Genomic DNA, 72,089 nt, shown 5'->3' with positions numbered 1-72,089 from the left:
TTGGAGAGTGGTTGAGTGAGGGAGGAGTAGATGGTTTAAAAAAAAGAGCGAGAAAATGGCGCTGCTGGGTGGTGGAGAGAAGAGGTGAGAGGTTTGAAGTGGGAAGGGGGGGGGTAGTTGGGGAGCTGTCCATTTGTACAAACCTAAGAATCTGTCATGTGTCGGGTCGTGTTTTCTTCGCTGTGGCGTTGAGGTGGTTTTGACAGCCAGGACTTTCTCTCCTTCATCCATGCTGCAAATGACATTATGGAAATTGTGTTTGTGGCGTTGCCTAGGCCAGGGACTCCTGGGAAACTGAGGGGGTCACGGGGGGTCAGGTAGACAGAGAGAGGGAAAATGTGAGAGGGAGAAACCAGGGCGGAATAAACAACAGACTCGATTTCAGCCTCAGAAAACATAATTGGAGCATAACAAACCTAAAAATAACAAAGTGGTTAAAGTAATGCTAATAATCTGACAATATATGAAATTATTCCAAGATGCACGTGTGCCATAATGCTGGCTGGAATTTGTTTCAACATCAACAAAGCTCACCTGGACTAGAATGTGCAGGGATTAGTCCTTACAGCACATATCCAGGGCTGTGTCTAAAGATTTGCTACTTCAAGTCTCTTAGGGCACGCTCAGACTCCTAAATATTTCAGCAGTAGAAATGAACTGCTCTCTCAGGGGGGCAATCCTGTGCCTGATTGCCCTGGCCTGGCGTTTATAGCCTGGGTAGGTCTGGGTCGACCTGGGCCAGGCCATGGTCCCCACCATCGCTGGGCTATACATCCCTAACCTTCACTAACAAGGAACAGGGGAGCAGCAGGACCAAAGCTCCCCCATAAAGCACAATTACAAGCTACAGGCCGGATTTTGTGCTCTTATATGTGTGTGATTTCCCCCTTTACAGCTCACAATCAATCTTTAATGAGCCATTGAATATTAACTGGATTTGTAGGAGCTGAGTGTCAACTCCCATGAGTGTAAGCTGGAGGCCCAGGGTTTAGCAGACAGTGGAGATTGAGGAAAGAGGGGGGACAAGGAGCATTTGCAAGGTGGGGGATGAGTGTTTTACATGGGGTTTATATGCAAAAAGTGGTTATAGTCAATTACAATTACAATCATTCACCATGGGAAGGACAACCAGGGTAATTGTAGTCTCAGTACCCCCCTTGAAGCCGCTACAGTAACTGCATCACAATGGAGCAAACACTGGCGCAAGACGGATGAGGACAAAAGCAACGGGATCACAGATTTTGGAATCCTGATGAATCTGTAAAATTACAACTCAGCCACAACAACTGCCGATTAATAACATCAGCCACAACAGAGCCCCTTGTCTGGTCCCTCATGCAGACCTCCACAGGCCTGGAGCCCAGCGTGGGCCCTGCAGCAGGACCTGGGTAGCTCCCCGGACTCTAACCCCCTGCCAGGCAATCTCCTTGTCACTGCGCTGCCTGCTACTGATTAATGGACGTAGTCTTGTGATCAGAAGGCTCGGACGAGGCTGAGGTCCTGATCTCTCTGTGTCTGAGAGCTACAGATGGATCTAGCGGACTGAGACAGATTAGGCCTTGGTGCTGACCCCTATGAAGAGACCTCTGGGGTGGAGGAGCAGGCCAGGGGGCCCGGGGATAATGGGACCCCTCTCACACCTTTTAAAAGAGAACATGTTTATGGCTACTTAGAGGAAATTGATTTGATTGTGCCAGAAACGCATGTGTGAACACCCCTGGCACTTTTATTGGCTATTTGTCTTTTAAGTCACAGCTGGAGAAATTTATGCCCACGTTGGAGTTTAGGAGAGTGGGTGCATGGCTGTGTGTGTTTGTGTGTTTAAGAGAGTAAATATTAATATGTGTGTGTGTGTGCGTGTGTGTGTGCATACAGGCATGCGTGCATGCCTGTGCCGTGCATGAGAGCGGGTCATGATAAGCGATGCACTGAAGGTGCACTTTAACTCGGTGTCAATCATTAAGTATCAGCCCTAATGACTAAAAGTGCATAATGGAGGCACTGGCGGAAATAAAACAACAAGATTTGTTGGGCCACATTAATTCTCTGAATTGATGTCAACAGGCAGCTACTTTCCCCCGCTTGTGTTTTCTTGCTCATGCATCTTGACTCTATTAAATGACAAATGTTTGAACATGAATTTCAGCTCATGATTTCATTGGCCCATCGAAAGAAAACAGAGTGTTTCCTTTCTGCCTTCAGGGATTTCATAGAATTTTTACTTTAGGAGAGAGGGATTACAGATCTATGAACTGCTGATTGATTACATGGTCCTGGTTTAGAATAGCATACAGTTGCTTGTCATAACAGACAGACAAAGTACCAGTGAAGTCTGTGGCTGTTTAAAAAAAAACATCGAGGTACAGGTCAGATTAACCCTCCTCTCACCTCTCTCTGTCTCAGCCTTTTTGTGATGTGACCCTTTAAAGCAAAGCCACATCACATCGTTTGTCACAGGTTCCAAATGTCTATCAGTTGCAAACAGTTCAAACAAAGTGTGATTCTCCCTTTTTGGAGGGAGGCTAGAAGAGGTGAAGCTATCCAGTATTGCACAATAAGTATCATTTTGTTATGCTAAAACGCTGTATAAGCTGCATGAAAAGAGCCAGCAGAGGCATGTTTATCTCAACATGAGAAATATTCAACATGTAGGATAACATGAGAGACTCTGTGCCCACAGAGCACATCGCATTCTTCTGTAAGCAATGTCACATCAAAGTCGGGGAGCTTGTGCAGAGAGACAGAGGGATGACGGACTTAAAGAGTGAAGATGAAGGTGAAGGGCATGCTCGCTCTGTCTGAAACAGAAGAAACAAGAAGGAGGGAGAGGGCCTTGCAGCTCAAAACAGTCTGAGTTATGCAAATTGAAGAATCTTATCGATTGGTAATTGATTTACTTTGATGCGTGCATTCACAGCTGTAGCAGTAATGCACTGATGTAAGGCCCCGCCACCTCGCAGTTCTTCAGCATTAAGACAAATCAAATTCATCCGTCCATCCTTTCTCTCTCTGCTGCCATCCATCAGCCTCATTGCATCACTGCTGACAAAACCTGTGTGTGTGTGTGTGTGTGTTTGGCTGCATGTTTGTGTGGGTGCATGTGTGCAAATTGACCTGATTGTATGTAACCTCTACCTCTGTCTGCATAGGGCACAGGTATCTAACAGCGCATCAGCTCAAACATGAACATGATGGCGAGCCTGAGCACAGATAAGCTCAGTGTAACAAACAGCACGGATAGAAAGGTTATTCACTAAGTCTTTGTGATATAATGTCTTTCAGCATCTTCATTATGGATCTACTTAGTTGCCATTTATTTACATGCAGTATTGATTCTATTATCCCGCTGCTGAAAAGGGTTCATAGAAGCCTGTGTTCATCTTAATGATGGAGTGTGTTTGTGTGTACTTCTGCGCACCGAAGCTCAAATCTATTTAAGCCACAGTGTATGTTAATGTTTGTGTGTGTGGGAGACAGAGAGCGAGAGAGTTATTTGGCCATCCCCAGGGGAACAAGGCTTCTGCTCCTCTCTTTTAGGTAATGGAAGCAATGTGTCCATAATCCCAGCGAATGACTAATAAAAGAGAGTAGCGCCTTGGGCCTGTTCCCTTAGCAATATTACGGCTGGGTATTAAACTGAGTGCCTGTGTAATACTGTCAAGTCACTGTTTTCTCAAACACATTCCGCACACACATATTTATTTATTTTCCTCGCTTATCTCTGTATTTGCAAATGAAATCGAAAGCGCTCTTTATGAGGGGAGATTGTTCTCATCGGTGTGAGAGCTCTTTATAAAGTCCTGGATGCGTGAATCATCACATCACCGGCGCTTGGATCCATCGAGACACCTGAGGCGCTCGTGAACGTTGCCTTAATGGAAACCAAACGCTGCTTGAATACTAATAAGCCATGACACCATAACCCGCAGCCCTCCACCCGATACCCCTCTACTCTCTTTAAACGCTCTTTAATGGCCGTGTTAGTGTTATACAAGACGCTCATTAGACACTTTAATTGGTTTGGCCAATGTTGACAGCAGTGTTGATTGGCCGAGCCAGACTACGGAGTTAGCGTGGTGGTTTGTAGGGGGTCAGCGGTAGGGTGCTGTTGGTGACTAATGTAGTCATGCTGGACCAAGCGTCTGGGCTGAGGAGCTGATTAGGATGGGTGGTGGGTGGAGGGGGGGTATCTCCCAAAGGCAAAATGAGGTCATACTGTCCTGCTTCTACCTAGTGAGGTCTATGAAAATCAAGGCCGGGAGGGGCGGGAAAGTGTGTACTAATTAGAGGATGGCAGAGTTTTTAAATGATCGGCCTCCACTTTTGTATTGATCACGCCAGTTTTGTGGGGATGATGTCAGCTTGCCTGGGTCTGTTGTCACGGCTGATATTGGTGATCAGAGAGGTGCGGCATTGCTGCTTACTGACATCATCTGTTTCCCCTGTGGCTATCAGACCACAAGGGAAACTCCGTGAATTTTACACATCAAAGTCCGTTTACATGACTTGGGGAGTACTACTGCATACGTGAAAAAAGGTGTGTGAAGCTGTTTGTGGCTCCAGAGGGAGCCGCATGAAAATAAAAAACATCTGGGGATGTGGAGTTACGAAGAAGTGATGTTAGCAGACCTGTGTAGCGCACTCCTCACCTCTGAGGCTCGCAGCGCGAGGCTCAATTAGCCACTGTTAGCGAAACACACTCAAACGTCCGACCAAACTGTCAGAGACCAAGCTGCATTGTGGGTAATGTGGATGCGATATTTTGAGGTATAAGATGGAAGAATTCATGGAAGAAAAAAGATGATATCTCTGGTTCAGCTGCATCAATTCTGATCCTGTTAGTCCGACAATGTTAGAGGAGAGCAACATTAAATCTGTCCAGCTCTCTTTTAAAGGAACAGTCTTGAATTTGTCGTCCTGGTTGCTGTCCCGGTATTTCTGTCCATTATGGGTATTGATCATGCATTTTACTCATCACATCCTTTGTAGAGATTCGGGAAACACGTGGAAACAACGTCAGCTGGGGCAAAGAGCATGAAAAAAACAAAACTCAGTTTAACAGAAATTATCTCAAACATTTGTCTTTGAGTCTGACTGAAAGTAAACAGGGATAGTCATCCCCTTGGAAGTCTGTGTAGCTTGTTCACAGAAGATATTTCGACATGTCGCAGGAAGAAAAGCACAGGTGTAAATAATAAGAATGAATTACGGCTTCAGTTTCAGGGTCCATGACAAGTCTGCCATGAAAACAGCGCATGACCATCCAGAGCGCATGTAAATACAGAGCAGATGCTCCTCTGTTTTGCTCTTCAGTGGACATCTGATATGCAGTTCTCTTTTTACTATTCATCTTTAATCAAACTATAAAAGGTGTGAATGGAGTCCAGTCATCCCTCTGTCCACTCACTGCACTGTCCCAGGCTGGCCCTCCTGTAATTATGATTGATTTGGGTCTGGGACATATATTGCTTGGCGGGCCTATTCTGACTGTACTTCATCACCAGGCATGGCTAAATGCTTTAAAGGCATTGATTTGCCTGAATTACAACATGGCATAAGACCTCTCACCTGTCTGTGCTCCGTGTGTGTGTGTGTGTGTGTGTGCGTGTGTGAGTTAGTGAATGTTGGAGAGAGAGAGAGAGAGTAAAGACAGATCTCACCTCCACATATCATAACACTCGGCTCTCCTCTCCCTTTATCCCCGTCATCCGCCCCCCCCATCATCTCCGTCCCATCGATTTGCCCCATAAAAGGTGTTTAATTCAATCAAGAGGAAAGTGAGTGCCTGTTTTTCTGGGTCCCTGTCGATAGCGGTATAATCAATTAGAGTGGGCCTAGACCTCCCTCCCTCTCTCTTGCACTGGCTCAGTTTCTAAAAACTCATGAACGTTGTCTATTTCTGTTCTGCATATCCTGCACGACTTCCTCACCATCTCCACAAAACGTGCACAAATCCATGTAGGGTATAAAATAGGATTTGAGGTTTTAATAACACATCATTGGGTCCCTGCCGCCTTAAAACTACTAAACACTAAAAACTAAACAACTAAGGTAAGTTCACTGAACTTGAGATAACGAGTTCAGTAAAGTTAAAAAGTAGTTTATTATCAAAAGACTTCAAGTCAGGTGAACCAACTCTGAGGTGGTCTGAAAAAATACTAGAAATTTTAAGCTGAATTAACAATGTCATATTTTTATATTAAGTCACTGACAAAAGAAACGTGACAAAAAAGGTCTGTTCAATGTCTTGTTATAATGAGAAACTTTTCACAATATGACAAGATATCTTTATTATGACATCCTTTTTGATGCATGGGGCATAGCCGATTGAAGTACTATCCATGCATGGCTGTACACTCATCCTAAGCAGGGTCGCAGTGGGACTAGAGATCCGAGGAGAACATGGGTAGATTCACCCTGGACAGGTCACAAGTCTGTCACAGGGCTGGCACAGACACACAGATCTACAGGCTACAGCTTTTAGAGGACTCACTGATTAAACATTTCCTGCAGGAAAACTGCAAAATTCTATTTGTAGGAAGTGGAACAACCCAAGTCATGTTCAGTGTCTGGTCTGGTTGAGGGTTGGGGGTGATGGTGGTTATTCAGGTTGCTGCATACGCAAGCAACATGCCCTCAGGAGGTACAGTGTGTGGTCAGGACGGGCAGGCAGGTCTTAGACAGAGGTTGCTGCTGATGAGAGAGAGGGGGGCGCTGAGCCCAATGTGCATTTAAGTGTCACCATCATCCCTGATGTCAGTTACTGTATGCATTGCTCGCTCTGTCAGGAGATAGCAGTGGGAGAACAGGAGATGCCCGTTCTTGTCAGATATTTTAACATTTGCCATCGACCTCATTGACTATCACTGACACCAAATACACACACCATGATTATACACAAACAACACCAAAAAGCAACCCACAGCCAAAATCCATAAAAACACAGTGCAAACACCCTGCCACATGTTGAGATCATCATGTTATATGTTTACAGCCATGTTCAGGCAATGAAGGAGATTTTTCTCATTGTAACACCACAAGCTTCTTGTTATAACAGCAGCAACTTATCAGACTGTAATGATCAAAGTTTGTTTTGCGATATGACAAGACGAAGTGAAATGTTACAAGAAACATTTCAACACTCTGCTGTAGATTCCACTAACTTCAATCTAATATTTGTCATAAGTTCAGGTACTTTAAGCTGCCTCCACTCTGAGCTTCCATTTATCTAATATTTCCACATATTAAACACACATTTCTATCGGTGTGGTTGTAGCACTGTATGTTGTATGGGCACCAACACACAACACACTCGAGCGCACAAACACACGACACCTAACCACTAGACAATAAAGGGAATGAAGAAATAAAAGGTCCGATTCATCAAAATCACACAAGACTCCACCACCCAGTAAATTAAACAATATTTCATAATCACTCTGACAATGAGACAAGAGACAGCAATTTGGGCTGAGAGCTCCTTCTCAACGGAGGAGCACGCACAGATACACACACACACACACGGACACACATAATTATCAGAGCGGACATGCTCTGGAGACCCCAGACACTCCCCTAGTACCTGCCCAATCAACTGTCCAACAACAGACACCCACCCAGCCTTCATTTATCTTGTCTGTGACTGTGTGTGTGTGTGTGTGTGTGTGTGTGTATCAAGCTAATTACCACCATGAACCATCCCACACACAGACCTAACCCAGACATTGTGGCGCTGTCCAGGGACATGGGAGGTGGGTAATTAGCCTTCCATTATTACAACAACACACACACTTAACACACACACACACACACACACACACACACCTAAGAGTGAGTGGAGGGGCAGGAGGAGAGTTGGGAGGTTGTGTTTCAGAACTTGTTTTGGCTCTAAGGACACTGTAGGAGGTCAAAGTTAACACTCTGTGTATTAATATTGGTTGCCATGTTACAAAGCATGTGATTTGGTCATTTTTTTGTCGCCTTTGTTTAGCAGACAACAGCTGCACCAGCGGTGGAATGAAGTACTTTTTGGGATCTCACGGACTTGAGATTTTTTTACACCTGCAACACACCTGACAGTAATAATGGCCGCTTTTAAGTAGCTAATGAATATTTACCAGTGTGCTTGTTTGCTTATTTGCACATGTGTTTATTTATTTGCTCTATTGTATTGTAATTGCCCAGTTTGGTCTCAGTTGCTAGGCAAGTCTTTCACTGCTGTTTCTTTTGCTTTCTTTGATGTGTAACATGTGTAATGTCCACACCTCTTTGTAAAATAAAAGAAAAGTCTGAAAGTAGTCACAACCACTACACTGAATGTGGCGACACCAGTGTTCATTTCACTGTGATGTTTCTTAGGTTAGATTTTAAATATCTTACACAATGAGGTCCTGAAGCTCAGAGAGCCTCCTGACTTAAATCTGTTGCAAGCTGTCATTGCAAAATGGATAACTCATTATATCGTTCAATCAGTAGTGCTACATACTCAATAATTTTTCACTTGTCACATACTGTTAGCTCTTGATTGGTCGCAGCAATAATTGTGTTTATGCTATTATTGTCATAATTGTGTCCATTACATGGTTACTGTCCATCTGCCTGAATGGAAAGCAGATAGACAGATGAGACATTAGTCATCTGCGATAAAACAGCCGACAAAAACACAGATACAACTCTCCTGCTGTCCAAGAAAAGGTAACTCCGCCTCGGGGCCATATGTATCGTGCAGGGAAAAGGTGCAGGTGGGTTGAAAGTGTAAAAAATCTCATAACTCCAAGCTGGCCCAAAAAGTACTCCATCCCACCGCTGGCCCAGCTGTTGTCTGGGGGTGTGTAATTGTGTCAAAACCTTGTATTTCTCTCCAAAAGTGTCCCCCTAAAGCAGTTACACGCCTCCCCCCACATGGTCCTGGGCATCATCATTTTCCAGCAACCATCCATCTTCGGCCTGCGATTAATTCTCTTCATTTCCGAGCACAGGCCATAAATCCTGGCACACTTAATTAATTTCACGGCCAACGCGGGGCTCCCGTAAAGCGGGGATTGTTCTCGCAAAAGCCCATATTAATTATGCTATTTTACAGCCATCTCATTGAAGGCTGTGTTTCATCTTTCATAATTACATTTTCAACAACAACGGGGGCAACAAAAGGAGTCTAATTATGGATTTGGCGGCACGCTTCCTTGTAATAAGTCAATGTTAGCATCAAGCCCAGGACGTGGCGCTAAGGCCTTACGACAGGGAGCGCAGGGCAGCCCAGCAGAATCAATGTGAGCTTCCGTGTTTTATAGTTGTTGCTGTAGCTATGATTTTAGCTGAGAGGACAATCATAATGCAAAACATACTGAAAGCATTTGGTGGTGCTGGAATAAATTGTGTTGATGAGGTTAGAGTAGATTATTGTCACATTGAGGCGCTGGTGATCATTACTCTTACGACGGAGCTCATTGGGTCTCTGTAGTGGAGCTCGTCAGCTGCTCTCCTGATGTTCAGGCAGCAGCGTCTCCCTCCTGTCAATGCCTCAACCCATCACGCAACACATGTGTCGCTCACGTGTCCATAACGTGCTCACAGACCCACAGAGAAGCACCGCAGATCGAGCCGATGAAACGGAGCTCAAATGCAGCGGGAGCCCCATTTGTTTAGTGTGTCCCGTTCCCTGCTGCTGCACTCTCCCGCTGGTCTGTGCCACAGGTCACCACCCAGTCATGATGGGTGACAGAGCCTGTGTTAACAGCCACCTACGCACTCCGTCCGGCGTCCAGCTTTCCGCCCACACACTCCTGGAAGTGAGCGGTAATAATATACTCTCACACACGCTCATACAACGCAGAGCTGCCATAAGTACGCTGTGATGCATGGGCTGTCATGGCTGCCTGGTTGGTGGTGAAGTTGAAGCAGAAGGCCTGCGCTTGTTAAGTTGTGATGACAGAGCGTCACCTTTGACAGAAGGCTGTTTTTGATAATTGACGTGGCCAGTTGCTGAGACGATTAGTCACTTAATCAATTAGTCATCTGACAGAAAACTACAATCTTCACAGTTAATCATTTATCAAGAAAAAAATGGAGCCATCCGACGCAGACAAATCAAGCAGTTATCTTCCAAAGTTACAGTCTTTTTTTAACACAAAATTCCTTCTTTTTGTTACTATATTCGTACTCAAAAGACTTTGGAAGCCTTCAGATAAGCTTCTGAACGCATTTTTGCATGTGGATTTTGTCACCCATCAATGAATATTTTCATGGCCAGCGAGCAAAAACTCTTTAAATGTTCTAGTGGGCCGCTCACTATTGTTTTAAGAGTTGAAAAACCTACCCATTCAGCTCTGGGAAACCATGATTTCACTATTTTATAGAGGAAATAATTAGTGAAAAAATAATCAGGGAATTAATCAATAATGAAAATAACTGTTAGTCGCAGCCCTTCATGGCACGTCATCAAACATACCTTGAGGAAACTGAAGTGTGGTTGTGGAGCGGTGTTCAGTCACCTTTTCCTCTTCTGCAAAAGACAGAGGACACATCGAGCTGTAAAGATCATTGGTTAGATATTGAGGACCAAACCATGTATTGTGCACGTTATCAAAGGGGAGGCAATAACCTTAAAAGTGAATTTGTGATATGGACGGTGGTAATAATGGCCGCCTGGCTGACCTGAGAGTGCAGCTATGTCACCCCTGATCAGTGGCGTTACAGTTCGCTGCCGGATAATCCTTTCACTTCCTATTAGGCTCCTCACACTGAGAGTCTGCGTGCAGTGGCAAGGGCCATAAGTCCTTTGACAGCGACCTTGAACGTGTGTGTGTGTGTGTGTGTGTGTGTGTGTGTTCATCCATGTGCGGCAGCGACCAGCATCTCCACCCATGTGTTTGTGTGTGATATCGCTTCCTCTTCCCACCACTCCTTCCTTGTCAAGGCCATCGGTGATCAGTGGAGGTTAAAAGTTACAAATCACCCCTCCTCCCCCACTCTGCCCTCCAACCCACCCCCTCCCCTCCCCACCTGTCCTTACGCTCTCGCCCAGGCGAGGCCCTCTTGGGGCCCGGGTCTCATTCGTATTTGGGGCCATGGCTCCTGTTGAGGGTCTGCAGGGGATCAGAGGCAGCGGAGGGCAATTACTCCTCTGCTTTAATTGGCATTATCATTTTAGCAGGCTGACAGAGATGGATCACCCGGCAGGACCTTGCTACTGTTGGTACAGGGTGGAGGGAGGGGTAGAGGGAGAAGGTGTTGGCCTGCTGGGTACGATGAAAGAGAGGATAAGGGAAGAAGAAAATGTAGGAGGAAAAGAGGAGCACAAAATGAAGGGCAGAAGTGAGGAAATAAATCTGATACTAACATCAGCCGAACAACTTGAACAAATAACCCCCATTATACAAGAGAGGTGTGTGGAGGAATTGTGTGGGCCAGTAGCTCTGTGGGTGAGTGAGGATGTGCTAGCCTTCATAAAAGTGTGTGTATGGCTGATTTTATATCTGTGTGTGTGTGCAGGGGGAAAGGGCAGAGGAGGGGGAGGGAGGTGGATTAGTGTAACCCAGTGTGAAGCCTTGCGCGGGCCTAACGAGCAGCATGGCTGTGGCTACATAACTCAGGTCCTGTAAAGCTGTCAGTGGAATTAAGAGGCACCCATTATAGGTGCCCATACGAGTGCCTCAATGCAAAATACCAGTCTTCTCCCCGGGGCCGGCAGCGGCAGATAATTTTAGCTACTTAGTGAATCATCTTCAAAGCCGGAGCCGAGCTTTTTCTGCTCTGTGGTTACAGCTTTTGCTGTAAGCACACATTGTTATATTCTGTTCAGCGGCTTCATTTGTGCTATTTGAGTTCAAGCCGGCTCTCTTTTCTTTGCTTCTTTCGTCACAGACTCCCAGGTCTCCCATCCAAGAATACCCCAAGATCCCCAGAGGCTGAACCAGACAGCATGCCAGAGAAGCACACTGATGGATCGATGAAAAATTATTATGAAGCTGTCCAACCTGAATTATTGTGCTGTCTGTTGATAATCCCTTATTTGTCTCTTCCTGGCATCCAACAAAATCTGTCAGTCTGAATAAAAAAAGCCAGGGACGGTTGACGGAAGATGATGAAGTGAGTGGAATGGGAAAGGGGGGGCGGGGGGTTCGCTTCCTGCCTCTTTTTGGGAAAGAACATACTTGAAGAGAATGCTGTGTGCTCTCTCTCTCTCTCTCTCTCTCGCTCTTTCTCCCCCCCAATATGAAAAATGAAAACTATAAGGGAGACAATAATAAAAATAGCAGAATGAGTGGACAGGCCGGAGCAGTCCATTACTCACAGCTGCTTTGGGCTGCGTGGTAAAAATGTGCTGCTTGCTGCAAAAGCATGCATCACCGCCGGCACAAAACAAATGGGCTGTCTCCAACGTATTTACCTCCAATTGTTCAAGCATTTGTGGGGAGAGCTACGGCCTGTCCAGACAACTCAGGCCTGTCCATCTGAGGGACAAGAGCGTGGGTTCCTGGGAGACATGATGAGAGAGATGCCGGATGCACTGGATGGCAACAACACAGGAGAGGAGGGACTGAGATGAAGGGAAAAACAGGAAGCAAGGACAGATCTGAAACTATGGGAATCTAAAAAAAACTGAGAACGAGAGAGGAAATAGTTGAATAAAACGGTGGATGGAAAATAAATGGACAACACTTTTCAAAATGGATTCATTGTTTGTCCTTTACCAAGCAAACATGTACAGCATTTGCTGCTTTTTACCATTAAACTTCACAGTGAATTGACTTATCTTGGACACAACAAGCGATCTGAGGACTCTGTGGACTTGGATGCATGTGACAATAAAAAATGAAAAATGTAAAGTTACACGGAGAAAGAAAGAACGTAACTGAGAAAGTAAATTCAGCTTTTAAAGTCCCACACAGGCTTTAAAATTTGACTTGTAAAACGTTTTACTGTGAGATTTTTATTTAGGTTTACAAATCTGCAAATATATTCCTTAACAAGTGGGAATTGGGGAAAGGAGATGGCAATGAATATTCTTAAGATCTTATTAATAAGATCTTATAAGGTCTTTAATCTTTCTATATTTTGTGTTTTTGCCTGAAGAGTAAGTTCATTGACCTGGAAAGACAAACAAATCCTCCTTTAAGTTGTTACTGATTTGTGTCGAGTGTGTGTGTACACTCGTGATCGTCTGTGCTGCAGAGGAGTATCATTCTCATGATTACAGATCTATTTGTTTTCCACTGATGATTTTGCAAAGGGAGATGAGTAGAAAAGGGAGTGGTATGTATAAACAGAACGGAGGAGACAGAAGACCCCCCCCCCCCATGCTATTGACTGAAGTTTGTGAGCATCCCTGGGAGGCTGCGACTAGAGACCTTCAATGGTGGGTAATAATTTAACTTGGCTGGATGTTTCAGGCACTTATCTTGCTATTCTTGATCATTACGGATTTAAAGGGGTGATCAGAACAACACTGAGCCGCTGCGGAGCTCGAGGCTGGGGCCTGGGCCGGCTTCACAGTGCAGCTTTACAGCTCAACATCTCCCATATCCTGGTGTGATACAGCTGTGCGTAATGACAGAGCCCCACTCCTAAATGGCCCTCCTGATTAAGATGGCTCTCCACATCGCCCCTGTTCATCTCCAGCGCGGTCGTTAGCCAGGATGGGCCTGCTAATGATGAGTAGTTTACAATATGGCACTCTGGAATAATCGGCCTCCTGTCATCATCTCGTGACAGAGAGGAAGCCGCCCAGCTCCAGCCTGTAGCTCTTTACCCAGCGTCCATCTGAAGGCAGCAAATTTAGAGAGCAACGCAGTGATAAACAGGAACGGGTAAACATATTTTCACTTGTGATGATCCATCCTGAAGTACGTCAAGTGTCGCCTGATGATGAGTACATCAAATAATATGCTGGAGGCAAAGCGGTAATAAGTGAAAAGCACCTTTATTGTCTCCATCACATTACAGGGAAATTTGTGATTGAGATATATGTAACAACTGCATTATCATTACTCCCACAACGCCGACGCTGTGGGTTTGATGTGTGCGTCTGAGAAATGAGGTAACCGATATAAAATGTAGAAAACGTTATAAAACGAATAAAGCTTAAAGGGGTAATGAAAAGGGAATCAGGGAGCATGGAGGAACAGACGAGAGAAAATGCGAGAGGAGAGGGAGAGAGATGGTTATTTAATTTATGTGGGGAGTAGGAGAGAGTGGCAGTGATACATGGGTTTGTTAGTCAATTGATAAAGGAGAGGAAATTTCTAAAAAACATTCAGCACCGAGAGATATGGCCACCATACATCACCTATTTGCAAACAACGAGGGCTAATATTTATCCCTGGGAGGGACAGAATGACCCACACAGGGACACACACACATGCACACACAAGCCTGACTCACAGCTCTCACCATGACCTAATTAAGCCGAGAGAATAGACCTTAATTGGAAAAAGAAAAACTGAATTCTAAAGAAAACAACAAAATGGCAAACATCTCATCCCTTTATTGTAAAAGTGAACGCCTTTATGCTGTTGTTGTGTGTTTTCTTTCTTTTTTTTTTTTTTTAAATACAGACACATATTGCCCCACATGTGAACTTTTAGTTCTTATAGTAATGGAAGTGTCCGGGAGAAGGAGCCCAGATAAGGAAAGTGAAAAGGAATCTGGTGGGCCTACATGGTAAGTTGAATGTACTTACTAGAGCCTGTATGTCAGGAAAAGACAGTAGTGTGTGTGTGTACATGCATGCACATAGACTAAAAACATTGCTATGCTAACACACACACACACACACACGCACGCGCACACACTTTGTCCCTGTAATGTATTAGATGTTGAATCCTGATACATTGCTGCAGGCAGAATCTTTCATCTTTCCCTCTTTCCTCATTCAGTCGACTATGTGTGGGGAGACTTTTAAATTGTCAAGGCTGAAATTTAATTATTTAATCCCCTGTGATCGATCATTAGTTAAAACGCCTGGTCCACAAACCCTGCGCCCCCCCAAACCCCACCCTTCCAAACCACCCATTAAGACACAGACAGCATTTTAAGTAGAAATGGTGGTGGTGGTGGTGCTGGGGGGGGGGGGGGGGCAGAAAAATCACTTTTCATTCACAAAGAAACACAATTAATACACTTTCCAATCCCCCACGAGCAGGTTTCATTTAATTCAACAAACAAATAAATACATGTGTAAATAAATATGGCTGCTGTGTGGGATGGGTGTTGGGTGTATGTGTGGACGTGTGTGTGTGTGTGTGTGTGTGTGTGTGTGTGTCGGGGTGCGTTGGGGATGTATTGGGGGCGTCTTTGTTGCGACTCATAGTCCAGATGGATGACTTGTACGGGGGAGTGTATTTATTTTGCGGCGAGGCGACATCAGGAGATTTGTTATTCCCTGGCGTTGCCGAGTTTTTCACATTGCTCCACATCCCTGGGACCATATTTCATCCCCACACCCCCAATCCCCAAACAGATTTATTTACAGGCTCTCTTCCTGTACATATATACCCCCTTCCAACACATGCATACATACTGCTGCAGACACGTATACTCATGCATATACGCTATAAACAGCAGACGTGTGCAAGCGCTGAGGACCACAAACACACCTTCTTCTGAAATCAAATGTATGAACACACACGACACACATTTTTTATCTCTATGCTGCAGTGCTCTCTATGAGGATATTCAACAATATTGCCATTTTACCATTCTGTTTAGGTCCACAGTCTCTTCATGATGGGGTTATAATTGCTCTCATATATTCACAAAGCAAGGGCTCTTCCTCAACCTAGAAAGAGACAAAATGAGGAACCAAATAAGAGTGCAACTGGGAACGATTTGCTATTAATCCCAAATGATTATTATAAATATGCCAAGGAAACTGTGCCAGAAACTTAAATTCTACATTTATATATTCAGCTACTTTCTCTGGATGTTTCACCTGACCTAACTGGTCCCGCTAAATGAAGTGAGCGTGGCAGCTTTGGTTTTGATGTCAGAGCATGATGTTGGATGCTTGTTATTATTAATTATGCTTATTAGAGGCCATCTCCACCAGCACAGCCAGAGTCTACTCAGGGTTCATTGACTTGTCCATCATCAGTGTGACTTCTGAAAACTTCTACTACAACTCTAGAGGCTAGTAGCTGCTGATAATCAATGAGATTCAAAGTGCATGTACCAACACATACTGTAAGTTAGCAAAGGTGTGTATTTTCATCCTTACCTTCGGTCTTGTGAAACAAGTACCTGTTGGGGGGTGGGGTGGACACTTTGCCTAGAAAGACAGAGAGGGGGGGGGGATGGAAATAAAAGATTAAGAGGAATGACGAGAGAACAGGCAAAGAGGAAGGGTGCAAACAAAGACTAGAAGGCCCAATCGAAAACCATCCCTCACTCCCCCTTTCCAAGAGGAAACCCAGAGCTTCAGTCTCTTAATAAAGGGGGTGGTGGATGTGGTGAAATGCCAGGCACTCTGCTTAGAAATGAATAACCTGGGGATATGTGTGTGCGTGTGCGTGTGCAGGAAGGGGGAGGATGTTAGGGGTTCCTCGGCCCTGGGTCTCTCCCTATCTTTGTGAGTAATGATTCAGACTGCCAGCGTGGTGGTGTCGCCCCATCTATAACCATTTACACACGGGCGCACACACAAACAAACACACGCACATGCACGCACGCACACGCACACACACACACACACACACACAGGAGATTAATCAGACAGGAAACAGGGCAGGTGGATGGACATGGCGGCAGGCTGGGTTCATCCATTCTCTCCTAAAACAGACACGCTGTAAACACACAGGGAGAGCTGACCAACCAGCAGCCTCACTGACAGCTTCACTAACACACAGGATAGAAGAATATTCTATTTTCACATAGACACACATACAGACCGTGAACACACACATAGTTTCTTTTACTGCTACTCATCAAAGAGGGATTATCCAGAGATGAAACAGACCCTGCAAGCAGTAACTAACATTAATGGCAGAGCTGACTGTGAAATATCTACAGTGCATATTTGAGTTTTAACACAGATCGAAGGTATCAAATGTTAACTTTTAATACAGATGATTTTTAAGGTCCAGACCAATCTGAGTCTAGAGCTTCAATGCAACTAGCAAACATCACATTTTTTCAAATCTATCTCCAAACATTACCCAAACATTGACCTGTGAAGAGACCCCGTCCAAACATGCCTCCAATATAAGTGATGGGGGACAAAATTCCTGTAGATATCGCCCGTATCACTTGAACTGAAGCTGTATTATGAAGGGAAAAGGATAAACAACTACAGCCACCAATAACTTTTTTCATTGTATATATAATCATGTGAGTATTGTTTTAAGACAGACTTGAAGAAATGTAAAACCATCCTTTAATGTTCACACGACATGACCCGCTAGCTGTGCAAGAAGAGACAGAAGATGGGGATTTGAATACGAATCTTCTAAAATTAAATACGTGTATAAACTGTCTACATGCACATTATTCAACTTTGACCATATGACTCCACATGAAGTTCAGGAATAACAGTGAAATTTGAGAATAAAGAAGAAAATAAATGTGTTTTATGGGCTTGAAATGGTTAAACATATCAGTGTGAGGCTGTGTTTCCGAAGAAATCCAGCCAGTAAATAAAACAACCATTACATTACGTGATGTAAGTGAACACGAGTCCTGCATAAATAGTGCTTGTCCTGTGGGTTTAGAGTAGGTCGGGGTGTGGTCCAGTGGTCAGGGAAATGGCCGGATGACCTGAACTGTGCTGAGTCATGTCCCAGGTGAGGGATAGAGCTGCCTCCACTGGGCTCCGGGACGTGCACTTAACCTGCAGTAATTACTGGAAACAACACTGAGAACATGGCAACATGGAAGTCGTGGAAGTGGCTTGAAGATTTCGAATTACTCCGAGCCTCTTGAGGCACACTGCGGGGAAGTCTGCCTGGATTGTAACATGAACGCTCGAGTTGGTTTCTTCATGTCCTCAGGCAGGAGCAAATCACTCTGAAACAAACAACTGATATAATATATTTAGCAACTGCAGTGTATCATAAAATTCTTAATGCAGAGAGAATTATTATATAAATATGGGGCTGCCTTGACTTGTATGGATAATGACCTTACAAAGTGAAGACACAGAATGGTCAACATTGATTGGGGTAACAGTGAAAGGGAGGAGAGGAGGAGTCAACCACAGAGGGGAAAGTGAGAAATCGGGAGGTAGAGTAGTAAAAGAAATAGGTTAAATAAAATAAGAGGATAGAATACGTGAAGAGAAGAGGGAAAGGGGCAAAGGGAGAGAAAGAGAGAGGGACCCTGCGAATGAGACCAAAATGGCTGCTAAAAATCATTAATCTTGTGGGGATCTGTGTCAGCGAACGACGGCAACACAAAGAGCTCTCGGAGTAGCACGGAGAGCAGCTCAGTGACCCGAACCCAATTGGCTGAGAAAGGCCCACCAGGCTTTAATAGACTTTTGCTGATCCGACACTTGTTTGCTGGGAGCCACAAAGAGGCGATTGCAGGGGCTGACAGGGGCTTGCAGGCCCAGGGGCTCCCCTCCTGGCCCATGATAAATGACCCAGGGTGGGCAGGGCCAGCTAGGGCCAGGGCCAGAGGAGAGGGGTGAGAGAGCCAAGAGGCAAGGAGGTCACCCAGCAAGGGAGGGTGGACAGAGGAGGAGAGAGGAAGAATAAAAAAAAAATGGGGCTACGGAAGAGAGGATAGTGTGTTTGATAAAAGTCTTCTGGTCCACGGTAAATGACAACAGGTCCAGAGGAGATGACATGCAGGGACAGTGCTGGGAGCGTCCCAGTCATCCTGAGTGGAGGAAAACACTAGGAGAGAGGAGAGGAGAGGAGAGGAGAGGAGAGGAGAGGAGTCTGAGGCAGAGACAATGTCTGGAGAAAAAATGCTGGTTCGGCTCTAAACTCCTAAAAAGCACCCGCTGCAGCACCCACCCACCCACCTCCAGATCAATCACACCCACACACTCATATGCTGGCATAAAACTGACCCGGGCTCAGCTAGCTAGTGGTGCTCTCTGGTGAAGAGTTAAGGAACACGTCTTAAACAATCATGAACATTTATACATTACACACTTGACAGGAAAATGATAAGTCTTCTAAGATATAACACAGAGTCACTCAAGGCTTATTAAAACCGCTTTCTTTACTCTTGGATAAATAACAAACCCGTGCTGTATATAATGTAGATGACGCATATTTTCCAGAGTATTATATGAACTGGAAATTTAATATAAGCCAGAGATATGGTCTGACAGCTCCATATGCAGATACTTAGCAAAGGCCGTGAACAACAATGGATGCTCCTCAACACTGACATGTTAATGCCAGTTTCACAGAGCTAACTGATTATGTGCAAAGAGCAAAAAAAAAGACTTATACATGACTGTATGTCAGTTGTTTATACAAGAAACAGGTGCTCCTCGTGAGCAGAAATGATCACAATTATGTATTCACAACATCATAAGAATTCAGTCACTTGTATGTTTCTTTAGAAGTACAGTGGCCTGTTATTGGCTCAGAAAACACAGATGTAAATTGTGGTTGTGACCAGAGAATATGGGCTTTAATTATGTTATGCCTGCACTCTGATATTTGGTTCTTGTGGTGTCGCCTACATTCTGTGGTTGCACAGGCCCAGTTTATGATAAGACCCAATGTTATGCATGAGCCTCAGCAAAGAGCCAACTGGAAGCAAGCCAAACTATTGTACATAGCATTGCAATTTACATTAATGAAATGACCACAGCAAAAGGCAGATTTATTGTTCCTTTTCTTCTGGGATTAAGCCAGTACAGTCCGCACTGACATTTATTTGTTGTTATATTTACAACATGTCAATCAGAGACATCTAATCTCAGAAAAGGCCTACAATTATACCTTGGCCTCCCCATCATATTTTATACCATCTCTGCCTCTGTTGTTTTAAAAAGAAAAAGACTAAATAACTGAAGTTCAGAATTATTTGGAGCTGTCTGCATGCAGGTTAGTGCCAAAAAACGACTGCATGTCACTGATGATACACATCAAACTATTAGCAATGAGTAAATGCGCCACCAGAGGCGCCCTGTCACAAGAAATACGCTCTAATTTTCCCTGCAAACACAAATACCTCCTCATCGGGTGAATGGTGAGAGTGTGGCTGCTGCAGTAGGTAGGCCTGTGCACTGTGTGAGGAAGACAGCATGCACAGGGAAGTTTTTTTTTTTTGTTTGTTTTTTTTTAAGATAAACAATTGACGCTCACTGTTAAATCAATACTTTTTCATATTAATGAGATTACCAGAATTTGCACTTATCTCACCTCTTGTTGTTTTCCAGAGAAAAAAAAGCCCTCCTCAGTCAATTATCCCTGATGGGGATGTTAGCTTTCTCCAGAGGCTGGCCTCTGCCTGTTTACACAGACGACACGTCTTAATAATACATGTTTTCGCAGAGATAATCGATCAGTCTGGAGTAAACAAGAATGCCTGAGTAACTTCACGTTGTAAACGCAAGATGTAAAATTAGTGGAGCACCGTGAGCGATTGTATGTAAGGCAAACTTTAGAAATTTCCAAGCAAATGTAGGCAACCTCAAGTCTGTGTGCTCACTCATTTCTTACTGCCATCATTATTATTTTGTACCAAAACACAGAGTTAATGAATGAAAACAACTGTTTACACACTGTGATTGACGGTGGGGACATGGCTTATACAGCTGTGGTGATAAAATGCATTTATCACCACAGCTAAATTTGTAGTACATAATTAATCGTGAATCGATGCCAAATTAACAACTGGACGTTTTCAATTCCGGCAGTTTCATTCTATAAAACCACATAAACACCACATCCAGCATATGGCAGCTGTATGACGCAGTAGGAGAAACGGCTCAAAGTTGAAATTTACATTTGCATTCGTGAGTTCTCAGAGTGAGGACTCACTTTATAACACGCTTTAAAACCAGCAGTCAGGGGATAATGGAAGCGGTTACGGGTGGAACTTTTGGACGTTGCGGCGGGGCTGCACAGGCTCTGCGCGTCTCTTTTCTCCCGCCTGCGTCAAAGCTCGTCAAAGCAGCACTTCCGAAAGCGCCGACCCTCCATCTCCATCCCTCACTCTCCCTGTCAGGGGCCTTCCAGCACGGCTACCTCCCGTTTTGTTCTGCAACATTTCCAGGGATGGTCGGGGGGACCATTAGAGTTAATCATTACGCACGCCGAACGGCCAAAAGACGACCAAATAAAAGTGTTTACCTCAGAGTGAGACACAGAGTCTGATTCTGACTGTAAAAGAGAGGAAAAAGTATTCCTTATAGCCACCGCATTCTCCCATACAGACGAAGTTTGAGTCCACCCAGATCCAAGCGGTCTTGGCAATGCAACCCGGCCGGACAGCAGGTGCACATGCATGGATGGGTCCTGGAGCAGAATAGAAATCCATATCTGAGAGGGGAATCATGTCTCTTCCTACAGACGCACCATGGGCCTCCCGTGCGAAGCCAGCGGGCCTGTTGCAGGTGTGAGATGTGAGCTGTGGGAAGCTCTGCAGCCGCTGCAGCCTCCATGCCTCAACTGTTAAATGTAACATTTTAAAGGTGATTTTATTTCTGTTATTCATTCCTAAAATCCGTAGGATGGGACTCTCATTAGGGGCGAATAAGCAAGCATCAACACTTTTTTTCGCTGTCCATAAGCACACGGATCACTTAATAGATCATTAACCACCGATATGCTGCTGACATGGACGCTTTTTTACATCTCGTCTCTCCATTACAGCCCGTTATTACCGAGGAGGGAGAGCCGCCGGCAGGCCTGCCTGGATCTATTAGACGGTGGACTCGGGCTATATTAGAGAGCATTACAACCTAATGGGGCTGCTGTCGGGTCGGCCTCGCTGGGAAGAGGTTTTAGAGAAGCTCGGCACGGCACGGCACGGCACGGCACGACTCGCTCGGGGCGCTTTTGAAGTTGGAGCTGAGAACTGAGAAGCTCGCCTGCTTCTCAGGTTCAGGAAATAAAAAGAGGATGACACTACCTTGAACGCTATATGCGCCTTTTTGATTGTGCACTAGAAGAAAAAAATAGACTTGAGTTTGCATTTGTGCGCTTCAGCATGGGGTCACATGCAGGCGCTCTGAGGATGAAAAAGGAGAAGTAGTTAGTGTCTAAGCATGCTCAAGATGCTAGAAATATTCTGGATCAATGACCATCCTCTCCTGATAAAAGCTAAAAATCACATGAGGAATAATTGCAATCCAAGGTCGTTTTAAAGTGCACTTTAATTAGCCTTGAATCAAATTGACCAATTATTATAGTGTATTTTTGGTCCAAAATACGGATGCAGGCGCATAAAGTCTAAAATAATAATAATAGTAATAATCATAATAAAAGGTGTGAAATTTGTAAGTGATCAGAAATGATTCTGTTTCTGGTTTCTGCTACATGAAAATGTTGCTATTCTCTTTAAAATATTTTAGTTTATGATTTCGTATATTTTTACATTTATTTATTTATTTTTTCATTTCTTTCTTAGCCGTGTTTCACAATTCAGGTCAGACTTTTAGCTAAATCCAAAACCCCAAAAACAAATAAAAACCCTTCAATTATCCGAACGATAACTAAAAATCTAAACGATGATGATTTATGGCTTGTTGGACCCAGAGTTCATCACTGTTGCACAACTCAAGCTGATTAAGAATTGAAACCAAACAAATAAGCCCTTCATTTATCGGATCTCATCTTTGGCAGCCTCCTCTTACATCCAGCCTGATCAATACGCCCTGGTCGCGGCTGTACTCAACCGTGGATATGAGGTGGAAACGAAATGATAATCCAATCGATCTTTCAAATTGACTCATTTACAAGCGGTTTCTTTTTGCAGGGAAGCGAGACATTTGTTCACACTAATTCTCTCTTTTTGAGCGGGGGGGCAGGCAATTAAAACACAGATCAAATCAACGACGCGCGCGCGCATCCCTGCAGGATCTGACCCTATTTTGGCCAAACTACCTGTTAGACAGTGTCAGCGAGCTGATTAAACATGTGACACTGAGCGTTTACGAGGCTCAAATGACTGAGATTAATTGTTGTCAGTCATAATCGCGGGATGTGACCTTTTAAACGAGCAATTAGAGCGGAGATAAAATAAAAATAAAAATAAAAAAAGAATCCAAGCACAAAATAAAAGGAAATCCACACGAGCGGCATCCCAGCGGCTTCACCGGTGCACGTGTTGTCCACGCAGGGGCAGCCTTGAGCCTGTTTTCTGCTGAATCCCCTGTCGTGATGCTGCCCGGTGTAAAACAAACTGTCCGAGCCAAGAGGAGCCTGATGTGGGAATCTGGGAGTAATAACAGGCTCTGAACAAAGTCAACTTTATTCTACCAGGAAAAACACACTTAACGCATAATGACTATAACACAAGGTTGTCCACACAGGCGTGCTGTGGTCGCCGTAGCTTTGCAAAATGATTTTAAAAATCGGTGCAGCAAGGTCACCAGTCACTTCTGACAATCGTAGACACACAAGTTGTGTCAATAACTGCATAGGATTTTAGTATGATTCTACATTGCGGGATATAATTAGTGTAGAGCTCATAATTTGACTGTGAGCAAAGTGTGTCTGTAACCGCAACGTTAACGGCGGAACAACACAATAAAATCTAGCTAGATTCAAGTATTGAAGCCCGTTAAAAATGGTGACCCATCACCTCGACCTTTATCTGTTGGATGCCAGCAGAAACTGTGAGTGGCTGCTTTGTTAAATGTCATGAAAGCTTATGTGCGCACTGCAATATGCGTGCAAAAAGTCATTAACAAGTCACATAATTCAATTCAGTCCCTTAATATCAAACACTTGAATGGCGAGATTAACAGAATAATGTGCAATGTGTTAAAATGAGTGACGAGTGTGTTAAAACGGTTTTCTGGAAAAGAAGTCAAAATGCAATTGGAAGCAAATGGAACAACTGTTTTTTTCAATGCTGCCCCTTTTATGTAAACTGAGATTTAATATTTAACGTTTTGTTTAACTCTCAAGTTTTCTAAGGGAGTGTTGTGCCATGAAAGTGCCATTAGAGGATTTTCATTTGGCTCGCAGCACTGGAGCCTATAAATCACTCACATTACTCTCATCGAGACCTGAAACAGTCACAAGAGAAGAAGAAGAAGACCAGAAGCGGTGCGCTGCACCGGAGCCGCGGATCGCGTCCGTGAAGTGGAGGCATTTCTCTCTCTCCCTCTACTCCGCTTTCCTCCCACCCTCTGCTTTTAGGGAAGTCGGTCAGCTGACTGTCAAGACTGTATTGTGCGCCCTCCTCTCCGCGGCTCTCCTCCTCCTTCTCTTCCTCTGTTTCAGCGCAGAGTCCCGCTCCCATTGGAGAGCTGAGCGCCACGGATCCAGCCTTTCAGCTCGACGTCACGGTGCGCTATAAGGATAAAGCGCCGGCTGGCTCCAAGCGCAGTCTGCTGGATACCATAGAGTGGGAGAGAGTGAGAGAGGCGAGCCTTTAAATCTCTGCGGTGCAGAGCTGGAGAAGCTGCTTCTCAGCGAAAATCAGACGCCCTATTTACTCTGCTTATTTGCTCCTGTTATTTTCCTGGAGAAAAAAGGGACTTACAACCAAGAAGTTGCAACGAGGACTGGTGCCCGTCGCAGCGAACAAACCGTGGTATTTCCTCTATTATTATTATTTATGCTGATTTTTTTCTTTTATTTGTGAATACACTTCTACTGAAGGGACTGAGGTTTTTACTTTTGCACTGAGGCGCATTGCTTTCTACCTCCTGCCTGGTCTCTCTGCCAGATTATCCCAGCAGAAGTAGGCTATATGACGCAAACCGTGTGCAGAGCATTAGTCTGAAAGTTTTCCTCCACTACTTTTTTTCTTTTTCCTTTTTTTCCACCAATCACACGGTGTTTCATGCTACAGCAAGTCAGTGCACAGCGGTGGAGGAGCCAAAAGAACTATTGCATGAAACAAGAAAGGAGAGAGGAGACGCTGATTAATAAGTCAGTTTTTGCGACGCTCGCAAGTACCTTTGCATATCTGCAAAAGAGTCGCGACAGCAACATGAGCACAGAGCTGAGCATGGGCCCGGAGCTACCAAGCAGCCCTCTGGCTCTGGAATATGTCAATGATTTTGACCTGATGAAGTTTGACGTGAAGAAGGAAGGCCTGGCCGGGCTGGAGCGCAACGGGGTGCGCCAGTGTAACCGTCTCCAACCCCAAGGCTCTGTGTCTTCCACCCCCATCAGTACGCCCTGCAGCTCGGTGCCCTCTTCACCCAGCTTCAGCCCCACAGAGCAGAAAAGCCACCTAGAGGAGCTGTACTGGATGCCGAACAGCGGGTACCATCAGCAGATAGACCCGCAGACGCTAAGCCTGACCCCAGAGGACGCAGTGGAGGCCCTGATTGGCGCCGCAGCTCACGGCCACCCTCCGCCTCCGCACGTCCAACAGCAGCTGCAGCAGCAAGGCGCCTTCGAGGGCTACAGGGGCCCGCATCACCATCACAGCCACCACGGCCACGGCCAGCAGCACCATCACCCATACGCGGGGGGCATCCCGCACCACGCCGAGGAACTGTCCGGGCACCCCGCAGGCGGACACAACCACCCACACAGCCAGCACCACCATCACCACAGCCAAGACCCCGACAGCCCGTCCCCGGTCTCCCCAGAGTCCCACCAGCCGCTCCATCACCACCGCCACCATCATCACCACCACACGCACGGCCACCTGAGCCAGTCGGCGGGGCACCACAGCTCCGGGGGCGGACTCAACGTGGAGGACCGCTTCACCGACGACCAGCTGGTGTCCATGTCGGTGAGGGAGCTCAACAGACACCTACGGGGCTTCACCAAGGACGAGGTCATCCGCCTCAAGCAGAAGAGGAGAACCCTGAAGAACCGGGGATACGCGCAGTCCTGCCGGTTCAAGCGGGTGCAGCAGAAGCACGTGCTGGAGAACGAGAAGACGCAGCTGATTAACCAGGTGGAGCAGCTGAAGGCGGAGATCAGCCGGCTGGCAAGGGAGAGGGACGCCTACAAACTCAAGTGTGAGAAACTGACGGGGTCAGGGGCCAATAACGGGTTCCGCGAGGCTGGCTCGACCAGTGACAACCCTTCATCACCAGAGTTTTTCATGTGAGTTGTCATAGCCTTTTCTTGTGAACCCCCTCACAACAAACTTTCCCCTCCACCCCTCCCACCTTTCCTTTCTCCACAAATGACTGACTGGCTGACGAACAAACGATAATAATCCACACTTCCCATACTGTTTATGATTATACTAATAACGGTAACAATTATATTCATATTAGAAGAATAATCCATCAAATAGTATTCTCATATATAATCATCTCTCCATCCACGTGTCAACTGAGATACAAAGAGCAACGTAGAGTGTGTGATCAGTCGCAGCATCTTTGTAGATTAGTTGCTTGTAGTGAAGAGACTTTTTTCTTCTTCAAAGAAGAGGATCGGCTGATGAACTCGACTTTTTGTTGTTGTTTTTTGTTTTGTTTTTTTCCTTCTCCTTTTGAGGCTACAGCTTTTAAATAATCTGTAAGTAGTGTGGGATGGCGTCGAGGCAGTTGTCTTGTAATTGTGTTCTCCAAAACGATGACATTGTTATGAAACAACGAGCAGGCCTGGCCTCGCAGCCTGCAGCACACGAGACTCGCAGAAAATCTCCAAAAGCAAGACTCCAACTTTATGCAAATTTAAACTTCTGTCTACTAACCCGTCACGCGGGGGGAGGGGGGGAGGGGGGCATTTTATGCAACATCTCATTGATTTATTGCCTGCTTGGTTATATTCGAATATATATTGAAACAAAAAAATCTGCATTAAATATTAATCCTGCATGCTGGACATGTATGGTAATAATTTCTATTTTGTACTTTCATCTTCTCGTGTATATTAAGAGCATGTTGTTGATCTGCGCTTCTCCATAGTCTTTGGGGGTTAGAGAAATGCAGCGGGGACAGAACAGCAGGACTGCCGGTGCAGTATCATATGGTGTGGGTTTCTTTGGGCTTGTAAATATTATGCAACCGCAAAACTGCACAACAAGATTGAGGAGGCTGGTTTGAACTTCTTTCTTTCTTTGTGTTGTGTTTTTATTTCATTTATTTTGTATGATTATTTTTTATCATTTCGGGTGTTGATTGAGAGAGGAGTGCATTTTTTTCAGTTGCATTTAAATACAACAAACTTTGTGTGTCAAGTGCACTTTTGGATAATGATTTGAACGTTTTCATTTTGAAATTTGTGCAGACCTCCCTCCAGGAAGACATACTATGATACTATATTGTGATATTATCCAGCACAGGGCCTGAGTTCAAAGTTTCAGAGGAATATTTGGACACGTGTTCCGTGAGGCTGAGGAGACAAACATGTGGCCACAATATCATTGGTCCCAGATTGCACAGAATAGGCGATTGCGCAGCGAGGCGAGGTTACACGATTTCTACTGTTAAACACACACAATGTGGGTTAATGCTCTCTGTCATTTTAATTCAACGTGGTTTTTGTGCCACTCATTCAGGAAAGTGCTGTTCTGCCTTTCTATTAACTCTTTTAGGCGCATCAAACCCAAACAAAAGCGTGTCCTCTCATTACCATGGACGGCCACCTGTAGCATATTATCACTGGGCCTGATATCAATGATTTATATTTTTTAAGACTATTTAGAAAAAGGTGCAACAACATACTTGTCAGGGGTTTTATGTAGAGCTAATATTTAGATAACGCGAAAGTTTTAATACAAAGTTTGACCTTTAATGCTCTATGTTTTCCTGATTTTTTTTCTGCCGGTCAGTAAAAAAGGGGACTCAGGTTGTGCAAATTCTCAAAATGAAAACAATGTGTATTATGTAATACGTTTTTTTTTGTGTCTGTTGTATTATTATTTGATTATTCTGGTTCTGCTGGCCAGATGCATAGTTAAAGTTTTTATTTTAATGATTTAAATTAACAAACTGTCAGATCATATCGAATAAGCATGGTGCTTGCATTTGAAACTATTGTTGAAAAGTCATGCATTTAACAATCTTTGGTTTGTTACTGATTCAACTGTGTTGAAATCTAACTGAAACTGCAGCAGCGGGTTGTTGTTTTGTTTTCACCTATACCATGTACTTTGCGATGATGGGGATCAATTTTCAATCCTGTTTATATAAATAATAGTTAAAACACTTAAATTTGAACTGTTCCATTCAGGCTGGTTTCTGTTTTGTCTTATTTTTTGGTTGTTTTTGGAAGAAATTGTTTCCTATTTTGCTTATTAAAGTCATTGAAATGGCAATAATTACCTCTCAGACTTTTTTTCTGCCGCCATAGTTAAAGATGTGTGATCTGACGGAGTCCCATCAACAACATATTACCAGTAATTAATAACTCCACACACACTGCGGTGAGAGGAGCGCCAGAGCAAAGAGAAAAAGGAAATGTTTTTGATTTTAGCCGCAGCACTCAGATGAGAGACAGAATGCAGAGCTTTAGGAAAATTATTTTATCTTTTAGGTACTTATTTATACCAACCTCTAAACTGCTTGCGCTTCATTTGTCCTTGGCCTTTATTTTATTTTCAGACTTAAGACTGATGTGGAAACTTTGGACCAAAGCCCACTGGCCTAGTGTGATTAGATCACCGGGTCTGGCCGTTTATGTGGCGCTGCAGGGAGACTCCTATATACATGCTGCTGGTCTCTGCTGGCATGCTGACTTCTGCAGAAACCCCGCCGTCACAAGAGCGCGCGTAAAAGGAGCTCTTTGACCTTGCAAAATACCAGAGAAGAGACGAAAACCTCAGATTTACATTAAGCGGGAAAAGAATTTGTGGTTTTCGGCGTGCCTGGCTTTGAATACACTTAAAAGCTCAATCTGACTTGTTGTTACACAATCTGAGTCTTAAGAAAGTCCGACCCTGTCGCCCAATGCGCGGAGCCAGACCTCAGCTTCAGAATAATCCCTTGTGCGCGCCTGCGGGTGCGATATTTTTATGGTTAACATTAATGGAATTTACGATTGCCATGTGTCAACACACTTGCAATATCTTAAAAGACTGCATTCCCCCTCGTGTCTGCAGAATGCCATGGTGCGCACAAAAACATCAAGTTGAGGGATTTCTGTGAGGTTTGATTTACAAATGTGCGTGCGGCGTTTTGAGTAAAAGCACATTCGTGACTTCGATACGCAAAAATCTCAACATACGGAGTCGTTCTTCAACCTGCATGTCCGGATAGTATGATGCAGAGAGCTCGAGGAAGAAGGGAGTAAGTGTTGATCTGGTCCCGGTCTAGAGTTTCTGGTGTCAGAACATTATCTGCCCCGTGTCTGCACATTCTCAAGGACAAAACCGCTAGGCAGAGAATCAACCAATGAGACCCAAGGAAGGCGAGTCTAGTTTACATTCTCCCTCTCTCCCTCTCTCTCTCTCTCTCTCTCTCTGGACAGCCGCTGCTGCCTGGGGGCATGAGTGCAGCTGGGGTGAACCAGGAGAGAGAGGCCTATATTTACAGTTATGGTAATATCACAAAAACAACAGTTTTTAGGTGCCTACCTCTGCACCATTTATATAGAAGCTGCTGTGTGAGCGAGTGAGTCAAACACAAAGAAGAGGGAAGCAGGTTTTGTGTGTTATGCACAGTGTCATATGGTCTATTATGACTCCACAACTCAACACACATGTTGACACTAAGCCGGACTCACAGAACTGAAAGAGCAAAAGCCTGAAAGTGATCGCCAGAGAAATCAGACACATAACCTAACAGCCATTTCTATTAAATGTATAAAAGCTGTCTGACGTGCTCCACAAGGGAGGCTCAAATTCTATTTCCACCTCCTTTATGATAAATCTCTTAATTAAATCAATTAATAGTGGACAAAAAAGTGAATCCAAATAATGGCAATCTGATTAATAAATCAGCATTGATCCACTGAGGATGCATTTGCGTAATGTTTCGTTGCATCATCACTGACTTGTATAAATTATGTGTGCACACTTAAAACGGTGCAGAGGTGACAGCCCCAAGACAATTTCACAGGTTCTTACCTGCAGGAACCTTTTTCGTCATTTTGTGAAGAAAAGCATGATTTTTGTCAGGAGTCAGTCATGTGTAGTACTTCACAGAGAAATGGATAGTGGATAGTTTTTTTTAAAAAGGGAAAGACAAAGTAGGGGAGAAAAAGGCAGAGGGGGAAAGCAGAGGAAAGCATCAGGCTCAGCTCAGCGGAAGAGCCAAGGACACAGTGACCAGGCGTACTGTAATGATTTTAGTCTCCGATCACACATTCACGCCCCCCCACAGAGATCCTATCTGCATTCAGCCTGCTCTGCCAGCCTCCACCTCCAGCTCCTTGTGTCAGCAGCAGCGACGTTGGCGGCAGCAGCAGAGAAGAGCCCGCACACGGAAGCCCCCAAACCTGGCCTGCTTCTGTTGGACCCCACTACGTTTTTAAGGAGTCAGCTAGAGCAGGCCAGCAGCTTTTAGAAGCTCTGCAAGCATTAGTCTGAGCCTTCCTGCAGGTATTTCAAAATCTCTGAAGTGTGTTTCCGCATTTCTGCCTGCTCTTCACATTCAGAGCTGAAACACCATGAACTCATTTGCATCTTGCGCAATTTGTCAGGGTGTGTGTTTGCTAATTTCACTGTATTTACGCCAGTCACACAGCCACATATGGTTATTTTAATTACCACCAGCTTCTGTGTGGTTTGAACTCCGTCTGTGTTATAATGTTGATTTAATCGCATTTCGACAAATTCCGTTTAGGTATGTTACGCATACACACACACTTACACTGAGAGAGAGGCACACATGCACACACAAGCAGTCTAGTCCACTACACCAGCGGTCCATTGACTTTCATTGGAAGTGACTTCCCTGCTACTCTAAATCACAATGATTTCCCAGGGAATTAAAGCAGGCTTTTCCCAAGGGACACACACACTAGAGAACATTAACCTGTTACTGAGAGGGTTTTGCAGAGTGTGTATGTGGGTGTGTATTAGTGCTCACCTACCAATGTAAACACAACGAGAATAGGGGATGAAAGAAATATGTTGCTCTAATTAGTCTTTGTGGATTTGTGTTTTATCCTGTTGAGTATTGTCAGACTCTCCTTGGCGTTGAAAATGACTGCTTATTTTTCCAGCTGCTCACCATATCTCATAGGTGTGTGTGTGTGTGTGTTTGTGTGTGTGTGCTTGTGTTTAAGGCCGGCTGTTGGAACCTCAGTTCCAGGGCACCAGACCCGAGTCAATGGCAATCAATCCTCACCATCTTGTTCTCCTCGTCTCTCACTCTCATCTCGCTTTCCATCCTTCCCTTCATCTCGTCTCCTTCCATCGAGCCGAGCCGAGCCCAGTCGACTCTGCAGTTCAGACTCAGACGGCATCACTCTGTCTGTTATTTATCTTCTGCCTGTTCCACACACACACACGCGCACACACACACACACACACACACACACACACACACACACACACACACACACACACACACACTCAAAGAATTGCACGCAAACACTAATCACTCCAACACAGAGATCAAAAGAAAAGGTGGACATGAATATATTGTCTGACAGTATGAGGCCATCACACGCTGCCATACAAAAAACACACACTGACCTATACTTAAAGTTCATTTTGTTTTACATGCTTTGATGTTGGAAATTGTAAATGGCAGGAAATGTGATTTTCCATACATAAAATGCTCGTCCAATGCTTGACTCTACAACACACTTTATAACTGCACACTCATGTTATCCTGAAATTACATCAACATTAATGATAGTATCTCAAAAGGCTCCATTTCCACATGGTTGCAGACGAGAAGCAGCCGCTGCTTTCCGCTGACGTCGTCCACCGCAGCCGCTCTCTTTGTGATGAATTTGTACCTTCATGGTCACAACCAGTCAATGGTCTGCATGATGGATACCTATGGCCATGGCCGCAGTGAGTCGATGAAAAGTGACCCATGTGTACATCTCTGCTTCCGGGATGTGAAACCCAATTCCGGGTGGGATTGATCCATGTCTGGCCGCTGTGGGGATAAGGCCAGAGGGAGAAGATAAGAGCAGACACCGAGCGGTCAATGATACGTTTGAACCATCAACCTCTAATGCAAACAGGACGCCATAATGCCCCCCCCCCCCCCCCATCCTCAGAGTTTTAAAGGTGCACAGACCATATTTCATCAGGACATGTGAAAGGCGCTTTCTGCCATTTAAGCACTGCTGACTCTCACTGACAATCTGTGGTGAAGGATTCAGATTGTAGATTCACAGCAGCAACACTGCAATATAAAAGTATTCAATTACAATAAAAGTCCTGTACTGACAATGTTGATTAAGCAAAAATGCGTAAGTATTATTAGGTACTACTTAAAGTAAAGTAAAAGTACTCATAATGCCGAAAAATGCCCCCCATGAGTGTTATACTATCATATATTTTTAGAGTTTTATTACTGCTGCATTAATGTGTAAGTAGCATTTTATTGTTGCAGCTGGTCGAGATGGAGCTAAATTTAACTATTCTACACAGTGTTGGGTTGTTTAATCTATAACAACGCATTATACTGAGTAAAGTCATTATTTGTAAAAGAAATCTAAAGTCGTATGATGTGGAAAAGGTACAAGCACCTCAAATTTACACTGAAATACAGTACTTTATTAAATGTACTTAATTACAATCTGTTGCTAAAAATATTACAGATGTGTTGGAGGAATCACCAAGTGAAATAATGCAGAATCGTTGTGGGAACACAAAGCATGAATACCATCCAAATTTGTCACTTTACAGAAAATGAATTTACAACAGGTTTGATATGGAATGAATCAAGTCATTTACTACACAAATGAGGACTTTGCTACATTTCTCTGCTTTAAATGCATGTAAATTGCATATCTTTCACTTTTTGGCTCTTGATCAAACAAAGCAAGCAACCTGAAGACGTCACCCTGAGCTCAGAGATTGTGATGGGCCTTTTCACTATTCTCTGACATTAAATGAACTAAATGATTAACTGAAAATAATTCCTTAATCAAATTAACAAATTACAAAGCCAAGCATCTTGGATAGAATGTGCATAAAGATCATTTTCTATTCACCAACACACTATAGATGTATATCCTACCAGTCAGTTAACTCTGCTGAGTACCTGGACTACCTTGCATGAGTGTCGTTGGTGTGCTGTATCATCTCCACCCTCTGTACTGTGCTCTGGCCTGTTGTCGCCCTAAGATGTGAAGTAAATAATTGAATGGATCCATTAATAAATAAAGTGCAGGGGGAGAGGGGAAGAGGAGGGAGGGAGAGGAGAGATGGGAGAGACAGGTCACTCATCTTTACAATCACCGCGCAGAGAGTGGCATGACTGCAAACACGCTGCCACTTCTTCCTCCTCTGTGCTCTTTCTCTCTCCAGGAGGTGTCTGGACATAATACGCATTAGCTGCAGTGAACTCTGACTCTGAGCTCGGAGCAGGATGTGGCATTTCAACACATTTCCTCTCTGATCCACCGGGACGAGGCTACTTCCTGTAAAACAGGTGGAGGGAGGTAACATGGAGCTACCACCGCAGAGCCGGGCCAAGTCTACCTTCGACCCAGCCAAATTGTTTTCCAGTAGGCCTTGGTAAATTCCAGTTGGTGGGTGTTATTCCTATGTGCTATAGCCTGTTATTTAATATAAAAGCCTGCCAAGGGAGCCGTAGCTGGAAAAGCGAATATGAAGTTGTGGTTTTGAACCATATAGAATTTTACGAGGATTCATTATCAGCTATTGAAAATCTGCAGTAGTTTACTGAAAATGTATGTTTCCTGTTACAGTAGGTAGCCTTTTGGCTGATGGTAAATTCATGCTTTAACTTTATCCTCCATCTACGAACACAGGCATTGCACAGGACTTTACGTATTTATTCCGGCCTGTATTTGTCTGCTGTTTGGGTGACAAGTCAGAAGATGCAATTGTGACCAAAATGGTTCAAACAAGTTTGAATCCAAGTTCTGCCAACAAAACAAAAAAAGCTGCCCTCAAATCACATCACTGCTCTTACATGCCCATAAAGTATATCGTTTTTTTTTTCTCTCTAGTAATTCTATGCTCACTCGCTGCTCTCTGCCTTCTCTCTCACCCATTCACCCCATCCTCGCATTTGCTCTCTTGCTTTCCCCTTGTTTTCTCTCTCTCCGGGCCGTCTTTTTTATTTTACAGCCTGATCTCTATTTAGATTTCCTCGTTTGGAGTTGCCACAACGCTCCCCGCTGCCAACATCTGTAAGTGGTTTGGAGGCAAGAGACACTATGGAAAAACCTCAAAAAATAAAAAGAGCAGAACGGCGCTCTACTACCAGGGTTGGATAGAACAGAGGCTGCGAAAAGGATACAAACTGCACTGGGATCAGAGGCAAGCAGGCGGCAGGCCGGGCTCTGTCTGACTGTGTGTGTAAGGTTGGCGGTGGAAGGAGATAAGTCTGAACCAGGGAAAGACATTCAGACATTCTGTGCAAAACATAATACCTGTACATACCGTACCACAGCTTAGATGATGGGTGGGGCTGGTGTGTGGGGTTCTTGGGACCCCACAGTTCGGGGTTTACTGTGGATTGACCTCAATCACGTGTCAGGTTTTAGGCAGATTGGACTTAAGCTGCAGCACTTTTAAAGAGATTATGTTATTGTAACAGATTAGGGGAAGTAGATACATTGAAGGGAGCTAATGAGGGGTTTCTCCCCTCCCCAGCTGCCAGCCTAATTCAGTGCTCACTGTCCTGTTGATAATACACACTACAATAGTATTACTGTGGCATTAGAGGCTTTACAGTGTTGTGGCAGCGAGAGCCACTCTGTTGACAGTGCGGTAGAGGTTCAGATGGTTGTGTACTGCATTTACTATACCATTTAGTGTGAGCATGTGGCTGCGCTTTATACACATGTGCAAGGGGGGAGAGAGAGGGGGAGAGTTTGTGTGTACAGTAGGGTCTCATTAGGTAATGAGGATGATTACGCTGCATTAGGTGGTGGAGAAGAGAGGCAACAGCCACAGGCTGGGAGGGGAGAAGAGAACATGTGTCTGTGATTTGCGGCATAAGCACATACCATTTAATTGACACAAGCTCTCTCTGTCTCCTGATTGGTGTAGAGCTGTCCTCTGCATGTCTGCTTGGCCCTCTCTGTCCTTGACTCGGAGGGCAGAGAGACAGATGTGGTGTGAAAGGGGCGGAGTAGGGGAATACAGAGCGTGTGGAAAGGTACTAGACTGAAAGTCGCTGCAGTTAGAGGTGGAGAGTGGAATATTGGACGTGTGTAAAAGTGTTTTGTAGGTCAGTCCGTCGTTGCCATGTAAAGCAGAGGAAGAAGACGGAAAGGTTTTGTCTGGGAGTCCCCATGACAGATTGTTAAGTAATGCTGTATGAGTCTTCTAAAGGAACGGTGGATCGCCCAACAGAGAGGAGAAGTTGGCTGGATGCATGAAGACAGGCTTCCCTTTGCATGGAGCTGCCCTCTCTGTTCCCTTTCCAAAAGTAGGCAGGTATTTTTACCCAGGATAAAGTGCTGACCCAGTCTCAGGTAATTACACCCCTGTTGGGCTTTGGCACAGACATGTCAGGGCGGTGCTGAGTGCACCTTACACCCCAGCTACGGGTAAACCACACTTATCTCACTGTTTACAAGCGAGTATAGAGCCTCGCTCCACATGATAGAGAGGGAGGAGGGCATACCTTGGCAAAGCCAGGAAACCTTTCTCCTGGCAGAGGCCCACTGACATCCCATCACCCATCAAAGAACACAAAAGGACACAAAAGAAATGAAACTATATTCCATATTTATGCAGAGAGTGTAATTAAAGTAAGGAAAAAAGCAACATAAACACTGCTAAACTGAAGGATTCTGGCAATGTTGTGCCCGTGTGTGGGACATTTCCTGGCATGAATTCAATCCAATAATCCCTAAGAGGGTTAGGCATGTTCTAATCACTTCTAACATAATAATGTTGAATGATCATGAATGATGCATATCTTTCTTGGAAGCGGTTTTCAAAGAAAACAATGGATCCTCTAACTTGTCAGGATGTGTTGATGACTCAAAATGACTTGAGGAGCGTGACACTGGCTTTGTTTTTAGACAGAGTTGTTAAAACATAATAATATAATGCCACCATGTGATCCTATATAAACATACAGCGCATGAAGGTATTTAAGTTCTTCAGCCAGGCCCAAGGCCAACAGCACCTGAGCATATTTGAAAAGAGTTCGGTTTCACTTTCAGGCTTAAACCTAAAATATAAATAACACTTGCATGCAATGTTACTATTAGATATAGGTTTCCATATCAAGACTGCGATGATAGACTAAATGCACTGCACCCTGATCATTTTGTCCTTGACTTCACACACACACACACACACACACACTACAAGTTATGGAAAGTCAGCAAGTTGCAACTTGCTCACTTGTTAAGTCTGACGGTATTGGATATTTAGCTACAGAGAATATTAAAAAAAAAAACGTAATGGGTAAGGCAGAACATCAGTCGAACAGTTGTCTGCATTTGAGATCATTGTTTGTTTCTCACGACAAGGCAAACTGACTTTCCAATTGACTTTAACAGAGAAAAAGACAGTTTTGACATCAAAATATTGGCTTCAAGCTTCAGGCTGTGGTTTTTTAGCCCAAGCTGGGCTCTGGCCTGAATTAGGCCGGGTCAGACTATGGATGAATTTTCAAGCCAATGCAGTGCCTGACAGGAACTGTTTTACTAGCTTCAGAAGAATGGAGGGCTCAAATTATGATCACTTTGAGTCATTTTGTTAAACAATGATTACTCTTTGTGTAAAGGCTGGACCAAACCCATAACAATAAAAACATAACCCACCACCACAACGCTAAGTAATTACATTGGTGTTTCATTTATCACAACCATACCCTGTATTTAATGTTGCTGTCAAGATGACAGCAGCATTAAACACAGCTCCATTCCATGTATAGTCTTCTACTACATGCCTTTAAGAGGAAAGTCTGCACTAAAGCCACTGAACATGTGTTTTTCAAACTTTGTCTGTGAGCAGAGCAGGAAATCTTCAGACCCAGTTGTCTTTACAAGAGACTTTCTCCAGTATCTATATATCTTCTCTCTCATTAAATACATGTTCTATGGAAACTATGTGCTGTGTGTTGCTAGGCAAAGCAGAGGCTAAGGGAAATGGCTGTGGTCAGACCATAGTCCTTGAAAGAGTAGAGAGGAACACTAGAAGAAGACAGACAGGGAGAAAAGAAAAAATGGAAAAGTAAAGCACTTTTCGATTTTGAATGATTTACCTATGTACGCACGAACACATGTGTGCGTGCACACACATGCGTGAAGACACACACGAGCACACGGTAGGACTGTTCCAGCTGAGGCGCTGTTTGTAATAATACGCTGGTGGGAATGTGCCACTGCACGTTAATTCTCCCTTCACGCTTGCGTTGAGGAACACAGAGCCTCTAATTGATGCTAAACAAACTGCTGACCCAGACTCAGGATGAAGGTCTGTCACTGATGCACACGCACAAACACACACTGGAACACAAACCATAAAATGTACGATTTGCCCCAAATTCACAAAATGTGAAGATGCCCAACTCCAGCTGAACAAATCCAAGGTTTCCCAAATTGTCACACACTTTCTCTGTGTTCTGTAAGAGGCTTATAGGTGCAGAGCTTGAAAGTCATCCACCACATGTACAAGAACGGGAAGCCTAGGTGGCAATCTGCAATGTCCTTGCCTTTTTGGAGGTGCATTTGGGAGTGTGTGTGCGTGTGTGTGTGTACTCCTGTGTTCGGAGAACCTTCTGGAGGGTGGGGGGCCTGAGAAGTTAAACTCTTACTCATCCTTGTCACACACAAACACAGGCATACATACACACATGCCGGCCCCTAAAGGAAGCTCCAGGGAGGCACAACGACGCCTTTGTGCGGGCCAGATTTCCCATGTCTCCCTGCTCGAGCACACAGATAGATCATCTCAGTATAGGCTGCTGCATGAAGGGCAAGTGCATGCACGCCGTGCAGAGAGAGAGAAAGAGGGAGGGAGAAGGAGAGCGGAAGAGTGGGAAAGAAGTTACACCCCAAACCACTTCTTTCCTTTCTCTTTTCACACTTTCCCCTTGTCTCATGTCTCCCATGTCTTTCCCTCTCTCTCTCCCCTCGTACACTCCCCCTTTTCTCTCCCTCCCTCCGCAGAGGAATCCAGTCTCTCCGTTGGGATTGAAGCTCTTTGAAGGTGATCCAGAACTGCACTGCTCGCTGCCGCGGCTCTCCTCCCTCTCCTCCCTGCCTCCCACCCGCCACCCCCTCTACCCTCCACCCCCTCCCCTTTGGCCTCAGGGGGCCTGGATCCCGCTCAACCGAGAGCAGCCCTGCTCCAAATCCAGGCCCGGGCTTAGCACTCCTGCCGCAGGCCTCGCTGGCTGTCCCACTGCACCACAGAGAGGCAGAGAGGTGGGAGGCCTGGGAAGAGAAGAGCAATGGGGAAATGACAGAGGAAGAAACAAGGGAGATAGGGGGTAAGAGGTGTGTTTGGTCACATTCATAGTTGGCATTTGAGATACAGAGCATGGGAGATACTGTTCCACCAATCTCAAGTTCCTCTAACCCTTTTCCCTCACTCCTTCACATGACTGTTTATTTTCCCATTCATTTCATCCTCGCACTCCCTCTCTTTTTCCATCCCACTTCCCCTCTCTTCCCTTCCCCTCTTGCCTCCATCCCAAGGGCACGCTCCTCACAGACTCGTCGGACTGGTTTCTTTGGCACACCTCGAACACACAAACACACACTCAGATGCCAACATACACTCAGACGCATACCTCTCCACTTTAAAAGAGGGTCCTTCACCAAATGCCTCAGAGTCGAGCAGGAAAAAGACGGAGAATGACAAACAGACAGAGGAGGGAAGAAAAGAGAGAGGCAGATAAAGGGAGGGAGTGAACTGGAGAGATGTGCATTCCTTTGGCTTGCCTGGCTCGGGAGTGCAGGAGACGTGTTGCTGGCTGTTCGGTTTATTATCCCCAAGCCATATGGGTTGGCAAGCTTTTGGGGCGTGGTGGGATACATTTGTGTGTGTGCGTGTGTGCGTGTGCGTGTGCGTTCGTGTGTCAGGGTAAGGCAGAAAACGTGATTATACTTACATTATGTCTTTTATCACCTACGGTATGCATCTGTGTGTGTTCCAGGCCACAATAACCCAAGGAACCACACTTCCAGGTTACTGCCTTCAATAAAACATAAAGAGCTTCCAGTACCTCATCAATTCATACCACACATTTTTTCACACATGCACACACAAGCAAATTTACACAAGCTGGTAATTTCAGATATTTGTGACATAAATGCAAAGTTAATCGATTGCAGCTTAATCCTAATCACATGACGGGATGGCACCATGCGGCTGCCGTTTTCATACAGCTCCACATGATGTTCAAGGATAACCCAGGTTTATTGCAGTCTGATTTTCATAGTTGTGGCCATCGTTTATATAAGTTATGATAAGACTGTGCTCACAAAAGTAATTGCTGTGTTCTGGGAACATAAACAAGCATCTGGACTGTGATGTGTATTTGTCCTGCACTGTGTGTTAGCATATTGAGAGGTAACGATCAACCATAGTGAACTTCTTAGTACACATCAACATACATGATGGAAAAGGTTATCTGTAAACTGTCATGAATGCTTACAATGGATAGTGTGGGAAAATAGTTTTACTCTCCACTTTTAAGTAGGTTGAGCAAAGCAAGAGGTTTGTTTGAAACTTGCATGGCCATCTGACTGCTGTTGCTTGGTGCCTGATTGGTCACCTTGCTCCCTAACCTACAAATTTATATATAACAAATATGTTTTGAAGGAAACATAATGCACACCAGATTACGTCTCACTATTGACAAAATGAGGACGCACGTAGCAAACATGTTGATACTGAGCATATCATTTACAGATGTGCACAATTTGTCAATTAAACATCGCTACCCTTGCTTGGCAGCACCAGATACAGTGCCTGGTTAAAGTTATTACTATTACTATACAAGATAATGTACAATCTTTATGCACGGCCCAAAGTGCCACACATTTCAGCAACATTTGAAATACAATTTAGGTATTGAAGAACGTGATTAATGTTTTCAAATGGCTCTCATAATATATGCATGACTTTTTCTGACAATGTTTAACCTTATTCATTAAATCGTGCACAATTTTGACATTGTGTTTTCTTACTTTTCGACAAGTCACAGTTTTAATTTCTGTTTAAATGTCAGGGGAATTAGTCGTCAGGAACATCCCTAGTATCAGTAAAATGAACATTTTACTAACAACGCACATCATTTTTCTGTTGAAATATTCGATTAACTCATTCCAATACAAGAACCACTTGCAACGAGTACAGCATTATTAAGCTTTTTATATCATGTTTAGGCATTGGCAGCACCTGGTTAAGGTTAGTGAAAGACTGTGGTCTTTGTTTAATGCAAAAAATACTGCAGTGACTTGTTCATGATGTTCATGGTGTTTATTAACATTTAACCAAAACCATGATCTTTCCCCAACCTTAACCAAAGTGCTTTTGTTGCTTAAACCTAACCACAGACGGGAGTCTGGATCCAAACGCCGGTCTCTGGCGTCAAAGTCCTGCACTCTGAGAGCTTCCTATGATGAATTAACAGGATGAATAACAGAAACAAAAGTAAGACACCAGTGTGGGATCTTTTTGGACTTATATCACACTAACAGATAAGCCTGTATTATGAATGTTGGCACCTGACAGTGATTAATATCATCGTATGCTGCATAGATATTCTTCCTAGCCATGTTATTCTCAGTAACTCCCTGATACTACTCATTTTATTTATCATGTTTGTTTGCTTTTGTATGTGTCTTATGCCATTGATGTTACATGTATTGAAAGCAACATCTTCACAAACTATGAGTGAAACTATGCACTCTCGTGTTATCATATGGCGCAGTGATTACTTTTTTTTTTAATCACAGCTTAACTGGGAAAACACATGGGAGACTGTATTGGAGTTCCCAGATCTCAGCTATTAACACGGTGACTACATTGTTACCATTCCCAACAGGAATGATGGCCAAAGCCACAAAATAAGACTCATTCTTTGAACTTAACAGCCAATCAGCAGCTCAATAAGCAAATTCTTTATTTTCTGCATTCCTCAGTTATTTCCTCCATCCATTGAAATTCTTCTGACTCTGTTACTTTCATCTTAATCACCTCCTCCCTGTTCTGCCCCTTCAACGTCACAAGGGTCAGCAGCAGTGTGTACACTATGTGTGCCCGAGTGGGACTGCTGCTGAAGGTGTGCGCCTTTTGTGTGTATGTGCGTGTGTGGAAGGAGCAAGCTATCTATAGCCTGTGTATCCCTGGGGATTTGAGTCTTAAACTCCATATTCATGACACATCACTGTGGGGATTAGAAGGGCATCATCAGATAGAGGGGCTTACGTCAGCGGGCACACACACATACACACACACAGAAAATAACACAGGCACACACTCTCAGCAGCAATCTCACCCTGGAAAGCACAGCATACACACTTTCCAGGAAGTTCTTCTCTTATTTCTGAAAGAGGTGCTTTTCTTCCACACGTGCACATTAATAAACCAATGACAGGATAGAGAGGACACTTCTTATGGCAGAGCAGCCAGGGTGATTGCTTTGTATCAATAACACAAACAGTTCAGTGTTAATTTGAGCAGCGATTATTTGCCTGTTTGAAACTAACAGCCTCCAGTGTTCGTCTGGCCGCGCCAATTCAAACACTTTGAGCTGGACCGGGGAGTGCAAATTGTTGAGATGAGAACAAACCAAAATGTGCAAGATGGAGGTGGGGGTGTGTGACGGTGTGTGCAGGGGGTTGATTAAGGCCAAACCACGTGGAAGCTGATCTGCAGGGGAGGTAGAGAGGGAGGGGGTGTTAGTGCAGGCAGCATGGATCTGTGCTGTGATTTGTTTGTTCATGGCTGTGTGTGTGCATCCGTGTGTGTGTGTGTGCTCTTATCTCCTCTGGTCCACAGCAGCAGGAGCATCAGAGGAAGCACGGCCTTTCCTTCCTGTGCCTTTCACACTGTCACAACACACATGAGCCATAAAAGTCTGTGGCTCTGTGCAACATATGTATGTATATATACAGTAGATAGATAGATAGATAGATAGATAGATAGATAGATAGATAGATAGATAGATAGATAGATAGATAGATAGATAGATAGATAGATAGATAGATAGAGAGAGAGACAGAGAGACAGAGAAGAGAGATGGGGTTTGCTTGTGAGTGCAGCACATGTGTGTGTGATTTGCGGCATACAGCACATACCATTAAATTGACACAATCTCCTTCTTCTGTTTGGCACCGAGTTGTTTTCTACTGGGAGAGAAACAGGGAGCAAGTGAGGGCAACATCGAGAAACAGCCGTGGTGGGTGAGGAGGAAAAGCGGCCTAGCAGCAGTAGAGGGTACCGGGACAGTGGAGGTTCAGTATGGGCTGGTGCCCTCCACGGGGGAGCTGAGGAAGGACACTTCTCTACCCTACATTCTGCACCTGGCGCTGGGCTCTGGCAGGCAGCCATTCCCCCGCTTCCCTGTTTCAGCCTGTGCTATCCATCCATTGCTTAACAGTACCTCAGCCTCCCTCAGTCATCCCTCTCTGTCAGTCCCAGGGTTGTCAGTAGCACATCATTCACAGAGTGGTGGTTTACACAGTCGAGCCGGGGAGGCCCACTGAAAAATGTAATAATTGAGAGTTATGTTATTTGTGAGTAATTGGTAATTTCTGGTGTGAAATTCATAAACATGTGTTTGTGCAAGTATTTGATTTATGGATTTTATCCTTAGTTTCATCCAGTTACATTCTGTTTATCTCTGTCTGTATAAATAACTGCGTCATCAAGGAAGACTGGTGGAAGAAGACTGAGGCTGCCTGCCAATTACCAGGTGATGAAACTAGCTTGCAAAGAGCAGAAAATCTCTTTGTTTACACTGAGCAAACCATCAAATACTATGAGAATGACAAGTGATTTAGTATTAATTTGAACTGTCTAATGTGAATTGTTGAGGTTTCCTGCTATAGCAGCAAAGGTCCACCTTGCTTTAAATAAGAACCCTCTCTGCTAAAGTTAGAAGAAAGACAACAATCTTTACAAACCAGCTTCTTGAGGGGAAAGCCAGCAATTCGTAGATGATGTTTACATTAGCTCCATTAAATATCACATGCTTAAGACTTTTCAATTGTCATGTGAGTTTCGCTTCTGGATTCTGTCAGACTTTAACAAATGCTGCACTAAAAAAGTGCATGTGTGACAGTTCTCTGCTTGATATTCATCAAATGGAGAGCATTAAAACCTAAAAACTGCATTTTTTAGCGACACAGAGCTAACATGGCATTACTATGTCAACATTAGCTTACCAGGAGAAGGAACTGCTGTTAAAAGCAAACTTTTTGCACTGTATTCCTATAATTACTCCTGCACACCTATGAGATGATAAAAATAAGCACAAACCGAGCCTAACCATTGTAACGAGCCTACAATGGATTGCATAGCAAACTGCAATCATGGAAAAACATGAATAAAACAAATAAGTGTCAAAACCTGTCAAACTGATGCATATTCTACTTATCTGACATTGATCTGTATTGTTTCGAACAATGCCTGCTTTGCTTATAAACCGCAAAATCTGCTACTTCTGGCAGAGTTTTGAAGTAATGAGGGCACAAACGTAGGAACAGAGCTGGGATGTGTGGCATTTTTTGGCATAGTGGCAACAGTCAGAACTAAAGGTCACATGGTGCACATGGGCTGAAAAAGACTTTTCCCCCATACACAGCCCTCACAAAAAACTTTCCCAAAGTACAGTACACGACCACAAAACAATAAGGTGCTGCATGCAAAATACATCAACACATCCACACATCCACATCGTTATCTCCACTGCAGCAAGTATATTATCCAAGCTTTCAGTCACAAAACTTGCACAAGAAACCGCAGTAAAACAATAAATTGAGCATCATAAAAACTCTAAAGTGATCCTCTGCAATTATTACTGCACAATTTTGAGCCATTAGGTCCAATAAAATTTAAAGACCTGAAGAGCCACATGAGTGCATCATTTCTGAGCCGTTCGTGCGTTGAGGGGTCAACCTGGTCGCCCGGAGATGGAGTCCTGTAGCACTCTAAACTGCAGAAGCCTGAAGAATGTTTTCAGAGTACCAGGCAGCATTCACAGGAATGAATGGGGCATCAACTTACAAGATGGTATCCTGTTGTCTTAACACTGAAAGTCATGCTGTAACATGGAAGTGCTGGATTCTGCGAGAAGGACAGAAACACTGCCTTAATCACAACATACAATGTACTTTATAGAAAATTCACTGTTTTTACACAATATACTTGTATAAGAAATCCAAACTCAATATATAAAACTGTGGGAAATGGGGATAAATGTGTACACAGGTGGTGATGTGCTGCACACACACACGTACTCACACACACTCTTTCCATAGAGTACTGAGGTGGGCACGGTGCCAAACCAACACTTCATTTCAATTTCAAATCCCAGGCCTGACTTTGACCTTTTAACACAAAACTAGTTATAGACTCACTCTCGGCTCCTCTCTCTCTCCATGTCTGTAATGCTGCTTGTCAACACACACTCCGCGGCATCATCATGGCGAGGACTTCAGTCCGATTTTTCTTTTTCATTTCTGCATCTGCGTATATGGTAACACCTCATCCTCTGATGACTCCCTAAGTCTCCTCAGGATTGACCGTAAGCGACTCATACAACTCATCCTTGGTCACTTCCTGTTTCCTGTGGCCTTTGAGCAGCGCTTCCCGTCTCTGCCAGTTCTGTGGAATGTCACCTTTCATCATTATGGGACATTTACACATCTGTCACAGAAATATGTGAGAGCATTTCTCTCAGCTGTTAAACTGTCAACACTGATTGTGTGAAAAGGAGAAAAAATAGAGGTGGGGGGAAAGTGAGAAAAGTGAGAAAAAAGGGTGTGCAGCTAGTACACGGAAACGTTTTAATATTTGCATACTGGAGCTTTTCCAAATGAATATTACTAATAATGCTGAATATCCCTGTAGGTATACCTTTAAGAAACATGTAGGAAAAACTTAATTTTTTTCTGGATATGATGGTGACATAACCAGTGACGTAAGATCATCAGTGGTATCACAGAATGAGATTTACAATCATTTCTCACTTCATCCTCCAAATGTTAAGTTTTCTGATCACCAAATGGCAGTTACACAACCCTAGTGATGGGGAGGGAGTGTGCTGCTCTAAGCCAGAGGAAGGGTGTGTGAGTGTAACACAACACCAGAAACTATACCAAAGAGAAGGAGATGGAGTAAACGAGTGGGAGGAAAGCGGGAGATGGAGAGGGGGTACCAAGGCGGGTGTTCCAAAAACCTGTCAAAGTATTTCCTTTTGCAAACACAAAATTTGTGGGACTTTACAGAGAGGCGTGTCGGAACACACACACACACAATATCCTACATAATACGCTAAAAATATACACCAGTGGTCAACGGTGCAACTTTGATTTAACACATTCTTTGATTGGGTAGATCTCAGGCCAACTCCTGTTTTCCTGTACAGCAGTGTCTGGCATCCACAGCTGTAAGAACACAGACACACAGACACACAGACACACACACACACTCACACACACACACACACTTAATGAGCCATTCAATACCCCCACAAGCTCCCGACTCTGTGAGCTTCCTCACCAGTGTCCAAGTCCCTTGGTATCTCATGCCTGTAACACCCCCAATCCAGATACACTCAGCCCTCGTCCCAACACACACACACACACACATACACACACATACACACACACACACACACACACACACACACACACACTTCCTTCATTTGGTCAATGTCTCCTCACTCCTAATGCTACCACGCATATGCCTGCATGCTCTCACATAAATATGTACACACCTACGCACACACAGACACACACTATGTCCCACTGCTCTCCTTCTACGCCAGCTGTAGTCCACCCAATGTGTTTACATAGCCTGCTGAACCGAGAGAGAGAGAGAGAGAGAGAGAGTGAGAGAGAGAGAGAGAGAGAGAGAGAGAGAGAGAGAGAGAGAGTTTATTGGATAGACTGACCAAGGCTGTGTGTCTGAAGGGGCTTTCCTGTTCTCACAGGAAATGGTAAACGAGGGGGAAACCAGGAGCAGGAGAGACGAAAGCAAGATGAAAATAAAAAAGACAACAAAACAAGTCATAGGAGAATGATACCAGGAGAGAGCAAGTCAGGCATGAGGAGAAGGAGACAGTAGTGATTGCTCGAACAAAGAAAAGGTCATGAATGCTGGTGGAAAACATCTGTCCCGCTGTTCGGATAAGCCACAAAACAGCGAGCGGGGGACTGGGAATCAGAATCTAGATCACAGATTAGACTGTTATGCATACCTGCAGGTTGCTATATCAGTGATGTAGCATTTTCATTTTGACTTCACACCTGCGGTTGTTGACTCACAGGCTAAAGCCCAGTGTGGACTGCGGCCTCTTCTCGAAAATGTCTCAACCTCTCCCACCGCTATTTTAAAATCAAATCAATCACCACACAGCTGTGGATAACAACAAACTTTGTTTGTAAAGCCTCTTTCTACAAGAAATGCAGCTCAAAGTGCTTTACAACAAAGAAAGGACATGCACCACCATGCAAGTGCTTCACATAAAAAAAAAAAGTAGAATGAACATACAGGCAGGGCTAGAATGGCGTAATTAAAGCAATATAAGATGGAGACTTGGTAACAACAGTAAAAATAAAGCTAAAAATAGAGAACATAGAATGCATAAAAACAAATTAAATACAACATTTAAAAATATATATAGTATGGTAACTGCAAGGCAAAGCACAAAAGAAGGTTTCAGAGTTGTATGAGGAAAGTCATAGCTCATGTCACAGACGCAATGATTTACCTAAAGTGTGTGTTTGTGCTTTCCTGTTCCAGTGCCATGTTGTGATGCCATCGCGTTGAGTATGGGTGGATCTGTAGTTTGCGCCCTCTGGTCATGGATGGGGTTAACAATGTGTCTGTCCTGGCTGGATGTCTAGACCCGATGACTCCGATATGTGTGTCCATGTATGTTTGATGATGAAGGTGGTTGTGGTGGAGGAGGAGGCGTAAACAACCATGAATCACTAAATATTGATTTAAAGCTGCTAATTACTCCTCAGTGTCCTCAGGTAAAGACAGCAAGAGAGGAAAAACTAGCTTTCTGACGTTTTCATGCCCTCATGTTCTGTTCTCCTCTCCTCCACCTTTACCAGAGTGCTGCATGTTTTGAAGGATGCGCTCTTATGCACCGCTCTCATTGGATAATTGACAAAGATTTAATCATCTTGCAGTGTGTATATATAGACTGTGCATTTACCTTCTGCATAACAGCCCAATAAAGTTCAAGTGAGACACAGAGATTCTGTCATTGCAAGCACCAGGTTGGTTTGGTACCGAGCTGTGTGGGTTCAGCAGGTACAAGTCTGTAAAAATGGACCTGCCTGCTATGTGCAATCATTTCCTTTGTACTGTAGTGAGGGAGCCGGAGGAGAAGAGTTGTTCACCCTTTACTGGAAGGCACTCCTCCTCCTCCTCTCCTTCCTTTCTCCCACTGTCACGCAGTACATCCTTCCTCCTCCAGCAGCCCCCAAACATTCTTTCATCTTTAACACTTCTATAATATTTTTTTTCCGTTATAATATTCAGCTCTGTTTTCTTCTGCTCCTTCTCCCCCTCTTGTCGCCTGTATGTATAGCAGAGTGAAGGGCCTCTCAGCAGCTAGTTTGACCTCTGATAAAGATTCGGGGGAGACAAATATTGTTGCTCAGCGGAGCCGGGCACACACTGTCCTGTTCTGAACACACTGAGAGCAAAAAGCGCAAGTGCACACATGCAAAAGACACACACGAAGGAATCAGGGAAAGTCAGAGAGAGTTGAGAGGTGGCGAGAGAGGGATGCGACATATAATTGTGCTCTAATGAAACATAAACAGTGCAGTCTGAGGGAGTGTGTCTGGGCAGGGCCCCCGGCTGGCCTAAAGGCTCTGCTCTCTTAGGCTCTTAATTATGATAGAGGAGGTCAGTCACGCCTCCTCTAACCCGTCACCAAATACTCTAAGTATTGTAAATATTGTGTGTGTGTTTGTGTGTTTGCGCATCCCTCTGCAAGTCTGTGTGTTTATGTGTGCTGCATGCGTCAGAGAAAAATACAGACAAAATACAGACAATGTCAACTTTGCGGGAACCAACAGCCCCGAATGTTCTCCCGACCGTCTTCATCCGCCACTGGACAATGACAAACCTAATTGCTGATGCCCACCTGTCTTTTTTTTTTTTTTTTTTTTACACTCAGTGGTGGTCACATTTACTTGGAATACTGTCTCTTTTATAACCTTGTACTTTTCTTTCTCTTCAGTCCTGGTAGGAAAAGAGCAGCTGTCACATACCTCTGCTTCAGGGGTCATGCTTGTCTCAGGAATATGCCATCGAGCACTGTCCTTTGGTTTTCCAGCATGTTTTCTGTGTGTTCCGCTCCCGTGGGACCTCCCACCATCAGACGAGACCTTAAAACATTTCAGAATACACAGGTCAAACACCTGATTGTTCTCAGAAAGAGTTACAACTTACAAATGCACGTTTCCGTGTGTTCTGCAACCCTGTTGCGTCGTTGTTTACTCGAAGCAGGTGTGTGTCCATACACATGCACGTGTGGGAATGTGACTTGCGGCCAAGCTAGGTTTAAGTAAAAGAAGGGTATTCCCAGCCAAGCAGTCTGGCCACAAAACCCAGACTAACTAACCTCAGTGTCTGGGCGGCTGGTCTGAACCTCGCCGTCAAAGTCTTAATCAGCCAGCACATTACACACTATTATGGTTACAGCAAGGGAGGGAGAAGGTGAGAGAAAGCGCTCAAGGAAGAAAAAGGAGTTAGCTGGTGTAATCATGGTACAGTTAATAGTTTTGTTAATTTTTTTTATATGACATGTAAATAAAATTCAAACACATGCACTTTCTCACACTCCCTTTCTCTCCTCTATTTCTGTTGTTTCCTTTCACCGCGAGCAGACAGGTGAGACAAGAAGTGTGAGCCAGGAAGCCCTGACCCTTGACCTCTCATCTCTAACCTTGGATCATCAGCTGGGCTGCTCCAGGTGGCCAAATGAGTTGACCTGACCTCAACCCTAACAGTGACCCTGGGTCACTGACAGTTGTTATTGGACAGCAACGGTACGCAAACAGCCCGGGAAAAAGACAGAGGAGTGGTGGAAGAAGCATTCATATCATTTAGTGAAGTAAAAGTACCAGTAAATTCACGTGTAAAAACTCCTACATGCAAAATCCTGCTTAAGGCAGCTACAATCGAAAATTTAACAATAAGAGCCTATCAAATGACAATGTGGACATGTGAAATGGGTCAATCATAGGGGCAAACCTACAGGGAATTATCACACTGGCTGTCCAGCTGAAATTTACCACTTTGGTTCACTCTCACCACTCTCACCACTCTCACAATGTTGCTTTCGGCCGTCACAGGCAGCAGTTATTGCAGGTTTGAGTAAAAAACACAGTAAGAAAAAGTTTCAAAAAGTACTACAAGCAGAATGTACTTAAAATAATTAAGTAAAAGTAATCATTCTGCAGAAAAATGGCCCTGGAAAATGATGCAGTATTACAGTATATAAGACATAATTAGATTGTAAATGCTGATGCATTACACAGTTTTTTACTGTTGCAGCTGGTTGAGGTGGAGCTAGTGTTAATTTGTTTTTGCACAACACAAAAATATTTTAGTCCAGTGGCCACAGGTCACAAGATTAATCTGGGAATATGTGAGAAGATTAATGAGGTGGAAAAAAAGAAAATAAAAAAAAGCTCTTCTTTAGAAATCTGCAAACTGTTTGGATTTTTCTCCAAAACGAGATTTTTTTTGATGAAATATTGGATAACTGTACCTGTCTGGGCCCAGACCAGTCATTTAAATTAAACCATCTGAGAGGTTTATGGAGGAAATGTCTCTTTGTTGGAACATCTGTCAACTCATAGACATCTGAAATGTGACAAGGCACCCAACTAGACACTGTTTTTTTGTAGAGGTATAACATTAAAGGAAAATACTCCATTCAAGTGCAAGAACCTCAGAAATTAACTGAACTACAGTACTTGAGTAAATCACAGACTTAGTTACTTTCCACCACTAAGAGGAGAGGAGAGACAAACAAGCTTCCACAGCACACAGGCTGAAAACGTGTGCAAAATGCCTCCTCTACATCTGTAATTGCATGTTTTCTCCCCACATACCTGTAATTACACTCTGCCTACCACTCATCTCTCTCTCTGAGGCAACACTCGCGCTAACCATAATGAAGCATGGCTCTAATGATTTACAACTGCTTAGTATTAACACATACTGTAACAGCTACAGACATTACCAGTGACAGCGAAATTATATCTTTATCAGGCCAATTCAAATTATATAAGATTAAGAAAAACATATAGTCAAAGAATGGCAAGTTAGGCAAGACCTTTGTGCTGCACTTGAACGTGAACAGAGTTCAACATTTTTCAATATTAAAAGAGTGTTGGGCAACAGTGTTATTCCCGCACAGGTATAAACTGCAAAGGCCTACTATGAGGTCTCTTTGAGCTTTACGTCAGACCGACAAATATGTAATGGAAAAGTGTTTGTCCTCTGATTTATTTACATTTGTCCTGACTGACTGACTGCATGTGCCTCCCAAGGACAGAACTTTCAGAAGAGAAAGTGTGCGTATGTGGACTCATTTGCATAAGTAGGCCATTGGTTCCTAATGGAGGCGTTTTGTTCAGGCGTTAACAAGGTGTCTCGCTGGGGCTCTCGTTCATTCGTTCCTTCCTGTCGTCCGCTGACTCTGACGTCCAGGCAATCAGCGCTGCATTTGGGCTCTCTCTTTGTGTGATTTACGACCTCCCAGATTCATTTAAAAGCCATTGTTCTCCTCTGACGGATACCACGGCCCCCTCTGCTTCCACACTCTCGCTCGCGGACACACACACACACACTTTTACACAGCCACCGCTTACTTTATCTCTCACTCACTCACCCACTTGCTCAATCACTCAGCACATACACACACAGTGCCCATCTATCATGGAGCGATGCAGGGGGAGATTGTTATCCCGGTAACTGTATTAACCCACAGATCCCCAACACTGGCTGATCCAGGAGTGGATTAAGACTGAGGGAGAGGAAGAGAGGGGAATGACGGAGAGGAGAGAAAAATTAAGAAACAAAGTAAAGGAAAACCAACATGTGACATATTTTGCTCTCATTCATATTTTCGTTCACATCTGTCATCCACCGCCTTCGCACACGACGTAAAGAAGATGAAAAGACGGCCAAACGTCTCCTGCCTACTCTCCTCTCTTGTTTTGCTGTAGAAGATTGTCTGTCAGCGAGGCGTCTGTAAATGCATCAGGACACACCTGCGCTTGATTAAGTGTGTTTAGACTGCAGATGGAAGGAGGAGGAGGAGGAGGAGGAGGAGGAGGAGGAGGAGGAGGAGAGGGAGGGGGCAATTTAGAGAGCAGAGGTTTTATGAGAGTAATCATCTCCAATAAGGCCTGCTTGGGAATCTCAAGCCCCCGCCCTGCGCACGCACACACACACACACACACACACACATTGAGCCTAATGCACACCACACACACGCATACGCATTTGCACTTTCTAACCCTCTCACACTTGCACACAGAGATCCTTTATGCCTCTGTGTTCATTCTGGGGTTTAATAAGAGCCAACTACATTTTAATCTCATTCCTCATAAGTGGACAACTTGTATTAATTCTCCAAGATGAGGACAAGTTGGCCTCCCACAAAGCAGCATGTATTGAGTTACAGCCTCCGCTCTGCGTTTGTGTGGGAGATTAACTTCTCTCTCTGAGTTCATATTTTCATCTGGGCCTGACTGCGGCCAGAGGGAGGGTGGTGAGGGAGGAAAAAAATACAGGGAGGGGGAGGGGGCAGCCTTGCAGAAGACATAACATTGTTACATCATTTAATGCCATTAACTCGCACACACACAAGTGAATAAACAAACATACAGCAGGTGGAGAATACACTGAGTTCATGCAACTGTTAAGCTAAGTTACTTTATGCGAAAAGTGAAAGATGTTATCAAACGGCGACATGTTCCAAGCGCACACCTCCGTCCTCATAAACGAAGCAGTGTAAAGATGAACAGATGGGTGAGGGAAGAAGGAGCGTGGAGTCCTACTCCTCTCTTTTACCTTTTCACAGCCACTTCACCGGAGCGGCAACACCTACTCTGGAGCCAAGTTTAGTCTGAAAGTTAAGCACCTAACAGGGCGTTTCCACAGCAGGAACTTTCCCAGCGGGCCGAGAACCTTTTGAGGAATTCGGGATCTTTACCTGTGTTCCGACAGGAGGACTAAACTGACTTTGAGATGGTTCTGACTGTAAAAAACATTGACCAGGGGCAGCTACGTGTGCAGTGCTTCGTTCAGAAAAGCAGTCTTTTCTTTCTAGGAGCAGCTTCCGTCTCTGTGTGCAAAATTCACTGGTGACTGTATAGAATATAGTCTTTAATTAAGCATTTTATTTGTTTATGGCATTGTGTTTGTTTGTGAGAGAGACAACGTGTTAATATTAGGACGAGCGGGACTTTTGTTGATGCTTATTAAAAAAGTTGCGTGCAAGTGTGTGCGAATGAGCTGAGGGTGAACAAGATAGATGCTAACGAACGAACGCCTGAGGGGAGTGGCGACGAGAGCAAGTGAATGAGAGAAATAAAACTTTATTTGCTAACTGATTCATTGTGGTTATATTTTAAAACAGAGATAAATAACAGTAAAATGCTCAGCAGATCATCCAGGTTGGTAAATGCGGTGGAAACTGAAATGGAAATGCGCAGAAGGGACTTTTAGTTCCTAGTTCCGTTCCTATGGTTCCACAGCTCCTGGAACTATTCGGTTAAAAAGGGCTCTTACAATTCACGTCTCCTTCTTATCTCCGGTCTGTGAGCTCGGGTTAACCTGAGCAGCACTGGCTCCACCTATCTAAATGGACATTCTTGAAAAACAATGGAGCAAACTATGTTTTTTTAACATCAGTTACAGTAAAAAAGAGGCTGTGTGTGACTCCTGGGGCTGTAACGGCGTGTGTCAGCTAAAGTGTGTCGGGAAGACTGCCTGCAAAGATCCCGTAAGCGCAGGCCATAGTCGTGCCGGTTTTAGGGTAAGTGGGATGTTGACAGCTTTTTGGACAGCTAGCACTCTGCTCTGACAGGCCAAGAGTTATTATCCAACCTGAGACAGCCCAGTGGCACTGCTAAAACCCTCAAACATGCTCAGTTTCAAGTGTGTGTGTGTGTGTGTGTGTGTGTGTGTGTGTGTGTGTGTGTGTGTGTGTGTGTTTAAAGGCAGGCAGAGAAGGGCAGAGAGTCATCCAGTAGATTTACTGTGTCAGTAAGCAGCTGTGTTTGTCAGTGCTGGCCCGAGGCTTTTTAGTGTTATCCAGTCTGTGTGATTATACACCATACGCTCCTCCATTTCCTGCTCTCCTCATCCTCTTCTTCTTCCTCAGAAGCTCACAGAAACCCACAGTCGTCTTACCTGAGACACAGTGTCTGGATGAGAAGAATTTAGTTCCACTTTCACACATTCAATACGTCCACGCGTCACTACCTTAGCAGTGTGTAAGATGTGGCCAGAAGTTTAGTTTAAAATGTTCAAAAAAATGAATCAACATTATCAACAGAATTTGAAGAAGTAACTGTCTGAGGGTATGTAAAAGACATCTATGTATTGTGTTGCAGATACTGAAGTTAGCACGCTAACCAGCTAGCCCGTCCTGTCTCGTAATAGCAATTTGCACATCGAGAGACGATAGTCCGACAGCGTAGCCCCAGCTGGAAGATGTATGCAAGTTTGCTACATTTCACATGCACTCATAGCTTTTTTTGGCTAATAAATAAACCAAATAAACTCAAAAAATGTCAAGAAAGGAAATATTTTTACACCTATTTTGGTTATTAAACAGAAAAACGCAAACGTAGCCCCTGTGAATTCAAGTTTCTGCTAGCTGCATGGCTAACTGAGCTAACTAGCTAACAGCAGGTAGTAGCTACAGCCAAAGATAGCTACAGCAAGTATAGTATAGAGTATAGTTAGCAGCAGTTAGCGACTACTCTGGCGACATGCTGCCGCTATTTGTTTGCAACCATGGACAGGTGGCGGTTACATCTTACATACCGTACCTTTAACACTGGCCTCACGGGGATCCATAAGACAAAAGTTGGCCAGAACTGACGGATTTGTGATTCTCGAAAAGAGATTGTGCCTGACCTGAGAAAACGTGTGATTAGTATTCCATTAGGAGTGTCTGTGACATACGAACAGCGCTGGATGCTTGTTCAGCCAGAGCACTTGTCATAGTTCTCACTGCAGGTGTTCAGGTTTGGTTTAGTTTGGAAGGATTACAGGGTGGAGGAGCTCCACTAAGTACAGTTTTCTCTTTGTGTCTGGCTCTTGCTTTCTGTGTGTGTGCTTTGTTGAGGGTCAGAGAGAGTGAGACAGGCAGCATTACAATGAATGCATGCCAAAATGTGTGCAAAGTTGTGTGTGTGTGAATATGTCATATACTGGATGAGACAGTGCGTCTTTGACTTTTCATTGTTTCTCTCCGTCTCTCTCTGTGTTTGAGTGTGTGTCTGTGTTCGGGGTTGGCTGAAATGATAGAATAAAATGGCCGTCACTCCTCAACTCATACTATCGTAAAGTGAAAACCCATCTCTCTCTCACCTGAATCACATCACAGCTCGCTCCTGTCTCCTCAGACTGTCCCTACAGTAACTTCTCTCTTTGCTCTCATTTATTTGCAAGCACCACTGACACTATAGAGTCCCTCGACAGGATTCATCGTCATGTCTGGTACAAGAGCTGGGGGAGTGATGTCGCCTTGACCCTTGAAATGTATTATTCTTTATCAATCTGGTAATTCTTCATTGCAAACACACACCTCCACAGGGCAGCTGTGCTGTGGGTAGCTGGTTATGCTGATAGTATAAAACCTGCTCTACTGCTGCATTCATTGTGAGTCACTCTTTAACAAAGCACCAGCTACTGTAAATGTATATAACACCATGTAAATATGTACATATGTTTATGACAAACCGTTTGTGTATTCAGTATTTACTGTTACTGTGTAAGCCTCTATCAAAGCAGCTATGATCAATATTTATGTATAATGTATAAAATGACATTGTGAAAACAATGAGACAATGTGAAAGGGGTTGCTCTGCATCTGCAGCTCCCCTCAGTTTTACGGACCTTTATAGCACGTTTAAGCTCATTGTTGAGCTGCTCACTGTTTCGGTTCACTTTCACTGCTCTCATAGCATCTTTTTCGGCTGCGGCACACAGCTGTTCTCAGCGAATAAAAGCTCTAAAAACCCTCTGCACACCACCTGCTCAGCAACAACGGGAGACAGAAACAGTATCGAGCCAGTGAACGTAGTGGAGCATGTACCAGCTAGAGAGCCACATATTTCCTTCAGGAGTTGGTGGAGACCAAAAACAGTGCTAAAAGAGAGCGTCACAAGCACTCTACAAATGAAAGATGATGTTGCTTCATAACAGCTGAGTGTGTACAGTGATCCCTCGCTATAACGCGGTTTACTTTTCACGGTTTCGCTACTTCACGGATTGGCATCGTGCATTGTGTTCTGCATTCTGATTGGCTAAAAAGTCACTCCGCTTCTTCTCTACCTGTGCGTCAATAACGTTGCAGTTTAATATGTACACGTACGTAAAACAGCTCGCCAAATTTACATTACGTACGTGCAAATTCTCTTGTAATTTGGAGTTTTGCCTATCACTGTGTTCTTCTCCCGAACAAACACACCTGCACCGCGGGCTTCAGAAGAAGAAAACACTGCAGAGCGGAGTCAGGATGCAGAGCAGTGAAATACACCTGAGTCACTATTTGTCCGACTGTACTTTGTATTTTTTCATAATCATTTTTAATTTTCTGCCGTTTAATCCAATTACTCGGGTCGCGGTGGGCGGTGCTTATCTCCGCAATTTGAAGCCTTCTGTTCACATCGATGATTAAAATTATTATTTGACAGCACAGTACAGAAGTTATTTGTTGAAAAAAACGTTTCTAAAGTACTTTTATTTGTGAAACAAATGCTGGAGCCTGTAAAATGGTTTGTTCTTTCTTTTCAATGTATATTAGAGTATTTAATTGTATAATAATTGTAAAAAAAATAAAAATAAAGGTGTCTACTTCACGGATTTTGCCTATCACGGGTTCTTTTTGGAACGTAACCCCCGCGAAAAACAAGGGTATACTGTAAATAAGCTAAAATAAAACTGTGATAAGTCAATGAAGTGTTCACAGCTTGTTTCCACTGCACGCAAGTGACCAAAAAAAAATCAGTTATTGCAGTAAAACAGAATAGCATTCAATCATTTCAGCTGTTTTGCAAAGCAAGCCAGCTAGTAGCATTAACCTCAAATCAATCTCACTGGTATCATCTTGTGGCATTATCTCACCCTATTAGCAATTCCTTCTCTGCTTCAGAAAAATAAAATGGCAAATATAAAACTGAACTTTTAAAGCATAACATTTAGAGAGTATATGTATGTGTTTGTACAATGCTCTGACTAAAAGCCATGTGTCCCCCTCTGCTCACCCAGCTTGGCCTCCCCTCCCCCAGGCTAATGGTTAGATAAACAGCCTGGTGTCTGCCCTGCTGTGGGAACAGTCAGAGGGATCTGGGAGTGTGTGTGTTGCTCTGCACACCTCTGCACTAATGCTGGTCAGAGTGTCACAGCCTGCAAGCTGCATGACTCCTTTGTGGGCTTGCAGACACAGGCAGGCAGACAGGCAGACAGACAGACAGGGAGAAGCAGACAGTAAAGGAGAGCGGAGAGTGAGACAGATGATTTACTCAATATTGTGGAAGTTATTAACTGTTTCTTGCCCAGTTTCCCTTCTTCACAGTCCTGCGGATGGCAGAGGAATGATTATCTAAGCAACTGGCAGAATTTCTCATCCCTGCTTCCTCTCTCACTGTTGATGTGACCATTTTGTCTTCCCTCATATCTAGAGTTGTTTTTTAATTCTTTTAACCCATCTAACATATGTATATTTATATATGTCTGGGGACACTGTGATTGTGCCATACTGTGAGCATGGCATTAGCAGAGTCTGTGATGTGGAAATGGGACAAGATGTTTGTCAGCATGGACAAAGGTGTCGCCTACGGTACCCATGATGATGCACTTTAGATTTGAGCTCAACCAAACTGCAATAGGCACCTGTTGCCTGCAGCTCTTCCTCCTACCTGTCTGCTGGAGCTACTTTTAAAACCGATCAGCTGATGAAAACAAAAGCATGAAAATACCCATCACTCGCCGTATAGCCAAACAAACAGTTAGCAATCACTAACCCTGATGACAAATGAGGCTGTACTTCCTGTAGCTGTCTGTCTATAAAAGCCTTCCAGTGCTTCACCAGTGGAACGCTTTAATCTGAAGCAGCAAAATCAGGAAATGTTAAGCAGTGGCTTTACAATGCAAGTCACTACGGCAAAGGGGGGCAGATCATAAAACAGTGAGGCTGCCTGTTAAATGAAAGTAACAGCAGAAACTCCATGAACTGAGAGGTGAACACAGCGAGACTTTCAATAATGGTAATTTCTCTATACTCTCCTGAACACATCAGCTAAGCAGAACCATAATATTGCAGGTCAGCTGGGGGGGGTGCAGTGAAAATGCATATGATTACAGCGTGGCCCAGCTAAAGTGTGCTATACTGGGCCAGTGGAACAGGGCTATAATAGTCCAGATAGCTCCCAGCATTTAATTCTGATAAGTGTCTCCACTAATAGCTTTGCAAGACAGACTTGCAAAACGTGAAACAGTATGTTACTTAAAAACACATTTAAACAAGAAACAGCTGAAGACACGCAAGTTCATCAGTGGAAGAGATGCCCAATGTTGATCACAAAGACAGCAATGTGAAGTTAGTACAATCAAGATGCCATCGTAGCTTCACAAAACCAAATTAATAGTATATATAGCTGTGATAATCACATGAAAAGCCAATCACATGAAACCAGCATACTTTTTATTGAGAAAAATATTAATATTAATATTAAGTCTGTGAAAGTATTTTTCTATCACCAACATGTACTCTGTACATGATTACTGTATGTAATCAACCATATATCATCAGAAAGATATACATTTATGCTGCCTTAGGGTATGATCAAGTCGATACTACTTCAGGTAAGTTCAGGTGGATTCCACACTGCATTCTTGGATATGTGGGATGCATGTTTGTAGCAGAGACAGACTGAATGAGAGACAGACAGACAGACAGACAGACAGAGAGAGTGAGATAAGTAGGCCATGACTGTGAATGGTTGCAGTGTCATGTCTTTGATGTCAGTCTGTGTCCATATCCCACACGCCTGATTGGTCAGCTCCAAACAAACCGGCAGGAGCCCAGTTCAACACTTTGAGCACGCAAAGACAGAGGAAACCTCACAGGCACAAGTTAATGCATTTCATAATTCACTGTAAATCCACTGAACTGATCTCTGTCCGGAAAATATCTGAGTTGATCTCTACTGTCACATTAAAAGATACAATGTTGATTTAAATTATTAAAAGTAATCAACTAACCTTTTAAGACCAATTTAGCACGTTTCAATAAACATTCATATTGCAGGTCTCAGAGGAGGTTGAGTGATGTTTGCCTTTTTTCTGCTGATAAAATCACATCTGATATCATATATTCAGTATATTTGTTTAGTTTCAAAACATTCAGCTTGAAGGCAGTTAAAATACAGACTATTAACACATGAACATACATTACTTGTATATGTTGTTAAAGAGGGAATAACCGAGATTACCTCCTGAGATTTCTTGTTCAAACGTATGCACACAAACATGCACCTTCAGACACACACACACACACACGCACAATGCAGGCTTCTCAAGGCATGATGTTTACAAATGTAGCTCCCCAGCGACCAAGCTTGCTGGGGTAATAAGACATAAACAAAACAGTAGTCTACAGGGATATTCCAGATGAAACACGCGGTCATACACACATACACCAACATGTACAGCATGCCCATACGCACGGCATGATATGCACACATGCAGCACAAATACACTGTGTGTATGTTTCAAAAACACACACACACTCCAGTCCAAAGGGATATTTTGCCATTATACAGTTTAAACAAAACTCCAGCAGGGTGCACATTTGTAGTCTCCAGGGATCACACATAAAGTTTTACCAAATTAGCTAAATTGGGAAATTGAGGAAGACAGAAATGAGGAATTAAAAGTCAGGATGGAGGAGGAGGTATAAAATGAGAAGATGAAGGAATAAGTAGAAGACAGTAACCTGGATTTGGGCCTGTTAATGACTCATTTCTATTTTTACCAGTATACACTCATTAACAATGTTGCAACTGGAATTTTTGAAGGGGAGGATGTTCAGTGTTTGAGCAGGTGACTTTGGTGTAAAGTTGCAGGTCTGTATAAGAAGACGATTTCTGTAACTTTCCAAAATCCACAATTTGAAATTCATACCCACTTCACACTGGCCAGGTGAGAAAGCTGGTATGGTTTGAACTTCTCCCTCTTTTCATTGTGCATGTACAAACGAGTGCAGCACTATGAATGCATGAAATCCTAAACACCTAGTCATATAGTTTACTAGTTCAGCTACTGAAAACTGGACCAAACTATAGAGACACAATTCAAAAAACATAACTGTTTGAATTTCTCCATCTCTGTTAGGTGACCACGACCGTGCTAGCTGCAATACACAGACAGATACACACTCTCCCAAAATCAATACTTAATGCACGCTGTGTCTTTTTGTGCTGAGGTCAGAAGACAAGATGTATAAAAGGCAAAGTTACCCCTGTGGTGTTGTCTGAAATCACAACTAGGGTGGATGTGTGTGTGTGTACAATACATGCATGTGCTTTTCAACGCTACATTTGTGTGCATGTATGGAACTGACATAAGCACAGGTACACATGGGAGCAGTGTGCCGACTACATAAATGCTATTTGGGGAGAGTGCTTAGGCAGCACAGCGCAGCACATTCTCTGTGTCAGTCGTCCTGGTGAAATAAGGTTTATGGAGGGGTGTGGTACAACAAGGTGAGGCCCAGAACAATGATTGTTTGTTTGTTGTTGTTTTATTGGCGGTGATAATTGCTCCCCCTCCCCTTTAGGATGCCTCCAGATAGGCAAGCAAGCATGCCGACACACACATGCACACACTTACATACCCACAGGAATGCATCCACACTCCTGCAGGCATGTGCGCATACACACACAAATGCAGACACATGCGTCCCAGTTTGATGAAAATTTCCACATGTGCAGTTCTAGAGAGTTAGAGATTGAAACAAACTGTGACATAATATGTGAGGAGAGGACATGGAGCTAAAGTATGATTTTCAGAATATGGAAGATGGAGGATCAAGGTCATTGCTGCTGCACATGGTGTATACTGCACTGCCACGTTACATAAATACTCCAATATGTCCATTTTATTTTTCTGGAAACTATGACAGCATAGTAAGAGCTGTCTCTTTTCTTAGTATGCCATAATGAATCCAGTGAATCAATCGACATAAACTTCCTAAAGTTTCATAAAGTCTTGTAGGAGCAAAAAAATGTTTGTGCTGAAACAAAACAGCAGGAGCCACTGCAATCACAAATCGTTTTGTATTGACATGAAGCCTTAACGCCCATGAATTCTCCTGTCCTTAAAAAATGCATCGGGATCTCTTCATTTCTCCCCCTTCTCAGCACACAAACACTGACACACATACAAAGAGGCTAGGAGTGTTTTCCTATGAGGCATAGGTAAAGACAGGCAGGCTCCAGAGCATAATTGAACATGTAGCTACACCACCACAGGGAGTTGGCAGCGCCTGGGGAGAAGACTTGGCTCCCCCAGAGAGGCCTGGAGCCTAACCAGGCCAAGCTGTGCCAGGCACTGAAACAGACACACAGCGCCCCCTCTCCCTTCAACCACCGCCCCCTTCTCTGCTATCTAACTCCTTCAAACAACACCCCTCTGCACTGCTTTCCTCCCCTTTGACACATCATTTTTCGGATCTCGTTTCTTCTACAAACCCTTTGACTGTTTTCATCCCACTTCTATCCCGACTTCCTCGAAAAGTGGGGTCAATAGGTGGACACACAAGCACACGTGTAAAATTGTGTTTAGACGCGTTTTCAAAGTTCCCCAAGAAATTTCCTTTGGCCCCCTGCCAGATCCTGGTCGGTTAGTCAGGTGTGTGTGAGTAAGTGTGAGAACCATGTTCTGTCTTGTCTGATCAGCAGAGCTGTCAAACCTCCTCTTTCACTGCCACATGATTCCCAAGTAAAAATTTAATCAGGACTGATGAAAACACTTATTTATTATCTATCAATATTAAGTTTACACTTGTGGGTGTGTATATAAAGACACTCATGCATGTTCACATATAAACCAACACGCAGAGGCAGATATGCAAACATACATAGACTCAGAAAGCTCTGGCAGGCTTTTCCTGTCAAGCCGTGGTCAGTAGAAAGAAAAAGGAGGGTTAAGTCTAATTTGGGATACAGTGCCTAACCATAACAGCAAGTCAAACAGCATCACATCTGCACCAGAACACTCTGGGTTTTCTAGTAATTTAGGGTTCATGACTGGGTTTTTGAGACACAGGCTGAATGTGACCATGTATTCAACCATAAAAGTTCAGTCGGATTTCACATGCCAGAGCTCTCTGTACTCTTTGTATGTGTAGGATGTGTAAAATATATATTTATATTTGCAAGATTTTGTACAACGCATACGTATGTAATTGATGTATGGTGCGAGCAAGTGTTATGCCAACATCAGGCTGGTATTTACACTTCCCTTCCCTTGTACAGTGTGCTCTTTCACTGGCTCTCTTTGAAGAGTCTTACATAAACAAGCTTCTCTGGCACTGACCCAGCCTTACCCAACCCTGACCACACTAGAGGCCACGGGTCGAAAGGGAAAGTGTACCGTCTGTGTGTATGAGAGTGATGTTTTTGGGATAATGCATGGAGCTAAATATTTGAATGTGAGATGAGCATCAGCCAGTGGCATTTCTGCTTTACAGTGGATGTAAGTCAGTAACTAAATGGAAAGAAGAGAGAGCAAAATGATGCCAGAGTCTGAACCCATAACACTGCCAGGACAGGGCAGGACACAGCATGCTCCACTGTGCCACCTGGACACTCCCCTCACAGACGAGTTAAATCAACACCTGCCGTCTAAATGTTGTCCTTCCTTACATCTCCCCTTTCCCTCTTTGTTTTGATTGGTCTAGTATTTCTCCCTCTGTTCTGCAAGGCTGTGTAATGAGGCCCAGACTGTAATTGGGCCAGTCGTGTTATTTTAGGGTTGGAGCGCAAAGTAATTACCCACCCTCTGCTGTACTGTAGTCTCAGGAAGACAGAGCAAGAGAGAGAGTAAGAGAAACGGGAAGACAGATTTATTGGAAAACGGGGAGAATACAAAACAGATCTTTATTCAATATTATTGAATAAAGATTTGTATTTTTTAGACTATAGTGGACTATAGTGTCATCCTTAAAGTATCTGGGTGGATGACAGGCTCTCTTTTAGAGTGCATATTGAGAACTTAATGAAGAAACTGAAGGTTAGGCTGGGTTTTAATAATGGAAACAGGGTCTGCCTTAACGTAGCACACTTGCACAGGCTACGTTCTTAAGTGTTCTCGACAATGGCGACATTATCTACACGCATGCTGCCTTTATATTTCACTACATTTTGTCTATCACAGTTTTACATCCAACACACTATCTCATACACATCTGTATTTTATGATCTGGTTTCCTGGCCTTCATTAAGCCTAACGAGAGAGCGCCATTGATATATTTTCATTTCCAAAGCCATACTAGGCAAAATTCCTTTATATCTGTGTGTCTCCTGTCACTCAACAACAGTATCTGTTGTACATTGTCTGTTTTTAACATGCTCCATTTGTTTGAAATCTCCTGTGTCTGTTTTTAACATACTCTATTTCATAGTTTTTGTAACTTTGTAATGGTGCACTATCTTGGCCATGTCTCCATCGAAAAAGTGATTTTAATCTCAAGAGACATCCAGGATAAATAAAGGTTAAGAAAATGAAAAAGAAAAACTCTTCCACAGCCCCTTTAAACACTCTGCTCTCCAGCTTTCTTCAGATGGGAAGTTGCCCAGCAGCTTCAACAATCTTAAGGATTGTGAAACACCGAGCCTTCCACTTCTGCATCAGCTGCATCCTGTTGATGAACTTTCCGTCAACAACGTGACTATGACTTGGGCCCAGTTAAGCTCTAAATCATATCAAAAAAAGGAGTAAGCTGGAAACGCAACTCTTAACGTTGCATTGATTCAGCACATCGAAAGCATGACACAGTGGAAAAGCTACTGTACATGTGCACTCTCTCTGATCATGACTAAGCAAAAAGCTAGGAAGCTATTGTGCTGAAGCTCATCATCAATAGGGCAAAAGGTTGTTTGCTGACCTCCACATATTAGACAGAAAATGTGATTTCGACAAAGCTATTTTAGTGTCTCAAACATTGTTCTATTTTTTAAGGTCTATGTATAGAACATGCAATATAGTATTTAAGGTTGTGACAAGAGGTCAGTCCTTGTTGATGTGTGGACACCCGTGGTTACCGTGGTGACACCCAGCACGGATTTATACTACGTCCTAGAATTGTAAATGCAGCAAACACTGTTTAAGGGATGACTTATTCAGAAATACAGAGGAGCAACTGGTATGTCTGTTTATAGTGCAGCCAAACAAACTCATGTTTTAAAGTCAATAACTGGCCCTTTTCCATCATGAGCAACCGCAACATGACTTAATGCCGCACACAGTGCCAGTCATTTTCTCCCCAGCAGCAGGACACACAACAAGATTTGTAATTGCAGCTCTTCGTCATACATCAGCAGTTTACCTTGGGATTAATAAAGTTCTATTTCATCTTATCTGACTGTGGCTGCTCCATCATGTTCTGCTGAGTACCAGTAGAGAGGTTTTAATGTGAACTCGCAGCAGGAGGAAATATATGATTTATATTAGCAGTGACTTCAAAGAGAAAATTTAGCATAGAAGATTTTTCAGTTTTTAAGGATCAATGTCAATGCAGCAGATGTCATTTATTATCTCAAACACATTCTTCTTCCATACAATCTGGCACCTATTACCCACAATGCAACATGGCCACTGACAGTTTGGTGAAAGACTGGGGTGCATTATGCTAGTCGAGGCTAATGTAGCCTCAAGAGGCAATGAGGAACAGTGGCCTGGTAAGATCACTTCTTTTGTAATCCACACCCCCAGATTTGTTTCATTTAAAAACTGACGCTGTCTCAGGTGACATAACATGAACCAAATGATGAGATTTTATGTAGCTCCCTCAGAAGCCACACACAGTGTGAAGGCAATCTAAATCCCATGCGGGAATGGCGGACTCTACCACTAACAATGAGAACTAGTACGTAGAGAGGTTAGTACACACATCAAACATATTGAAGGTTCATTGGCATCTAGCAGTGAGGTTGCTTACTTGCCTAACCCTTCTCTTCCAAGTGTGTCTGTGAACCTATGGTGACCGATGAAAACGCAGACAGGAAATGGGAAAGGCGCTCACTAGAGTCAGTGTTTGGTTTGTCCTGTCTGAGCTACTGTAGAAAGATGGTGGCGCAACATGGCAGACTCTGTAGAAGGGCCCGTTCCCTCTGTAGATATAAAGGACTCATTCTCAAGAGACTCTTATTTTCAGGTGATTATACACTAAGGTAAACATAATTATTAACATTATATTCCATTTCTGGCCATAGAGCCCATTAAATCCTACATACTGGATTTATTTACATTCAAATTGCAATTGCTGAAAAAAATACCAAGCATTTATGGTATCAAAAATGAGATCTGATGTCATGAAAATCTTAAAAGATAATCGCTTTCATGTGAGGATCTTTCAATAAAACTTACATCAGATCTTTTAACTCACACCATCCCCAAAGGCTCTTGTACTCAAGTTCAAATTTAATAAACAAAATATTTAATTTAGAGAGCACAAAACACCCGTGTGAGAGATGTAGACACTCAGTTAGGCCTTCCAACAGTCTCAGTGTGCTCTGTGTAATCTTGGCAGAAGTAACTTTGGATGATAAGAGAGCCAGTGAGGTAATGATTTACCACACCAAGATTTCCTGTCCTTCTGGTGCTGAGAGATGATGTCATCACAGATAATAGTGCAGTATGCATACCAAAACACTTTTACAAGTAGTCATATGTGCTCTGCTGTGTGAGCAAGTGTCAAGGAGACTAATCCTTCATCTGATAAGATTAAACTGTGCCAAACATGTGGTCACGCAGACCTGAGCACATGGGACTGCGCACACACTTACAAATGCATAAACAGAGTTTTAAATACAAAGACACACGTACTAAGAATTACACATTGTGGATTTGAAATTTAATTGTATCAGAGTCCGATCTGAACCATTCACACTCACAAAGATAAAAACAAAAAAACAAAAACAATGACTGTAAGAAGTGATGCTGTGGAAAATTATTAGTTGAGCACTTCTTTTAACAAAGGTTGGCACAGCAGAGCATTTCAAATAATTTCATAGTTTTTTGGGTATTGTCCAAACCTTAGCCATGACATTTGTGTTTCAAACTACACAAAAAGTTACTGTTGTCTCCACTGACTTCAAATACTTTGCCTTCCCACCTACCAGCATGCACAATACATGTAATATTTCATGTTTTGTTGAATTCCCATTTCTTTATCAGTGTCTTGTGGTGATTCTTTCATGCATTCTGCTATCAATCAAAGGAACGGTTAACTTGCAATCCACAGCGTCACACACGCTAAGTTGCCATTTATCGGAACTGAAAGGAGGGAGGACCATGTCTGCTACCTCTACTCATCTTCTTTTTCATCTCTCCTACTAACCTCTTCCTCATTCTGACCCTGACTCACTTGGAGACAGAGGGACAGTTAACGACTATTACGACATCGAAACTCGATGCCGGTGGCTCTCACATCATAGTTTCAGTGGAAAAATTTAGAGAAATTCACTCAGCGTTTTTTTTTTTTTTTTTTTTTTTTTTTTCCAGCCAGCTCTCACAGGACAGGACAAGGCGAGCAGTCACGTTGTCAGAACCAGAGCAGGAAAGAAGCGTGTGAACTAATGGAAAGAATGACCAAGCATTAATAGAAGGATGAGTGAAGGAGAGAAGAGGAAAAGAGAGCTGGAGGAGAGGTCACTGGAGTGACCATCTTATAAATAAACAGCAGGAAAAGGATGGCTTGGTGCAATCTGGCCCCAACCAGTTCTAAAGGACCTTAGAATAACATCAGTGAACATTTTGCCGTTTTTTTTTGGTTGTTTTTTTTTTTTTGCATTAGTGCACCCACACTACCTTAAAAACTAATCTGTTGTTTGTCAATATATGCAATATATAGACTTTGTAAAAGATTACAGACCTTCGAGAAGTCTAAAGCCATCAAATAATAACTAACACCAATCTAAACACACCAAGCAACATGAATGAGACCAACACATCCAGGTTTTAATATACTCTCTCACATCTATATAGGGTCGAATTAAATGCACATGTGCAAAAGAAGTCAGAAATACTCGTCAAACTGCTCAGAGGTGGTCCGCTCAGATGGGATCTCGCAACACAGGCTGTTAATCTTAGGTGACTGTGTACATCAACAAAAAGTTTTATGATAATCCTTCTTCTTATAGGAGAGGATCTACCCACATACATGCACACACATTCACATGTATGCAAGGATCTTTCCGTTGCAAGAAAGAACTGGAGAGTAGATGAGTTCCTTCAAATAAACAGGGTCTTCAGAATATGTGCGCACCCATGTGGGTGCATGTATGTGTGTGTGTGTGTGTGTGTGTGTGTGTGTGTGGGCGAGGGGCACAAGTCAGTCTGCGAGGGGCTATTAGGGCGGGGCGGGGGAATGGTGATGACTGTGGTTTTCAAAGGAATTTCAGATCGTGCCTTGCCGCAAGTTAATGTGCATATGTGGATGCCTCTAAGGGAGAGAGAGACAGATAAAAGAAGGGAGACAGAGAGACAAAGAGAGAAAGAGAGAGAGACAGTGAGAGTGAGACAGAGGGAGATGTGCTGTGATTCACAGTTCCTCCTCCTAAACCGAAGCCTCAGCCACAGTTGATGTTGCAAGCCCTCGTCACAGCCGTGTGAGGATGACAAAAGGATGGAAGTGGCAACCGGCTCCAGATTCAACCAGACAGGCCTGGTTCCAAGCAGCGGCCTCATGACTGCATGCAAAAGTCGTGTTAAGAAATGTAGACAAGTTGTTTTAGGAACTCCTGATCCTCTAAACGAGCCATAATGAGGGGGTCAAAATGTTTTACTAGGAGGCTCCAGGCACGGACGCCTCAGCGGCTCCACAACCTTGAGGGCCTCAGCCTACTTACTGCCATTCACTCAACTCCTCCCTTGCTGGATTATAAATACATTAATTACATCAGGACACATAATGATTTGGCTTGCATGACCTGACGGCTGGAAAACATATAAACAGAGATGAGGTGCTCCAGAAAAACAACAAAAGGCTTTGAGCTATAGCCACTGTTTGGAGGAAGAAGAAAATTAAACAAACCTTTGTTATAAATCTGACAAATACATCTTAAACCTGAACTTCGATTTATACTCTATCAGCATGTGTTATAGTGCAACCAGTTCTCCACCAAACTAAAACCTGTGAAGTGTGTCTGTGTATCTTTACAGGACCAGGGTCTAGTTCTTAAGCAGCAGAGCGTAAGTAAATATTAACAGAACAGGGCTAAAGACACACAGATGTATGAAATGTCAGTGCAGTTACTGTACAAGCATAAGAGCAGACTGCGAGAAGGGTGACGGGGAAGGGAGAAGGTGAGGAATACGGAGAAACAGAGAGGAATGATGGCTGAAAAATAAGTGGGATATTGTTAATAAGAGAAAAGATGAGCTCTTCCCCTCCCATTTCAACTAGAACTGTTCTTTGCTGTCAACCAACAGTGCTGCATTTCCTGTGAGCAAATAAAAAAAGGCACATAAAAATAAAGGGAAAGTGCCACTGGAAAGCAGAGAAACAGAATGGCAGAGTGTGATGGAGTGGGTAGAATGGACACTTTTATGAAGGTGCCCTGCAGTTTTGTCTCAGTGTGTATATTTGTATGGGCATGTATACAGGGAGAAAGGCTATGTCGAGTCTAGCAGTCTCCACTTTAATCCCTGGGAGAGTGAAGTGGAGAGGTTCTTCTTGTGCTGAGTTCCTCAGTGGAGGACTTCAGAGTATAAGAGCACAGGAAGCAGAGATGCTGCAGACAGGAAATACACACAGACAGCGGGTATGCAAAGTGTGTTTAGGGGAGACAGGCCTCTGTGTGGCAATAACAAAGTCATGGGTCATTGCCACAACTAATGAGAGGTCACGCAGGATGTCCGTGATCAAGAGGAAAAAGGCTGTAACCCAAAAGCTCTTGAATGGCTGATGCACATTAACACATATCGAGAGGCGTGTTCAGCAGATAAATATTAACTGAAGTTTACTTTAGGGCAGTGGCTGGACGTTGTTATAGAGGTATATGGTATGAAAAGGCTGACACACACTAAAAAATAGGAAACGTGGACTGCATACAACTCATCACAAAGACACTATCAAAACCACTGAAGAAAATACAGAGTGAGATATTTTAATTTGAATCAGCATGGCGTTAACCTCTCCAACACTAGTCAAGCCAGTTTTATTTATCTTTATAGCCCAAAAATCAAAAATTTGCCTCTAAAAGTAACTGCAAAAAGTCAGTTTGATTCAACTGTTCGAGACAAACCTATTTTGATGATTGGTTGAAAAGTTTTGTAAAGTTGCTTTGTCCCCAGTTTGAAACCAGTTGCATCTTTCTCTCGTTTCCTTTAATCTCTCCTCTATCGCTATCCAAAAAACATTAGGAAACATGCCAAACATTTAATAGCATCAGGTTCTGAAAAAAAAAAAAAAAACATCTAAAGATGTAAGCTTGGGCTTGTGGTGATACATTTTAAACAGTACGTGTCTTTCCTAGCTGAAAACAGCAGCCGCTCTGTTGAAGCTGTCAGCAGCTGGGGGCACTTAAGAGCGCTTTGGTAAGGAATATCCGTTGACTTAGCTGACTGCTGCAAACCTGATAGACCTATGGCAAATGAAATGTTCCTGCAACAATGATTTTTCATATTGATATTGTGGTAGTCCAGAGGTTTCATCTGGTAGTTTGCAGACATGGATACTCAGGAAGCAGCAGTATTAATTTCCCCTCCATCGTTGTCATTGTTCAGCACTAGTACTAGTTCATTGTAGTATTGGCCCCGCCCCTCCTCCGCTGTGATTGGACAGCTGGGTAAAATGTGACAGAACAGACGACCAGAAAAAAATGCCCAACACTCAGTGAAGAATAGATGTTCAGTGTCTCATGCACTGCTGGTGTTTGTAGCAAACTGTAAATACGCAGCACCCCCACTGCAAACAATTAAAGAAATATGCTGGCCTCAGGATAAAATGCTTTGGTGGTCAAGGGCCCTAACAATGGATAAAATAAAAAAAAACAACAACTGAGGGATCAATAATGAAAACAATCATTAGTTGAAGCCCTTGTGGTAATTCCAGCTGGCTTAAGTGTTTCTAAATGCTTTTACAAGATCCTTAACACCCCAGGACATTTCTTAAACATTCAGATTGAATTTGAATGGTCACACCAGGCCAGTGTGTCGTGAGATTATCACATGCTGGAGGAGGGAACGTGTGTGTGTGTGTGTGTGGGAGTGTGTGTGGGTAAGCCTAGTTGTCTTTGCCATTTAGTAGGGCAGAATTAAGCGTGAGGACGTCTGTCCGGCACTAAAGCATGACATCAGCCAGTTGGCAGAGGAGGTGTCGGAACAGGTGCTATATGGGAACGAGGGAGGGATGGAGACATGCGGGGAGGGGGTGGAATTGGGGAAGGACAGGGAGAGGATGGAGGTGTGGGACAGCAGAGCAGAGGGTGGTGCAGGAGGATGGGGCAGGAGCCAAGATGAGTGTCCAAGTGAAGCTATTTATAGCTCTCCATCATGGGCCATTCAACCAGGCCCTGATCACCAGCAGTATTATCCCTCTATTTCCCCTCTGCTCATATCCAGGAACACATTTACCTCTGAATCATGTCATATCAGTCTATTCTTGGGCTGTGACATGAGACATTTTCCATCCTTTTTGTCAAAAATATGACAGATAATACTTTTGCCATGTTGCTTTTCTTAAGACGGCACACTTCCTTTAAAACTGACCACATAAGGCTATTATAACCATCTAGACTCTCTCAGTCAACAGGCATTTAAAACAGTTGCGAATCAAACAGAGGGAACAGCCAAGTGAACCTGCAGTAGCATTTACAGTCTTTTGACCTGTGCCTGACCTGAGACAGCCGACCTACAAGAGGTCCATTACTGTCCATTGCTCCAGAGAGGTTGCCATGGAAACAACACAAGAACCAGGTCCAGTAAGTTCAGCCATCTGGTGGACATCAGCTCTGTACAAATAAACTGGAGCTACTGTTTAGCAAAAGGTCTAGAGTGAGGCCTGCCTGGTCCAACACACTAAATAAAGTTTCTCTCCTGAAGACAAAAACAACAAAAAACAAAAGATAAACAATTGATTGAGGATAGATAAAAAGCAGGAAAGGGAGCTATCTGTAGCAAGCAAGTGGTTTAAATGGATAGAGGAAGGCTACACCTTTTTAAAAGAGTCCACTTTCTTCCTCCTCTTTTTTTATTCCACACATTCTTCTTCCTTGTGGAAACATTGTGCCTACCGTACCCACAATGCAATTCAAACGCCGCCAGTCTGATCAGAGATTTGGGTGTGTTGTGCTAGTAGCTGCTAATGTAGCCTCGAGCTGCTTGCCTATAGTTGAAGTGAGGAGCGGGCTGCAGAGGTCTGGTGAGCTCCACACCCTCTGATTTTTTTTCATTTTGAAACTTGTGGACTGCAACTGACGCAAGTGAGATCACTTGAGGCAATTTGTCAGTCCTGAGCCACAATGGGCTTTATACAACTTGTTTTGCAGACTTTGATGTGTAAAATAGGTGGAGTTGTCCTTTAAGCATGCTAAAGTGACCAAGGACAATGCTATTCATAGCCTTAGTATCAGATTGTGTATATCCATTGCTATAGCACCCAAAACCCAGACTTCCAGTCAGAAACATACATTCACAACTCCAAAAACATGCCCATAAATCACACAATTTCAGTGACACAAAATCTAGAGTTAAAAAGAGTCACTGTACATGCATGGTTCAGCAACTAGACCTTATCCAGGCCCACGGCCACGGCGGCATGCAGCAGAACGGCATTGTGTTGAGTTGTAATGTCTCTGGGCCACGTGTGACAATATAATAGTGTCTTTGTCTTCCACTTATCTGGCAGCAGCTCAGGCTGTGAAGCAGAGTGTTTCAACAGCTACTGTCTAACTATCAGACCTAAGGACACAATCTAGCTCTCTGTGTGAAGGCTTATTGTCAACCACTCTGCACGGACAAAATAATCATCTGAGCCGAGACAGATAAGTAGATTTTTACACGCCCACGCAGACGCCTTTATAGGAAGCTGGAGCTGGTGGAGGTGAGCTGCTTTTCTTCCTCTGGGTGCTTAAAAAAAAAAAAACGCGGTGCCACAAGCAGACATGCAAACATATACATGTGCTATGAACAAAACACATATCCACTAATTAATACAGATGCACAAACACGATGATGGACATTTAACTGCATGTGTACATAAAGTGTAAAACACATGTATGGAAACACCTTTGAATAAATACACAAATACAGCACGACCAGACGATCAAATCATC

At 43.7% G+C, this 72,089-nt stretch overlaps 1 protein-coding gene across 1 annotated transcript; it reads left to right on the top strand.

Moving 5' to 3' along the window:
* The first annotated feature begins 24,472 nt into the window (after positions 1-24,472).
* Positions 24,473-28,311, top strand: mafba (v-maf avian musculoaponeurotic fibrosarcoma oncogene homolog Ba). Its single transcript, XM_041946590.1, has one exon. The coding sequence runs from the start codon at positions 24,925-24,927 to the stop codon at positions 26,152-26,154; it is 1,230 nt and encodes a 409-aa protein (XP_041802524.1). The 5' UTR covers positions 24,473-24,924; the 3' UTR covers positions 26,155-28,311.
* The last annotated feature ends 43,778 nt before the right edge of the window (positions 28,312-72,089 follow it).

Source organism: Chelmon rostratus, chromosome 10 (assembly GCF_017976325.1).
Source record: "Chelmon rostratus isolate fCheRos1 chromosome 10, fCheRos1.pri, whole genome shotgun sequence".
In the NCBI taxonomy this organism is placed as follows: Eukaryota; Metazoa; Chordata; class Actinopteri; order Chaetodontiformes; family Chaetodontidae; genus Chelmon; species Chelmon rostratus.
This window is presented reverse-complemented; position numbering and strand designations above follow the sequence as displayed.

Coding starts and splice junctions, on each gene's coding strand:
- mafba (XM_041946590.1), top strand. CDS start 24,925: ATGCTACAGCAAGTCAGTGCACAGCGGTGGAGGAGCCAAAAGAACTAT.